Source organism: Oncorhynchus gorbuscha, linkage group LG01 (genome assembly GCF_021184085.1).
Source record: "Oncorhynchus gorbuscha isolate QuinsamMale2020 ecotype Even-year linkage group LG01, OgorEven_v1.0, whole genome shotgun sequence".
NCBI lineage: Eukaryota > Metazoa > Chordata > Actinopteri > Salmoniformes > Salmonidae > Oncorhynchus > Oncorhynchus gorbuscha.
Genome location: NC_060173.1, coordinates 36804215 through 36876303, shown reverse-complemented (window position 1 = coordinate 36876303; position 72089 = coordinate 36804215). Strand labels below are relative to the sequence as shown.

At 43.4% G+C, this 72089-nt stretch overlaps 1 protein-coding gene across 1 annotated transcript; it reads left to right on the top strand.

The window, feature by feature from the left end:
• The first annotated feature begins 16168 nt into the window (after positions 1 to 16168).
• LOC124036693 (multiple C2 and transmembrane domain-containing protein 2-like) lies at positions 16169 to 59933 on the top strand. Its single transcript, XM_046351550.1, has 23 exons — positions 16169 to 16308; positions 17406 to 18531; positions 20717 to 20776; positions 20880 to 20976; positions 23908 to 24050; positions 24277 to 24353; positions 24434 to 24545; positions 24661 to 24681; positions 27210 to 27410; positions 28123 to 28253; positions 28480 to 28666; positions 28843 to 28936; positions 29049 to 29151; positions 29251 to 29353; positions 29459 to 29560; positions 29724 to 29798; positions 30143 to 30262; positions 42210 to 42329; positions 46814 to 46855; positions 52290 to 52399; positions 52588 to 52697; positions 56685 to 56782; positions 59026 to 59933. The coding sequence occupies exons 2-23, from the start codon at positions 17449 to 17451 to the stop codon at positions 59083 to 59085; spliced, it is 3249 nt and encodes a 1082-aa protein (XP_046207506.1). The 5' UTR covers positions 16169 to 16308; positions 17406 to 17448; the 3' UTR covers positions 59086 to 59933.
• The last annotated feature ends 12156 nt before the right edge of the window (positions 59934 to 72089 follow it).

Here is a 72089-nt window from a genome sequence, read left to right as displayed (position 1 = left end):
TCTATTGTGATGTACACCTATGTGTGTACAATACTTTTGAAGGTTGTACTAAATATTTGCTAGTTATGTGTGGCACCATGTTTGATGACATTTTACAATGCATTCTGGGTGTCACGTAATCTGTCAGACCAAAGATGTTTTACTAAGGTGAAGGAATGGTTCAGTCATCTTTCAGGTAAACTTCTGGAAGTTAATGAAGGGAAGTGTAACGTTCTGGGTGTAGTGGGTGAGAAGTCAGGTGCAGGAAGCAGAGAGTTCAGGGTAGGGCTAATTTAATGCACAAAACGGCGAACATAAGCCAATCCCACGAAAACACAGGGCGTACAACAAAACAAATGCCCCAAACACGGGGACTTAAACTGTCCAGCAAAACCCATGAAATGGGAAACACGTAATCCAGAGACGTGCACACAAGTTACACAAAACAATCCCGCACAAAGAGCAGGCGGGCCGGCTGGCTACTAAAGCCCAACTAATCAGCAAATACACAACAGATGTAAGACAATAAACAGACAAGGTGGAGAAAAGAATCAGTGCCAGCTAGTAAGCCGGTGACGACAACTGCCGAGCGCCACCCAAACGGGAAGGGGAGCCACCTTCGGTGGGAGTCGTGACAGGAAGTGGATAATCGTAGACGACACACCCCCTTCAACATGCATACAAGCTACCCATCCTCGGATTTCTTTCGATTTCTAGAAAGTGTTTCACTCAATTATTTCAATCAATGGTGAGCTCACCCGTGATGTGATTAATTATGTATAGTAGTTGCTATTAGCTATGGATGATTGTGTTATGCTGTAGCTACTTCTGTGAATGTCTTTATAATGCATCCAAAAAATAAACTGGTCACAGTCTGGACATAACTTGTAAGGACTGTGTTTGATTTTTATTTTTTTATTTCACCTATATTTAACCAGGTAAGCTAGTTGAGAACAAGTTCTCATTTGCAACTGCGACCTGGCCAAGATAAAGCATAGCAATTCAACACATACAACAATACGGAGTTACACATGGAATAAACAAAACATAGTCAATAATACTGTAGAAAAAATAAAAATAAAAGTCTATATACAGTGAGTGCAAATGAGGTAAGATAAGGGAGTTAAGGCAATAAATAGGCCATGGTGGCAAAGTAATTACAATATAGCAATTAAAACAATGGAATGGTAGATGTGCAGAAGTTGGATGTGCAAGTAGAGATACTGTGGTGCAAAGGAGAAAGATAAGTAAATAAATAAAATATGGGGATGTGGTAGGTAGAAAGATGGGCTCTTTACAGATGGGCTATGTACAGGTGCAGTGATCTGACAGCTGGTGCTTAACGTTTAGTGAGGGAGATATGAGTCTCCAACTTCAGAGATTTTTGCAGTTCGTTCCAGTCATTGGCAGCAGAGAACTGGAAGTAAAGACGACCAAAGGAGGAATTTGCTTTGGGGGTGACCAGTGAGATATACCTGCTGGAGCGCGTGCTACGAGTGGGTGCAGCTATGGTGACCAGTGAGCTGAGATAAGGCTTGGCTTTACCTAGCAGAGACTTGTAGATAACCTGTAGCCAGTGGACTTGTGCAAAATGTTTCTATGAAAAGAAAAGTATGGCCAGCTCAAATGCTGATTGTTGTGTCAATCGAAAAATGGACGTTCTATATAAGCGTTCTAATCACACCGGTTTGATCATACACAACAGGAACCACTATAGAACGATCACACCCGTTTGTTGGTACTTTCACGCTCCACATATCTCTAACGGTCGCCCCAGCCTGAGTTGTTTTATGCAAGTGATGTCAGAATGCACTCACTGTTACAAAATGTGATTGTTACGCAACAGGACAGTTAGCCTACAGCAGGCAGGGCAGGTTATGTTTCAACCTGTACATTTTTAATTATTTTCTAACAAGTTTTATTTTCTAACAACAGTTTGAATTGAGGTGTGTTCCCGGCCTCCTCATTAATTCACATAGAAGTATCCCATTTCGCTGTTGCAGGCAATTTATGTTTGAGGCATTACTGAGTCAGACAAACTTGCCTCTTCAAGGAGAGCCCAAGCACTTTCCCAGTGTTTTCGTAGATCAAGTAAGCAGACATTTCTGTAGTCTTGCACAAACATTTTTCCCCTAACACATTTTCTGGCTGGCGCTCGCATTGCCTTCATTGTTGTTTTCCTAACAAATAATAACAATAATAATGTGTGCGTTCCTATCAAAGTACGTGCCTTATTTTCTGTATATCATGTTGTTGTTTCTACTGTAGCATACAGCATGTATGCATGGAGCATTATGTATTTACAGTTGTATTCACGTTTTCATTTAGTATGGTATGTTACATTTCATTGTTATATATTAATATGTGGATGTCCATCATTCATTTTGTATGATATGTTACTAATTACAATTAGAAAGTTTTGAGATTACGAGTTTGAACACATGATATGGTACAAATTCCACTAAGTTGTGTCTAATGCTAACGTTAGCTAGGCTAGGGGTTAAGGTTAGGAGTTAGGGGAAGGGTTAGGGGACAGGTTAGCTAACTAAGTAGTTGCAAAGTACCTACTGTAACAAGTAGTAAGTAGTTGCAAAGTTGTCCATGACGAGATTTGAACACGCAACCTTTGGGTTGCAGGACATTCGGTTTATACAACCCTCCTTTTGTTTTTGCCTTAAGTAACCTTCTGTCTTATGTAACTGTAACGGATGTGAAACGGCTAGCTTAGTTAGCGGTGCGCGCTAAATAGCGCTTCAATCGGTTACGTCACTTGCTCTGAGACCTTGAAGTAGTCTTTCCCCTTGCTCTGCAAGGGCCGTGGCTTTTGTGGAGCGATGGGTAACGATGCTTCGTGGGTGACTGTTGTTGATGTGTGCAGAAGGTCCCTGGTTCGCGCCCGGGTATGGGCGAGGGGACGGTTTAAAATTATACTGTTACATTGGTGCCGTGACCCGGATTACTGGTTGCTGCGGAAAAAGGAGGAAGGTCAAAGGGGGGGTGAGTGTAACGGATGTGAAACGGCTAGCTTAGTTAGCGGTGTGCGCTAAATAGCGTTTCAATCGGTTACGTCACTTGCTCTGAGACCTTGAAGTAGTGTTTCCCCTTGCTCTGCAAGGGCCGTGGCTTTTGTGGAGCGATGGGTAACGACGCTTCGAGGGTGACTGTTGTTTATGTGTGCAGAAGGTCCCTGGTTAGTGCCCGGGTATGGGCGAGGGGACGGTTTAAAATTATACTGTTACATTGATGCTGTTGACCCGGATTACTGGTTGCTGCGGAAAAAGGAGGAAGGTCAAAGGGGGGGGTGAGTGTAACGGATGTGAAATGGCTAGCTTAGTTAGCGGTGTGCGCTAAATAGCGTTTCAATCAGTTACGTCACCTGCTCTGAGACCTTGAAATAGTGTTTCCCTTTTGTGGAGCGATGGGTAACAATGCTTCGTGGGTGACTGTTGTCGTTGTGTGCAGAAGGTCCCTGGTTCGCGCCCGGGTATGGGCGAGGGGACGGTTTAAAATTATACTGTTACATTGATGCTGTTGACCCGGATTACTGGTTGCTGCGGAAAAAGGAGGAAGGTCAAAAGGGGGGTGAGTGTAACGGATGTGAAACGGCTAGCTTCAAATCAAAATCAAATCAAATCAAATTTTATTTGTCACATACACATGGTTAGCAGATGTTAATGCGAGTGTAGCGAAATGCTTGTGCTTCTAGTTCCGACAATGCAGTGATAACCAACAAGTAATCTAACTAACAATTCCAAAACTACTGTCTTATACACAGTGTAAGGGGATAAGGAACATGTACATAAGGATATATGAATGAGTGATGGTACAGAGCAGCATACAGTAGATGGTATCGAGTACAGTATATACATATGAGATGAGTGTGTAGACAAAGTAAACAAAGTGACATAGTTAAAGTGGCTAGTGATACATGTGTTACATAAGGATGCAGTCGATGATGTAGAGTACAGTATATACATATGCATATGAGATTAATAATGTAGGGTAAGTAACATTATATAAGGTAGCATTGTTTAAAGTGGCTAGTGATATATTTATATCATTTCCCATCAATTCCCATTATTAAAATGGCTGGAGTTGGGTCGGTGTCAATGACAGTGTGTTGGCAGCAGCCACTCAGTGTTAGTGGTGGCTGTTTAACAGTCTGATGGCCTTGAGATAGAAGCTGTTTTTCAGTCTCTCGGTCCCAGCTTTGATGCACCTGTACTGACCTCGCCTTCTGGATGATAGCGGGGTGAACAGGCAGTGGTTCGGGTGGTTGATGTCCTTGATGATCTTTATGGCCTTCCTGTAACAACGGGTGGTGTAGGTGTCCTGGAGGGCAGGTAGTTTGCCCCCGGTGATGCGTTGTGCAGTCCTCACTACCCTCTGGAGAGCCTTACGGTTGAGGGCAGAGCAGTTGCCGTACCAGGCGGTGATACAGCCCGCCAGGATGCTCTCGATTGTGCATCTGTAGAAGTTTGTGAGTGCTTTTGGTGACAAGCCGAATTTCTTCAGCCTCCTGAGGTTGAATAGGCGCTGCTGCGCCTTCTTCACGACGCTGTCAGTGTGAGTGGACCAATTCAGTTTGTCTGTGATGTGTATGCCGAGGAACTTAAAACTAGCTACCCTCTCCACTACTGTTCCATCGATGTGGATAGGGGGTGTTCCCTCTGCTGTTTCCTGAAGTCCACAATCATCTCCTTAGTTTTGTTGACGTTGAGTGTGAGGTTATTTTCCTGACACCACACTCCGAGGGCCCTCACCTCCTCCCTGTAGGCCGTCTCGTCGTTGTTGGTAATCAAGCCTACCACTGTTGTGTCGTCCGCAAACTTGATGATTGAGTTGGAGGCGTGCGTGGCCACGCAGTCGTGGGTGAACAGGGAGTACAGGAGAGGGCTCAGAACGCACCCTTGTGGGGCCCCGTGTTGAGGATCAGCGGGGAGGAGATGTTGTTGCCTACCCTCACCACCTGGGGCGGCCCGTCAGGAAGTCCAGTACCCAGTTGCACAGGGCGGGGTCGAGACCCAGGGTCTCGAGCTTGATGACGAGCTTGGAGGGTACTATGGTGTTGAATGCCGAGCTGTAGTCGATGAACAGCATTCTCACATAGGTATTCCTCTTGTCCAGGTGGGTTAGGGCAGTGTGCAGTGTGGTTGAGATTGCATCGTCTGTGGACCTATTTGGGCGGTAAGCAAATTGGAGTGGGTCTAGGGTGTCAGGTAGGGTGGAGGTGATATGGTCCTTGACTAGTCTCTCAAAGCACTTCATGATGACGGAAGTGAGTGCTACGGGGCGGTAGTCGTTTAGCTCAGTTACCTTAGCTTTCTTGGGAACAGGAACAATGGTGGCCCTCTTGAAGCATGTGGGAACAGCAGACTGGTATAGGGATTGATTGAATATGTCCGTAAACACACCGGCCAGCTGGTCTGCGCATGCTCTGAGGGCGCGGCTGGGGATGCCGTCTGGGCCTGCAGCCTTGCGAGGGTTAACACGTTTAAATGTCTTACTCACCTCGGCTGCAGTGAAGGAGAGACCGCATGTTTCCGTTGCAGGCCGTGTCAGTGGCACTGTATTGTCCTCAAAGCGGGCAAAAAAGTTATTTAGTCTGCCTGGGAGCAAGACATCCTGGTCCGTGACTGGGCTGGATTTCATCTTGTAGTCCGTGATTGACTGTAGACCCTGCCACATGCCTCTTGTGTCTGAGCCATTGAATTGAGATTCCACTTTGTCTCTGTACTGACGCTTAGCTTGTTTAATAGCCTTACGGAGGGAATAGCTGCACTGTTTGTATTCAGTCATGTTGCCAGACACCTTGCCCTGATTAAAAGCAGTGGTTCGCGCTTTCAGTTTCACGCGAATGCTGCCATCAATCCACGGTTTCTGGTTAGGGAATGTTTTTATCGTTGCTATGGGAACGACATCTTCGACGCACGTTCTAATGAACTCGCACACCGAATCAGCGTATTCGTCAATATTCCCATCTGACGCAATACGAAACATGTCCCAGTCCACGTGATGGAAGCAGTCTTGGAGTGTAGAGTCAGCTTGGTCTGACCAGCGTTGGACAGACCTCAGCGTGGGAGCCTCTTGTTTTAATTTCTGCCTGTAGGCAGGGATCAGCAAAATGGAGTCGTGGTCAGCTTTTCCGAAAGGGGGGCGGGGCAGGGCCTTATATGCGTCGCGGAAGTTAGAGTAACAATGATCCAAGGTTTTACCACCCCTTTTTTTTAATTTTTTATTTTTACTTCCGGCGCCGACTGAGATGGCCGCCTCGCTTCGCGTTCCTAGGAAACTATGCAGTTTTTTGTTTTTTTACGTGTTATTTCTTACATTAGTACCCCAGGTCATCTTAGGTTTCATTACATACAGTCGAGAAGAACTACTGAATATAAGATCAGCGTCAACTCACCATCAGTACGACCAAGAATATGTTTTCCGCGACGCGGATCCTGTGTTCTGCCTTACAAACAGGACAACGGAATGGATTGCATGCAGCGACCCAAGGAAACGACTCCGAAAAAGAGGGAAACGCGGCGGTGTTCTGGTCAGACTCCGAAAAAGGGCACATCGCGCACCACTTCCCAGTATTCTTCTTGCCAATGTCCAGTCTCTCGACAACAAGGTTGATGAAATCCGAGCAAGGGTGGCATTCCAGAGGGACATCAGAGACTGCAACGTTCTTTGCTTTACGGAGACATGGCTTACTGGGAAAACGCTATCCAGGGCGGTGCAGCCAACGGGTTTCTCCACGCATCGCGCCGACAGAAACAAACATCTCTCTGGTAAGAAGAGTGGCGGGGGCGTATGCCTCATGACTAACGGGACATGGTGTGATGAAGGAAACACACAGGAACTCAAATCCTTCTGTTCACCTGATTTAGAATTCCTCACAATCAAATGTAGACCGCATTATCTTCCAAGAGAATTCTCTTCGATTATAATCACAGCCGTATATATCTCCCCCCAAGCAGACACATCGATGGCTCTGAACGAACTTTATTTAACTCTTTGCAAACTGGAAAACATTTATCCGGAGGCTGCATTCATTGTAGCTGGGGATTTTAACAAAGCCAATCTGAAAACAAGCTTAGTTAGCGGTGCGCGCTAAATAGCGTTTCAATCGGTTACGTCACTTGCTCTGAGACCTTGAAGTAGTGTTTCCCCTTGCTCTGCAAGGGCCATGGCTTTTGTGGAGCGATGGGTAACGACGCTTCGTGGGTGACTGTTGTTGATGTGTGCAGAAGGTCCCTGGTTCACGCCCGGGTATGGGCGAGGGGACGGTTTAAAATTATACTGTTACATAACCATACCAAACTTAACATATCATACTGATATGAGTGTCCGGGTTTGACGTTTACTATGTTACATCTAGTCTATGAGACCAAAGTACCATCTCTGAGACTTCCAGCTGGTTCTAGAATTCACCATGGCATAACAGTAGCAATAACTATGAAAGTGCAGCGGTAGCGTGCGCATACAGGCTATACAAGTAACCAGCTCTAAATGACTTATGTGTAACTGTATTGTAACAGTACTGTTATCTTGCAGCTAAGGTTTGTGTATTTTAGATTGTGCATGTTGTTTACATTGTCTAAGTGCCAGCATTGCCTTAATTGCATGAGTATTTGCACAGTTGGTGTTATTGTTATTGTACTATTGTACTATGCTTGGGCGGCAGGTAGCCTAGTGGTTAGAGCGTTGGGCCAGTAACCAAGCTGACAAGGTAAAAATCTGTCGTTCTTCCCCTGTCCCTGGTAGGCCATCGTTGTAAATAATAATGTGTTCTTAACTGACTTGCCTAGTTACATAAAAAATAAACAAGTACTATTCGTAACTAAGCATCGTTTAGCAGCATAAAAACCCAACAGTTGGCCCCATAACTCACGTTCTACGTGTACGCGCAATCTTCCTAGTAAACACTTGGTTACCATCCAATACTTGTCTTCTTCCGATGACTAATGTCACGTTTAAAACAACTAGGAACTTGGAAAAATACGAGGTCAAATCATGACGTCAGTGTTTTTCAGGATGGAAAGCTGAGTTCGCGAGTTGGAATCCAAATCGATTTTTCGCAATCGAAGCTCGTTTTTTTTCTCCAGATGTCCCTGTTGTTTTGAACGCACTGAAGTCGGATGTCAGAGAGTTCCGAGTTCCCAATGGTTTGGAACACGGCAATAAACACTAGTTAAGGGCGGCAGGTAGCCTAATCGTTAGAACTTGTAACCGGAAGGTTTCAAGATCAAATCCTCGAGCTGACAATGAAAAAATCTGTCGTTCTGCCCCTGAACAAGGCAGTTAACCTACTGTTCCTAGGCTGCCATTGTAAATAAGAATTTGTTTTTAAATAAAGGTTTAATAATAAAGGTTAATTTTGAGAACACTGATTGGCTGAAACCAAAGTGCTGTGATGGACAGCTGAGTGCGATATCACCATAACAGGACTGGGGGGAACTAAGGGGACTGTGAGGGAAAGTTAGGCTGAGAGGAAGGGAGCAGATTGGGATTTTTATAACATAGTTTAGTCTAAATAAATATCCTTGGATGATCATCATTCGATGCCTGGATTTATGGGATCCAGTGGCACACGCCGCGCCCGCTTGTTAAAACAAGCAACACCAGTTACACCACTCCTGTCTCACTAGCATTTTCAAATACCAACCAAGGTAGGTCTGTCCACATTGAAACAAAGGTCAAGGTAGGGCCCGATCCAAGCCTAATACCGCCTAAGTAAAAAATACATTTTAGTTTATTTGATCTCTATGCAGGCTAATACCCAACACATTACAACAAGGTTCCATTAGTATGGGGTTTAATTACGCTATTAACGATGATTTAATCATATGTAAATAAACGGTTATATCGCGTCAAAATAGTGCAAAAACGGGTCAGTGTTTGCCAAAAACGGAGCCAATATTTACCTAGTTATTAACAATGTATAAATGCACGTACAAATGCTTATAAGATTAACCCATATGTATCATCATGCGACCTTAATTTCAATAGCTGCACACTGAAACAATTATTTTAACACTTGTATGGTGAAGTCTTTGATGTGAAATGGTAACTGTAATACCTTTGGTTGGTAAAACAGTGGAGGTATTCTCTCACAACGTTGAATGTTTTGTTCTTCATACCCACCATTTGTATTTTTTATTTATTTTTTACATTTTACATTTTATTCATTTGGCAGACACTCTCGTGAATGTAGTGATAAGTACCAAATACCGCCTATAAGTATGTCTAAGCTCTGAGTGAACTCTCAAATCATCTATAAATGATTTACCATCATGTAAACTATTACACGTATACCTTGTTTTAAAGTGGCAGACCTATGCACATTTATAACTGAGTCATCAACATTTATAACTGCTAAAATGATATTAAAGTATTATATAAAAGTGACACTCATCTGACCATTAACAAATGAGCTACCAACATTTATAACTGCTGAAAAATATACCTTAAAAAGTGGAAACATTCTGCCTATTTATTAACGAGTTGCAAACATTTATAGCACACACTTCTCAAACATGTAATACATAGTAAGAACAAAATGTAATGTAATAGAAAGATACATTGGGAAAACAATTTTAACGGCAGTGACTCAAATCTGTAGCCTACCATTGTGTAACGACGTTCGTCTGTTGAATGAAGAAAGTCGGACCGAAATGCAGCGTGTAGGTTACTCATGACTTTAATGAAAGAACGCGGTACATGAAATAACTGAAACTAACTACAAAAACAACAGAACGGAACGTGAAACTAATTACAGCCTATCTGGTGACTACAACACAGAGACAGGAACAATACGAAACACAACATATAAACCCATGTCACACCCTGGCCTACCCAAACATATAACAAAAACACAAAATACAATGACCAAGGCGTGACACATTGGTATAGTGAGTAGCCTAGGTCATTTAAATAAACAGGGGGTGTCTTTTTCTACATATTTTTAACATTAACGTTACAAGTCAGAATATAAAATGTCAACAGATTAACTATTTAAAATAAAACAGAGGGTATCATGGTCTCCTTCTGTGTCTCCATCTTTTTATTTATTGTTAAGCAATTTCCCATCCTGGAGTCTGAGGGATCTGTGGGAGAGAAAAGGAATTTATGACAATTTAGCATAGACACTCCAGCAACACAACTCTATAATTGCTAGCTTTCGTTACTAGTGTTCAACATTACTTGCGAACACTAATAGCTAACGTTAGCTATCACAGATTAAAGGGGTTTGCTAGTTATCACAATTTTGCTTATACACTATCTAGCTAGATAGTACTTTATTCTTAAAAATGGAACCACTCGTTTGCTGACAAAGGATGCTAACTACCTAACTTATCAGCTACCTACCTAGACAAAGCTACTTGAGTTTAAAGGTTAGATAACTAGCTAGCTAGCGTACTAATCCAACAACGCTAGCTAAACAAATTGCATGGAAATTCTGTCATGTTGATGTTGGCTATCTAACTGGCACCTAACGTTTGCTACCTAGCTAGCAAAGCTAACTAGCCATCAAACTAGCTAACTATATCATGCTAAATATTAACTAGTGCCAAATCGTCTAGCATAATTTATATATTCAAAAATACATTTGACGTTTTACCTAATGCTAGCTAGCTAACCTTTCATATTAGCTAGGTAGGAAGGGGGCCTAGAAAACGTTAGCTAGCTAGCAACTTAGCTATATGAGCAGAGTGCTAAATCCTCCAGCAGAACTTCTGTATCCAAAAGTGAAACAAATTGTATCGAGAATTTATCCGCTCGACTCTGTCAACATGTGTACCTTGTGAACAACGTTTACTTCGCTCAGTCTCTTCTGTCTGGCGCTTGCACACTTTTCATAGCAATGTCCATCCTGATTCTTCACGACACACTGTCACATGAACATTCTGGGCATGTTCCAGGTCGTCTGTATTTCAAGAACGTTTCACAGAGGGGCAGATTTCACAAAATCGTGGAAATTTCTCAGAACCCAGCGAACCACACTAATAATATGGATTGAGTTCTTCAGACGAGTCCTTAATTCCTGGAATAAATCAGTGTACAATTGTATCATCAGGCTTTCAAACTGGGGGCAACACACATGATGGGAGTTGACCATTGGTCTGAAAACGAACCATTTCTGGGACAGAGCAACAATGCATCACACCCAAAGTGAGAAAATAACTATTGTTTAACTGTGCAGCGATTGAAAATAAGGTTGCATGGTGATACATAACGGTTCAATATTATGCTCATTTGTAAGTGCATTTATAATTGTTAATTGCTGGAGGTAAATAGTGGCTCACTATTTGGCAAGCACTGACTGGCTATCACACTATATTGACCAATTTACATTTACATTACATTTAAGTCATTTAGCAGACGCTCTTATCCAGAGCGACTTACAAATTGGTGCATTCACCTTATGACATACAGTGGAACAGTCACTTTACAATAGTGCATCTAAATCTTTAAGGGGGGGGGGGGGGGTGAGAAGGATTACTTATCCTAGGTATTCCTTAAAGAGGTGGGGTTCCAGGTGTCTCCGGAAGGTGGTGATTGACTCCGCTTACCCATTCATTTATGGGTTATAATGCATTTACAAATGATTAATAACATTTTGTTCTGAAACTATTAAAATGGAATACTGCCTGGGGTCTTGAATAATTTAGATTTAGCCAGGACAACACTGACCATCTTTTTTTATATGATTAATGCCTCATTCCATCTAATGCATGTGATCAGTGTTATAGCCTGCACAAACAAGCAGTTGACCCTATTGATTTGCCAAGGTGGAACAAGAGCTTGCAGACACAAGTTTCCAATAGATCTATTCCAATAGATCTATGGCAATGCAATGCATAAAGAAACTCCAATAAGGGCATTTTATCCCCTTGAATGGACCAAGCCACCTGAAAGCACAGTGTTACTGTCTATCTTTCAGGGGTCTACATAGCCCAAGATGTACTCTTAAGGAGCTTAATGTTACTGTACCCTTATTCCCTAAGGTACAATGATATTATGTTATTTTCAGAGGCAGACTGGCTCTTGCAGCCAAATACTCCATCTAAATGTGATTGGATTCTCAATTGCGAAACGGTTCTAGAAACATAAAGCCCTTTACTTTCATATAAACATCAAAATAATTTCACAAACGCAAAATACACACTGTTTTAACTAGCTTTATCACAGTTGCAGCCTACAGTATTTGGTGGCCTTCTTCTGTTACACACAGGTGTTCGGCGCATGCCAGATAGCTAATTAGCACAGGTGGTCCCTCTGTCTTCCGTAAACACGCGCTGCAACATGGAGATCTGGCCATGTGGGAACACTAACCTTAACCTCATAAAGGTGTGTATCAGTTTAACATCTATTTTAATTTTTATGTTTCTTGCTGATAAAAAGACAAGGTCCTTATGCTTCCAAAACCGTACCGCAAGCGATGCGTGTTAATGTTTAGACCGAGCGTGTGGCCTCTTAAGAAAACTCCCCTGTACATAAGATGCCTCCGTTCAATGACTCTTATGTGTAATGTAAGGGAACTGGGAGTCATGATCACAGGCTAGGGTCTACAAATCTCTGTCCTCTGACAGCTTTTGAGCTACAGATTTGTAACAGGCTAATGCGATTCTTCATTACCCATTACAGGATACGTACTTTTGGTGTAACACAGAGACCAACATTAACTTCCAAGTATTATCTTTGTTCTCGATTTGGCAAAACATCTAAAATGTCTGTGTCCAGTTGCAAGTGGTTCTCTTGAATTTAGAAAATGCTCTGTTATTAAAATAATGACATGTTTTTCTCCATTAAGTAATCCAGCAATGTGTACACCGCCATATTGGCTATTTAAACCCCCTAGAGTACAGGTCGACCGATTATGATTTTTCAACGCCGATAGCGATAACGATTATTGGAGGACCCAAAAAAATAATGAAACATCAAATTGGTTTAAATAATGCAAAAACAAAGTGTTTGGAGAAGAAAGTAAAAGTGCAATATGTGCCATGTAAAACAGCTAACGTTTAAGTTCCTTGCTCAGAACATGAGAACATATGAAAGCTGGTGGTCCCTTTTAACATGAGTCTTCAATATTCCCAGGTAAGAAGTTTTAGGTTGAGGTTATTATAGGAATTATAGGACTATTTCTCTCTATACCATTTATATTTCATATACCTTTGACATTGGATGTTCTTATAGGCACTTTAGTATTGCCAGTGTAACAGTATAGCTTCCGTCCCTCTCCTCGCCTCTACCTGGGTTCGAACCAGGAACACATCGACAACAGCCACCCTTGAAGCATCGTTACCCATCGCTCCACAAAAGCCGCGGCCCTTGCAGAGCAAGGGGAACAACTACTCCAAGTCTCAGAGCAAGTGACATTTGAAATGCTATTAGCGCGCACCCCGCTAACTAGCTAGCAATTTCACATCGGTTATACCAGCCTAATATCAGGAGTTGATATGCTTGAAGTCATAAACAGCGAAGAGCTGCTGGCAAACGCACAAAAGTGCTGTTAGCAGGCAATATTAACTAAATATGCAGATTTAAAAATATATACTTGTGTATTGATTTTAAAGAAAGGCATTGATGTTTATGGTTAGGTACATTGGTGCAACGACAGTGGTATTTTCGCAAATGCTCTTGTTAAATCATCACCCGTTTTTCGAAGTAGGCTGTGATTCAATGAGATATTAACAGGCACCGCATCGATTTTATGCAACGCAGGACACGCTAGATAAACTAGTAATATCATCAACCATGTGTAGTTAACTAGTGATTATGTTAAGATTGATTGTTTTTTATAAGATAAGTTTAATGCTAGCTAGCAACTTACCTTGGCTTCTTGCTGCCCTCACGTAACAGGTAGTCGGCCTGCCATGCAGGCTCCTCGTGGAGTGCAATGTAAGGCAGGTGGTTAGAGCGTTGGACTAGTAAACGGAAGGTTGCAAAAACGAATTAAGAGCTGACAAGGTAAAAATCTGTCGTTCTGCCCCTGAACAAGGCAGTTAACCCAAGGCCGTCATTGAAAATAAGAATGTGTTCTTAACTGACTTGCCTAGTTTAATAAAGGTGTAAAAAATAATAATACATTTAAAAATCGTAAAATCGGTGTCCAAGAATACCGATTTTCCGATTGTTATGAAAACTTGAAATCGGCCCTAATCAATCGGCCATTCCGATTAATCGGTCAACCTCTATCCTAGAGTATATTCATAAAAAATCCATCAATTTAAGCTAGAGATATATTTTTTGCCATGGGCTGCATGCGTTTCAATCCACAGCATCAGTTTATGGCAGCCTTCCTCATCTGTGGTGGAAGGTGGCCAAGCTACAGCAGTGTTTGTCAGACCATGAGACATCCCGGAAATTGGTCTTCTCAAAGAAACCGTCCAAACGGTATGGCCTACAAACCACTCTGTGGAAAAATGAACACGAAAAACATGATGGTGGTCTCCTTTTTTCTCTACGACCCCCACAAGCCCCAGTGGTCTGAAGTTGGTACCGTCGATGTGCCAACTTCTGTTTGTAGCGTCCAAACCGTTTGGGCTACACTGTGGAATGGGGAGATTCTCACGAAGATGATGGTGTTCTCCGTTTTGCTCTAGGACCGCCACAAGGACTCCTCTTAAGGTAACCGTAAAACAATTATGGAAGTATGGGGATAGTTTGGTGCCAACCAAAAAAAGGGGTTATATATGTGTAAAAAAAAATATATATATATTTCTTATTTCTCCTAGATATAGGACAGACACTTCAAAACCGTATTCCTTATGATAGGTTATTTGACTGTCTTTTTGCCATTTATGAATGTGTAATTCAATGTGTTTCTATGGGCTATAGTAGTAAAGGCCAAATTCAATATTTTATTATATACATTTTCTATTTACAAAAAATATACCTAAAGGGGTCCTAAAATTCAAAATCAAACAGCTAAATGATCCATTATATGACCATCTTAAAACAATTTTAGATGTTTGGCCGAATCGAGAACGAACATGTTGGCCGAAATTTCTCTGTGCTTCGCAAAAATAACCTATCCTGTAATAATGGAATGGAATGGTAATGGAAAATTGCATTAGCCCATTACAAATCTATAGCTAACAGCTTGCATGTGCTTTGAGGACATGTTTTTGGGGGTTCAGTATTATGGGCCAGCTGTGCATGGTGCTGGAATTAGTCCAGTGTGCATGTGTAAAGTAACCTTGCAGGGTTTTGGACTGTTTGAGAAGGAGGGTGACAGGCCACCTGCCACAGGGGCTTGCCCTCTCTGGGTCCCCACTCCTCCCTTTTAACTGGTTGCCAAGTTGGGGCTTCTTTCATGTGTGCCTGAGCTCTTTAAGACATTAGCAAACATTGAACAAGGCTTGGTCCAGAATCCCAACGCGTCTGTTGTCACAGAGTCACCTCTGTTCTGCATAGAAAATCAGTGTGTGAACATTGCTAGGCCTGTTGTATTAGCCTCCATGTGTGGACAGAAAGCTATTGTTGATTCTCAGCAAACATAAATTCTCACTTTTGATGAGCTTAGGCTAAACCATGTCGCACTGTAAATAACTAGAGATTAATTAAAGAAACGTAGCCTGGCTATGTTCTCTACAGACAAGTGATGCAGTGATTGGATGTAAGAGCTGGAGATCAGTAATGAGTTAACACAGCCTACATTCTTTACTATGCCTCAGACTCCATGACTCAGAATCCATCATCTGGGATTGTTTGTCTAATAAAATAAATATGCACGTTGTTTCTTGTAATACTTATGAACAACAGCAAACTTGAAAATATGACTATTCATGATAAAACAAACACAATGTAAACAAACAATCAAACAAACAAACAAACCAACAATCTGAACAAGCAAGGCTTTCCCGTCCGTCAGCAGCTAGTTAGTGTTTTTTTGGGAGCAGTCACAGTTACCTACTTTGTTACCTACTTTGTTCCTTTCTTATGAAGCACTTCCATAACTTGAGGATTTCCCTGACTTTTCAAAATAATATGCTAAGTACAGTGAAGGTATACATTGTGCTATAATCCACGACTTCAACCTGCTATTAGTGGACAGAAAATATCACTATGTCATGAAACTCACCTGGTGGGACTGGTGTGGCCTGTTTGGCCCTGCTGTTGCTCTCCACCCAATCATCAAACCTATCTAGAAGCAAGAGCATGTATTTATAAGTTCATTTGAAAGGGACTTCCTCATTTTCACCATACTATTGTCTGAGGGCAGTCCACTGACTAGCTCTCTAGAAGTTTCCTGAGACAACGGACTTGGAACATATTTCTATTTCCTCTTTGTAAGGTTGTGGAGCAGCGTTGTAACTGTCTAAGAAAGTATGTGGCTGTTTCATCATATTTCTTTATCCAAATTCTGAGGCTGTTATATTCTGATAGTTTGTTAACCAATCTCTATCGAATGATGATTTTAGTTTTCTATGTCTGATGTGGGCCTCTCGTAGATTGTGGTGATATAGCCTAGGCCCAGGTAAAGAACATTTGTTTTTGAGAGAGTGAGAGAGGGAGAGGAGAGGGATGAGGTCAGATTATAAATGGCCTATTTGGATGTCTCTTATTGACATTGGATTTCTTCATCTTAAAGGTCCAATGCAGCTGTTCTAATCTCAATATCAAATTTATGGGTAACAATTTAAATACCTTACTGTGATTGTTTTCGTTGAAAATTGTGAAAAAGAAACAAATAGTTTCTTAGCAAAGAGCAATTTCTCAAGCATGAAGAAACCACTCTTACACTTAAATTATCATAATTTTCAACATTTCACAGTATTATTCCGTACGTTTGTTTATGTGTAACTCTGTGTTGTTGTTTTTGTCGCACTGCTTTGCTTTATCTTGGCCAGGTCGCAGTTGTAAATGAGAACTTGTTCTCAACTGGCCTACCTGGTTAAATTGTTCCAACATCATAGTGTGGAAATGTTTATAAAATACAGGAAAATCATGTTTTTGACTGCACTGGGCCTTGTATTATCTAGGCCTAGTATTATCTAAACAAAATCATCATATAAGCTGTGATATCTTTCTCTCTACCGTAACAAGATGCTACACATAATATTGTATCTTTGTATAGATGTATCTTTTTGGCTCTGTGGCTTTTTTTTACCCCATGTCATCAGTAGGAGTGAATAGTGAACGGATACGAGTAAACGGCAGTTTCTACAGTAAATTGAATAACAATGTGATTTGTGTACCAAAAGCTTGGCAAATGTCATTATATCATTACAGTATCACTCAGGGCATTGTGCCAATATAGATTCAGAGTTTGCGCCCAAAAGCGTCCCTGAATGCCACTCCTATGATGAGAAGCAAAACAATTGTGCAATCATGTTTGTCAGGCCTGAAGGTTTTTTTAAAGAATTCAGTAGACAGTACTACTTAAACAATAATGCTGATACTACTTCATCTTGTTGTTGCAGTCTCTGTGTGAAAAGGTGTGGTCTGTTGCCTGCACCACTCAGCATGGACCCAAAGAAGAAGACTGTGTGGGAGAACCTGCGTGAGAAGACCAAGACCCAGTTCAATAACATAAAGAAGAAGAAGACCCCTGGGAAACTGGAGAAGAAGAAGCCCAAGCCCCTGCGATACAGGCGCAGTATATCAGTGCCGGACCTGAGGTTTGTTCAGGCTGAACCCTCTCCCACAGACAGTGCCTTCTGCACAGCCCCGGACACCATCTTCTTTGACAGCTCTTCAGGCTCCGGTGATAATACCTCTGTTAACTCAGTCCCTCTATCCACTGACAGGCTGACTGCAACTGATGCAGGCCCCTCAGGTAGAAAGACTGTGCATGATTTGACTTTCATAGATAACATGAATGTATCTGGATCTAGAATGATTGCACCTGTGGAGACACAAACTCTCTATGAAGAATCTGAAGAGGAGGACATGGCCACCTTTATGGGTGGAATCCACACGCCATTAGACAAACAGAACGCACCTGCAGAGAGATCTACTTCTTATGCTTCTTCTTCTTCAGCAGACAGAGTAAAAACAGCAGTGGACAGAGGAAAGCCACCTACCCCGAGATCAAATTCTCCACATATTCCTGTGCCCACACCAAGATTGGCTGCTTCAGTAGAGAGAATGAATATTTCTACAGATAGATTGTTCTTCTCTAAAGACAGAGTGGTCACTTTTAGCGACAAAGTGAGTGCATCTGCTGAAAGATCTGCCTCTTCTGTCTCAGACCAAACAAACCTGGTTACAGAGAGACTGGCTGCTTCCAGAGAGGGAGGGAAACAACCAGCAGAAGTTAGATGGTCTGTTCCTACAAATCCACTTGACAGACTGAACATCTCTCCAGATAGATGGTCTCTGCCAGTGGACAGGGCAGACAGGATGGGCACCCCAGACAGGATGGGCACCCCAGACAGGATGGGCACCCCTGCAGACAGTGGGGACGGTTCTGTGTGTGGAACCCCGTTCGAGGAACAAGCCTACTCGTTCTGGCCCATTGACTCTGAGGACCTGGATATGAGGGAGCCCTCCCTCTCGACAAACATCAGAGACATCTTATACAGGGAGCCCCAGGAAGACATTGAGGTCAGATACCATACTAACCTTGTACTTTACAATACCCTCCGCAGATATAGATATAGACCTACTGCATACAGTGTAAAGTCTAAATGTGGACTGACAGATTTCACACACGTTTTGATAGAAAATACATGTTTCTATGTGACAGTAATACAGGAGGATAGTTTAGTGACCAAGACACAGTACAGTGTGTTAAAGCAGTGCATTTTCACTGGGGTCTTATTAGCATTTGCAAGCTCTCTTTTCATATATAAATACTGTGGTCTGGGTTTTCACACCCTTGAGCTGTTATGCTGACTCTATGCCTAGAAGTTTTCTATGATCAGTCTCCAGATCAGCTACAATAGATATACTTTAAAGTCGTGGATTGTGCTTAAAGCTAGAAACCCTAATTGCTACATCCATTTTTGGACTAAATTAATGATATATACCCATTGAGTTTTGAAGAATATAACTTAGGAATTCCTTATGAGCTTAGTTCAACTATCATACCTCATCAGAACCCAAAATAATAAGTTTTTTTACTCTCAATGTTTGTAAACAATGTAAATGTGAGAGGAATGGGCATTTGAAATGTTTTGATTTTCTTAGTACTTGCAGGATTTTTTTAGAGTACTCAAATAAAAAAATATATATAATAATTAGAAAACGGCCCTGGATTTCTGTTGTTGCATTTATCTATATGCCAACAGTACGGAACAATGCCTAATTGATCATAACCATTACAGATAACACATCCTAATTACTATATATATATAATATCGATGAAAAAAATATTGCCATTTAAGATTCATTTATTGAAGCCATAATATCAAATCTTTGAACACAATCTTCAAAAAGGCAGCTACATCAGAAGTGGTGCTTGCTTGTAGAAGCCTTATGTTAGGAATCAAAATGACTAAGTAAAGGTAAGTTAGGTAATTAAATGTCAACTGAAATCAAATTGCCCCATATATACTGAACAAAAATATAAACGCAACATGCAACAATGTCAAAGATTTTACTGAGTTACAGTTAATATTAAGGAAATCAGTCAATTGAAATACATTCATTAGGCCTTAATCTATGGATTTCACATGACTGGGAATACAGATATGCATCTGTTGGTCACAGATGGGCGTGGATCAGAAAACCAGTCAGTATCTGGTCACCATTTGCCTCATGCAGCGCGGCACATCTCCTTCACATAGAGTTGATTAGACTGTTGATTGTTGCCTGTGGAATGTTGTCCCACTCCTCTTCAATGGCTGTGCGAAGTTGCCTGATATTCAGATCCAGTTTCTTTGTGTGTGATAAGCATATGATTTCTCATGGATAGGGACATGTGTTTTGGTTAATCATGTCAAACGATCTGGATTTGAACCTTTATTTTTAGCCATTTCCAGAAATGAGAATTCAACCCAAAATGATGATGGCGCTGGACCATCTGACATGAAAAGGAAATCGGACAGTTTGATGAAAAGCTTTGAATAACGACAAAAATCCAGGTCATGCAACATGATTAACCAAAACACAGAGCCCTACTCATGGAGTTAGTTGTGCTGTGATAGGAGAGCTTGAGGTGGTCCAACGCTCTTAACCGCTAGGCTACCTGTCGCCCTGTTTTCAATTTTGAACAGAGTTATGAAATAAATCAGACCGTTTTACAGTATTAGAAAAAAATGAATCTCTGGTTAAAGATCGAGTTTCGACTTCCGTTTGAGTACTCGAGTAAACACTGTATACAGTAGCTTAAAAACATGGTTAAAACGATCATTTTGATTTCATGGACGGTCAGTCCTTGTATCCATAGAGAGTGGTTACGAAACAGAGGCGGGTGGCCGCTTTGTTCCTGTTTAAAATAACATTCTATCTTTAAGACAACGCTAAGACAACGCTGGTTCTTTGTCAGAAATCCCATTGCAGATAGCAATCCCTATACTCATATAATGTATATGCTGAGCAGAAGAAACATTATTTTAGGAGCTCTTATGCCGACCTGAAGTCCCTTCCATTGCATTAAATGTAGATCTGTCTTATTACAAGGCCAGACATTGTTGAGGCTACAAACCTGCCTTACTGGTTGCCGGTACAATTATAGTACCTGAGGTTAAAAAGTGGTAAACAACATGACTGAACATGATAACATCTACATTTGTTCCATACTTTGTAGATGTCTTTTTGATAAGCTAACATGTTTTCTCTCCCTTAGTTACCCAATGAGCACAATGACTTCTATGCCCAGCCCTTGCAGGGTCAAGCAGGCAACAATGTGAGTACTGGACTTGGATGTCCTGACCTTGTCAATGATAATGGACAACACTAAGACTTTAGACTATAAAGCATCATGTTAATGTGATTCCTTTCCTTGACAGGCTGTGGCAGCAAGGGCCCCACCTGGTCCTATCCAGAAGTACCTCCTCACCGTCAACCTGAAGGAGGGCAGGAACCTGGTCATCAGAGACCGCAATGGTAAGTGGACGAAAATAACCTGGTACTTTTGGAGGTCTACATATGGATGAATGTAAAGTCTGAGGCATGCTGGGTATATTGATAGACACATACTTTCAACTTGAGAAGGTGACCCTTGTGCCGTGAGTAGGATGATGACAAAGCAATTCATTATATTTACTTTGTTGATCTTGATTTTGAACATGTCATCAAGAAGGTATTTTTTAGTTGAAGCACATACATTTACCAAGGGCCCCTAACTGTGTGGAATGTATTTTTGACAGTGATTCCAGTCAGACCAGAATCTGACGCCAAAACACACCCAGGAGCCTTCCCTTAACAACATGTGTGGAGAAACAAATTATGTGGTATGGTTTTCATAACCAATGCAAATTTAGATGCAACATATTTTTGTCAGTTGGAGAGTTCATGCAATGTTTCACTGTTGCTTTTAAATAACATTTCCCCGCCACAAATGACAAGCTGCCACCTGCTGGAGGTTTGCTGAAATACATCCTAGGAAGTTTGGACCTCTGCTGTAATACGTAGTGTTCTGAACACATTGAAGGAAATCCCTAGTCTTAAATCACAATGGTTGTAAATGTTTATGTTAACTTATGTCATACTTATGATTTTGGTCTGTATAGGACAGTAGATGTTGATATGTTGGCATGTCATGAGTATACTTGAGCAATAATGTACGAGTGGGTGTGATATATGGCCAATATACCACGGCTAAGGGCTGTTCTTAGGCACCACGCATCACGGAGTGCCAGGACACAGCCCTTAGCCGTGGTATATTGGCCAAATACCACAAACCTCTGAGGTGCCATATTGCTAGTATAAACTGGTTATCAACTTACAGTAAAAATACATGTTTTGTCATACCCATGGTATACGGTCTGATTACATTTTTTTTAAACCTTTATTTAACTAGGCAAGTCAGTTAATTACAAATTCTTATTTTCAATGACGGCCTAGGAACAGTGAGTTAACTGCCTTGTTCATCGGTAGAACAACATATTTTTACCTTGTCAGCTCGGGGATTCAATCTTGCATCCTTTCAGTTACTAGTCCAACACTCTAACCACTAGGCTACCTGCCGGATATACCATGGCTGTCTGCCAATCAGCATTCAGGGCTCGAACCAGCCAGTTTATAAAAAACATTAGGATCACCTGCTCTTTCCATGACATAGACTGACCAGGTGAATCCAGGTGAAAGCTATGATCCCTTATTGATGTCACTTGTTAAATCCACTTCAATCAGTGTAGCCAACTTGAGACAACTGTGGGAAGCATTGGAGTCAACATGGGCCAGCATCCCTGTGAAACGCTTTCAACACCTTGTAGAGTCCAAACCCCAACGAACTGAGGCTGTTCTGAGAGCAAAAGGGGGTGCAACTCAATATTAGGACGGTGTTCCTAATGCTTTGTACACCCAGTGCATGGCATTCCATTATATACAGCAGATAAGATACCGAAGGCTTGTGGAATACTACTGACTGCTTGGGGTTTGTATCCCAAAATTATTGATTGTTATATTTAATATTTACTGAATATGATGTAGTCTCCCCTTCAAAATACAACTAAAATATTTCTCATATGCATACCTCAATTGTTCATTTCCTCAGTCATCTGCCCACTGTCATTGTGGGCTTGTTGGGATGCAATGCAATTGGTTTGGGGAAGCAGCGACCTCAACTGTCCATAAACTGAATTGCTGTTTGAAAGACATGGACTTTATTCATTTCTCCGCTGCTATTGAAAACCAAACATCTCTGGAACATTTTGTTTATTTTATTTTATGAACATATCGGTTGGAGGTTTTTGGCTGAAATTCAATCAAACATGTTTTTTTGTCTGCAATCCTAAATTCCACCTCTTTGCCTGGCTGACCGCTGCTGCCATATGTAGGCTATATTATTTTCTCGATGTAACCCTCAGCTTGTGCTAAGGTTTCTTATGTAACTGTCGCTGTGGCTTCACTAACCTTGTCGTCTCGGGCCACAGCTCCCTGCTAGTTGAGACCTTACTTTTCCTGACAGGATGGCACCATGATGATGATGCAATACCCACACGCCCCCTGCCTCTCCACTGTTTGCCCTACAATCAACACGGTGCCTGAGACCCACCAACACCATCCACTGTCATTACATATTCTGAAAGGACCCTCACCACCAGCCCCCACTTCTCTTTTTTTGTTCTCCCCTTTTTTCGCGGTTAATTTCAATGGTCACCATTCTGTCACGCCAGAGCTTTTCTCCTCACTGGCTGCCACATTCTCCTCCTGTCAAGTTGCCTGGAGGTTTTCCTGTCAGACTGGCAGGGCGGAGCTGCTGTGGGTCCTGCCTGCCTTTGGGAGATGTTCATTTGGAGTGGGGAGCTGACAGGCCTGACAGCCCATCCCCACAGGGCCTTTGTCATGTGATTCAAGCCTCCCTGCAGGTTCTCTCAAGCACCCTTTCATTTCTCCATACAAATGAAGGCATGGGACTGGCTTTCATTTTTCAGGCAATCTTCATACCATGGCTGAGACAAAGACGCCCCGTCCCCCCACCCCACCACCAGGCCGACTTACTTAACAGGCTTGTGAGATTAACACTGGTTGCTCCTGGTTTCAGGACTTTATTTGCTGGTTGCTTCATGCTGGCGAGAGTTTATTCTCTTTCACAATTAAACAGATACATCCCTCTGTTTTCATAAACACATGTGCGGTGTACCTCATCCCTGCATATCTCAGTCTCTGTGTTCTAATTGGTGCGGATCTGACTGGTTTCCTGTCATATATATATTACATTTTGTACGTTTATTTTTTTAATACAATTGTTGTATAAATGACACCCCTTTGCATGTACGAATTTGTCTCATATCATGATTGATTGTGTTGATAATCTGATAATGCTTTTATCTGCTATTTTCTGAACATTCTGTTTTTTTTTTGAATCTCTAGGTACAAGTGATCCTTATGTCAAGTTCAAACTGGAAGGGAAGACGATTTACAAAAGCAAAGTTGTGTATAAGAACCTAAATCCAAAATGGAGCGAGTCCTTCTCCTTCCCCCTGCAGGATCGAGAGCAGGTTGTTGACGTGAGGGTGAGTGTCACGTTGATCTGTTGTTTTGACTTAGGTTGTCTAAGTAACACCTACAAATGAACGGCAATGTACTTATATTGTCATAAAAGTGACAGATTGACACTGTAATGATGTCATAGCTATGGCCTGCAAAGGATACAAAACTGGCATGCAATAACAGTTCATTGTGCCAAACCTGATTGACCTACAGTTTTTATATTGAATATGGTGTTTCTAACTGTTGCAGGTCTATGATAAGAACCTAACCACTGATGACTTCATGGGTTCCAGCACGATTGTCATCAAAAAACTTGAATTAGACAAGTGAGTAATACACATGCTCTGCTAATCACTCAGTGTATTATCTAGTACACTGCAGTACGTCTCTGTCTCTCTTTGTCCAGGACCGGTGAGATGGTGTTGAGTCTGGAGGACCCCAACAGTCTGGAGGAGGACATGGGGGTTATCGTCATGGACACATGCCTCACTTTTAGAGACGCTACTATCAAAAAACGTGTAAGCCTGATTTGATTGGAGTCTAATGTTACATCCCTAATTTTCAATGCCAATATTTTCAATCACTATATTTTCAAATTTTCCTGATTAATTTTTTTCTTCTTCTCGTTAACAGAAATGGCACCAGAAAAAGAGGGTAGGAACTAGAATGTTCTATTTTCCACTGGTCTCCTTTCTACTTGCATAAATTTAGTTGTGTGCATCTAATTCTTCAATCTGTTCAATGTCAGTATATGCCAATGTCTATTGCTAGAATAGACATACAGTACTAGACTTACTAACAGTATAACCATTACTTTAGTCAGATAAATCCAAATATGGCTGAGATTGTGCCTGATATCCAGCAGCAGGGGGCAGTAGATCACTGTATTATATATTATATATATCATAACAAAGAGCGAAGTATAGTCCCAGGATTTTGGTTTTTGTGCATGCATTTTCAACCTTAAATAATTTATTTTGTACACATAGTTTCATAATGACAAGTTGTATTTTCAAGTGTCAGACTAAACCGTGCATTACAAATGATCTAAACATGATAACAACATATTTACATGTTGACTAAGCACAGTTTGGAGTAGAGCCTTTATTGGGTTTAAAATACAGCCCTTAATACAGCTCTCTCATTTGAAGCATTGTGATGAAGGCTGAAATTGGATGCAGTTAGTGTTGATGTGTTTTGGACTGGTGCTCTTCTCATGATGGTGCTTGTGGGTTTATTCTCACACCTATCCAGTCACTTCATCTGCCACTGTTTCATCTCTCTCTGAATCTGAGTTTGATGTTAAACAGGTAAGAAATAAAGCACAATTCACATAGTCACTGTATGCTCTGCAAATGGATACATGGGCAGATCGAAAGACAATGTGAAAATGTTCATCAAATCGTGGTGAAAATGTACCCTGTCATTTGGCAGAGGCAGATGGCGGTATCAAGACATTTCGGTGGCCGTATGACAATGTTAATGTGATGTTTGAACCCATATTTTTTAGCAAAGATGATATTTCTCTAAATTACTGTTCCATTTGACACCTATCTGATGGCCGGGACTGAGCACTAAGCTAGTCATTCTTCATCTCCCACTGCTACTCCCCACTCCTGTTCACTCTCAACACTACCACAGAGACAACTACCACAGAGACAGTGAATGGCAACTGCCCCAGTAAAACTCTGTTTCTGTGCTTTGCTTGATAGTGTTTCTGTCTGGAGGAGGCCGTGTGGGAGGAGGGGTGGGGGGGAGCTCTGATGTTCGAGGCACATTGCCAGTGTGGGATGCCGAAGATTTGCGAGGTTGATAATTCCCAGGCATAGCGGGCAATAACCCAGATGTTAGGATGTAATATCACAGCTGTGGATGGACAGAGCCGAGGTACCAGCCAAATGGACCTAGGTTTGAGCTCATCCTGCTCGTCCCCATGCTGTCCCACCATATGGAAGCAATCGCATACCCCTTTTAGGACCAGGAATAGACTCTCTTTAGGGGCCACTTACAGTTAAGTGGAATTGTTTTATTGGCCGCTGAGATAGAACTCTGTCCAAGATAAACACTTGGGATGACTTGGCCAGGCCCTACTTTATGTCGCTCCTCCACTCCTCTGTATTCCTCCTCTGTAGAGAGCAGAGCAGGGGTATTTATAGGGCCGAGCAGCGCTGTGCCGTGGTATTCCATGTTAATGCAGGTCCCTGAGACCGACGTACAGGCTCTGATCCCCAGCAGCCTGGGCCCTGGGCTGCGGTGTGGGCGGTGACCCTGGAGAGAAGGGGAGAGGAGATGGGAGGGACTGGGTGGCATGGGAGCCGTTTGAAGCTGTGCCGGCCAAGGCAACAGAGGGAGACAGAGTATCAAAGAGGCCAGAGCAGATTATAGCCCTGCTCTTTAATTAGTCAGCCCACACAACCTCTCTCTCTGCTGTTTGTTTTGAAAGAGACGGCCTATCACTGCACAGGCTCAAGGGAACTTTAACACAGGGACACATATCAAGGCCTGTTTCTCCTCCTCTGTTTCCCGCTGTGCCACGGCAGGACTGTTGGATCATTTGGGAGAGGCTGTCCTTGATGTCTCAGTGTTTTGACATCCTGGACATTTAACACCCTAATAGTTGATTTTTGAAATTTGATTGGACAATTGAGATAAGAGATATCACTGAAGACAGTCAACATTTTGGTTTGGGATTCAGTGAAAAATAGACCAATGTGTACAATGCTGTGTATATCATTCCCAGACTGTATGTACACCCATGCATAATTTGCTGATGAGAGGGTTGTGTGGTTGGATTGCATCATTACTCACTGCTGCCTGCTGTCTCCTGTGCAGTATGCCAAGTGTCCTACCTCGCCCCACTCTGTCTCTGGGTCTGTGATGAGTGGGACTGTCACAGCCAGGGACATCTGGCTGCTGTGCTCTGCTCACTGACATTCCCTCTCTCCAGGAACTGCACCTCTCCTCGCTGGTGTGGCTCTGCTGCTGTCACTGGAGATGGGCTAATGTTCTCAAACAGAGAGGGTCTGGAGCCTAGCAGAGTCCTACAGTACTTTCATGCAATCCATATATGTAATGAGGTGTCAGATTTGAGGGGCAGGTGAAAGAAGTGGGGTAGCCACTCAGAGTGTTTTGTCATGGAGGGTGTCCTAATGCAGCTGTGTGTCCATGTTTGTGTCTCTTAGGTAGTCCAGAACCAAAAGGGGAACCAAACCCAGCCCCAAGATAAAGCCCAGATCCAGCGCTCGGCTGAGGCCACCAAGAACAGCCAGCTGTGGAGTGGAGTGTTTGGTATCACCCTGGTAGAGGGACAAGACATGCCTGAAAATGTCCAGGGGGACATCTATGTGCGCTACAGACTGGGAGAGCAGAAGTACAAGAGCAAGGTGAGCTTCTTTCTCAATCTATTTCTCCTTGTTTTTTTTGCCTCCTCCATTCCTCTTTTCTCTTCCCCTACCCTTTTGCACATGCTCTGCACCGGCATTTCACCCCCCACTTTCTCTCATTCTCTGTCTCTCCCTCTCTCTCCTTCTCTCCCTCCCTTTCTCTCAGCAGGGGCCTGTCAGTGGCTCACCTCCACCTTGGCTCACTGGGGCATGGCAGAGCAGCTCATTAGACTGGGCCTCTCTGCCACTGTACAATCTCCCCACTATGCTCTCCTTCAAGTGGAGGGCTTCACTATGCTTTACTTGATTTGCATACCCAGCATGCCCTGCTCATCTACCTCTACTTGTTGGCCTCCCCCCTGATGATTCCGCAGTGCGCCCGTCTTGTGTTTTCATGTCATTTCTCTGTAAACCTCTGGTTTCGTTTCAGCTTGTTTGTTGAACAAAGCTAATTCTAATTGGATGCTGTCAGTGTTTACGATCCCAGAGAGGAGGCTGAGGTGTGCTCACACAAAAACCCCTCCTCTCCTCTCCCCCGCCCCTTCCTGGTAGCACTGAATGAAGACTTAATCCACCTGTCATGTAGTCTCTGCTCACTGTGACACTGCATTAAACCTGACACTGCTCCACACCAGGCTCTGTGTGTGATTGTGCCAGTGCCCACCTACACTACAGTACTGTATCAGCACTCTGCTCTTTCTCTCCCCCCCAGAACCTGTGCGTTCAAGGCAACCCTCAGTGGAGGGAGAGGTTTGACTTCAACAAGTTTGAGGACTGTCTGGAGCCACTGCAGGTGGAGGTGTTTGCGAAGAGAGGCAGGAAGAGCGAGGAATCCTGGGGAATGTGAGTATTGCTTTGCTTGCTTCTGAGTGTTGTTTTTGTGGTACGACTGCTGTTCTTTGAAATAGACATATGCATTGCTTGCTGTTTGGGGTTTTGGGCTGTCTTTCTGTATAAGCACTTTGTCTCATCTGCTGATGTTAAAAGGGCTTTATAAATACATTAGATTTGATTTTTATTTGATTCTTATTAAGTAGTGATATTGAAGACCGATCCCATCATTATCTAGGTTTGAGGTGGACCTGTCCAGGCTGCCAGTAGCCACTCAGCAGCTCTACACTCATGTCCTGGACGAAGACAAGGGCAGGCTGGTGTTCCTGGCCACCCTCAACCCCTGCTGTGGGGTGTCCATCAACGAATTCAACAAAACTCCCCTGGAACAGCCAGACGAGAGGGACCAAATCCTAGAGAAATATGTTAGCATGTTTAGTGACATATTACTATTTATTCATGCCACTTTTGACATTTTGCATGGTTGAATTGATATAAGTGCTACTAGTAGATAAGTAAGTACATTTCAAAAGCTCTCTAGGAATACTAGCTTGCGTTAATACATTTAAGTAAGATTGTTTGTATCGTTTTATTTTTGCAGAGTTTGAAGAACTCGCACAAAAGTTTGAGGGAGGTTGGCTTCCTTCAAGTCAAGGTTGTCAGTGCCACAGATCTCACATCAACTGATCTCAATGGTGATGTATCACTCCACTTTTAGCCATTACCGTTTTAACTGGTTAAGTTACATGGCTAAGTTAATCTACAATTGCACACACATTTTAACACAGCTTTCTTCTTTCTTTGCAGGGAAAAGTGATCCATTCTGTGTACTGGAGCTGGGGAACAGCAGGCTACAGACTCACACCATCTACAAAACACTCAGCCCCGAGTGGAAAAAAGTCTTTACATTGTACATGTGTTTTTACTTGGTCTTTTAGTGTACTTTGCATACATTGATGCAAGTGAATGTATTCCTTCGGATTCGGACTAACTGGTTATCTGTTGGCAGCCCAATAAAGGACATCCATGATGTTTTGGAGCTGACGGTCTTTGGTGAAGACGGAGACAAAGCCCCAGACCTTCTGGGCAGAGTGGCCATTCCATTACTCACAGTAAAGTTGGGGATCCTTGGATTTATAAGGGGCTTATAGTTTATTCATTGACATTGACAAGTCAGAGAGGTGCAATTGATTGTAATGCATTTTCCACCGCTACAGGTTCAGAATGGACAGCAGGTCACCCGGGGGTTAAAGAAAGCGAACTGGGGGGGTCCGGCCAAAGGGACCATCTCACTGGTGATGGAGGTCCACTATAACCCAGTAAGAACTCCCTGGCTGATTCTAGCCTAGCTAATGCTCTTCGACAGATGACCCAGTCATATACCCAACTCACTGTATACTGAGTTTTCCAATTGCATTGAGTTTCCTTCTCATTTGCTTTTGGATTGGATTTGTCTTTGATCATTTGTAATATCTTTCTCAGGTTAGAGCCGGCATAAGAACCTTCAAACCAATAGAGGAAAAATTCATGGAGGACAACCCAAAATTTGCCAAAAAGGTTTGTTTTAGCAATGAATTTTAGGCCTATATCATCTAAAATTCATGATTTATACACATAAATTATGGTAGACACAATTTGTTGGATGAGGGGGTGAAGTGTGAGTACTGGAACATGCCCCTCATATAACAGAAACAAAGCTGCCACAGGCAAGCTGCATAGAAGCTTTGATTGGTCATAGTCAAACTAATTGGCTTTATTAACTCCAGACATCAAACTAGTAAAGCCACACAGCAGCAAATAAGGCCTTGAGTAAACCTGAATAAACCTGCTTATGAATCATACACATACAGCTTTTAATCAAGTCATGCTAACTGCCATTTGCCATCTGATTCTCCCATTAGGTCCTTGCCCAGAATATCTACAGAGTTCGGAAAATCACCATGGCACTGCTGCATACGTTACAGTACATTAAAAGCTGTTTTCAGTGGGAGAGCACGCAGCGGAGTATAATAGCCTTCCTGGTAAGTCATTGCCCCATGTTAATGAACTAGCGCTAAGCCTTGGGCTGTGCAAGTGGTGTCTCTGTCCTATTTCACTGCAGAACATTTGAACCCTTTCCTTCATCTATGTGAAATAGATAATGGACAGTATGGTTAATTCAGGTACACACATCTAGATTCTTGTTACTGTTTCTCAGTCACGTACTTCCGATGAATCGAAGCTCCCATCTTCATTTTGCATTTGAAAGTAAAGTAGAAGCTGTGCTCTATCCTTTAATTCAAACCCCACTTGTCTTCCTTCAGTGTTCTTCTGGCACTAGGGCTTTATGTGAAGGGCTTCGGTCTGGCCGTTTGGTCATCTGACTTCCTGGTAAAGCATTCCCCCTGCTCTTCTGTGTGGAGGAGGAGTGACAGTCGGCCTGGGAGATTTGAACCTTGTATAAATGTCTCTGTTTAGAGGTTTTAATGAGGCGTTGTGATCTATTGCCCTAAGCTGAAATAATCTTTATTTCACCCCGTGAATCCCCCTTAAAGTACATGTAATGTCATGATTAAGAGCATCCTCTTGCCATAAAGCCCTGGCTGCGTCAAGTCAGGGTGAGGAAGCGGTCACAGACAGATCCCTGTCTTCACAGCCTTTATTCCTCTCTATGTTCTGTTTCGGGACGACGTGCATTTCATACCTGGTGTATTCTTTAAACCCTGCTCACTGATCCTCAGGTGGATGTCCCCTCAGGCAATGGCCTGGCTCACCATATCAGAGCCTGTGGTACAGGTAGGGACACAGACAGACTAACAGACAGACTAACAGACAGACTAACAGACAGACTAACAGACAGACTAACAGACAGACTAACAGACACACAGACAGATACACAGACAGACACACAGACTGACGGGAATGTAGAGTAGATTGTATGCAAGTGCATAGGCAGATAGGCAGAGACTTTGAGGGAGAAAAGCAGGTAGTCAGCCATGCGGGCGGGCAGGAGAACAGGCAGTCAGGAAAGCAGGAGGGTAGGCCGGCTGACAGGTGACAGGTCAACAGTATAGGGCCATCTCCTGGCTCCCATCTAAAATGAGATGCTGTGCAGGCCACCAGAGTGGTAGTTTTTATTTTTCACTTCTACTACACCTGCTGTTCAAGACAAGCCCACAAATAGGAGATCTGGGGAGGGAAAAACAGGGATTACTCCCTGGCATACCTCTGCCAGAAATATGTACAATATTTTATTACTGTGGGGTAAATAGATCTAAATATGTATACTGTAAGTAGATAGAACTTTTGTTGATTTAGTATGAGCATAGTGCTCCTGTTGAAAGTAAGGAAATGTTTTCTGTGTGTTGTCTTATCTTCATTGGAGGAAGATGGACAGTTTGATACCCAGGCAGTTCTATTTAGAGACAGACACTGCAATAGAGCAGTCTGGCTATCTGCAGTCCACTGAGCCCTATGGCTTCCTCTGGAATGAGGTGTGCTTCCCAAAGCGCTGGTGTCAAAGGTGCCTGAGACTTGCCTGAGGAGAGAGTGAATCAGCCTGCTGATAAATAAGTAGTGTTTCACCCACTCACCAGCAGATAGAGTTAGACCGGAGAAAAGTTCTGATTTCTAATCAGGCATCTCATCCACAACACCTCACTGCATGACGAGCAGCAATAATCATAGCCTGAATATGGCCTTCGGATCGACAGTCAGAAAATTCCTGGGCGTGAGTAAAAACACAGACAGACAAAATCCTTGCCATGTGAGACGAGAGGGCAGCCGAGGGGCCTTGACAGCCATTACAAGCCCTGTGACATACCACTACACATGCTAGTGCCCTGGCCCTCTGCGGGGTCAGCGACAGCACAGCCACACTAGGGCCACTCCTCCTCACAACAAGTCCTCATTTGCAATTAAGTTTGTGTTTGGAGCCATCTGAAGCAGCATGCCACCGTGTGCCTTAATGAAAGTAGCTCCCTCTCCTATATTTATATCTTTAGGCACTGGTAATAAGGTAACTGATTCAGACACTGACAGATGGCCTCTGCTTGCCTCTCAGATGTGCATAATTAGAAGACTGTCTGCTCTTTTCTACAGCAGCACTCTGTCTCTGCTTCTGCTGCTTCTCAGAATATGCTGCTAGGAACGGCTGCAGTGTTGGCTCAGCCTTTAATATACATTACAATACATTATTTATCAGCCAGCTAGACCATTCCTGCTGTTTTACTCTATATGCATCCTGTAATGCATTACCGCTGATGTGGTTTCATCCCAGGACTGTGGGATCATTTGCTAGTGCCTTACCAGGAAGCTTTAGCCACCAAGCTTCTGTAAGTCCCATAGGCTAATGCTCTGACCTGCTCACAACATGCAGTATACATTGCTGCTCAGATGAAGCAATCATTTCAGGGAATGTGGATCTTCATGTGTGCGTTATAAAATACCTTTTGGTATGTGTGAAGTATTTTTAGTTTGTATGAGAGATTTGTCTGACAAAAAGTTCACTGCAATCTAATCTCCCATGAGCTGCATTGGCAATGTTTTGCCCTGTAGGTCTGCATCAGGTCTGGTCTATGTTAACAGAGGGATGTATGGAGAATGTTAGAATTTTTTATAAACTTCTCGGGCACATAACTTTTCCCTGTGGCAATCAGAGAAGTATGTATTCTGAGTAAATTGGGTATATAATGTACTCTGTTTGGAAATCAAGATTGATGGCTCATCAGGCATTCTACTGCCATAGAGTATTATAATGCGGAGAGGAAGCCTCGAAAGAATGCAAACTTCTGCAGCACTGTCATTTTTTGCAAGGCTGGAGGTTACTGATTCTGATTGCGTTGTCTCCTTTGCAAGTGAAGTTATTTTCCACCCATAGGTTTGTTTTAAAATGGCGACTTTCTAATTGGGTCATGTTAAAATAATCTTTCTCACACATGAAAAAAAATGATCCTGCAAAAGCCTCATAAACCTCATCAGTGAACGGAAATGCAAACAAGAAATGTATATATTTTTCAGTGCTTGTTTATGCTACAGTAATGAGCTTAGGAAGTGCCTTTTTCTAAAGTTTGACAACGGCATGTCCCCTTCTTCTGAGAGAGAGAGAGCGTGACAGCTAAAATCTTCATCAAATAACTCCCTTTTAAAATGTGCTTCTCCCCAACACTGAGCTAGATGAATGTGCTATACATCAGCAGCAACTGCAGAGAGAGGGGTCACCCAGAGTTCTTTCCTGCAGACATTTCCAGTGCCTGTAGAGGGCGCTATAGCACTGCTGAACTCTGTAGTGGAGAGCCTGATGGGAGATCACTTACTGCTCCCAACTAGAATCCTTCATGGGAAAATACTGTGAAAGTGAAATCCTCCATTCTGTGTATCCGCTGGATCAACAGAACAGAAGTTTCTCAAACATACTAAATGAGCATGTATTAGCTGGCCATATTAATCTGTTTCAGAAGTTTAAAGTTGAGAACAATTTTGATTTAGATGAAATGGTTGTAAGTATACAAATGAAAAGGGGTTATTTTACACTTGAAAGCTGATTTTGAGCTTTGCTGTCATTAGAGCGCTTTAAGTATTTAGGTAGAATTAATATTTGAACATATGAGCTAGTCTCGTCTGTCAGGAGTTCTGACTATGAAGAAACCTGTATACCTTATGAGATTATTTCAACCATTTTCTTTTTGACACTGCCAGGTAGCAACTGTTTTAGACATCATTTGACAGCCTGTGAAATGCTGATTGCCTCTCATCACAGAATGTAAAGATGGTATTTGATAAATGTTTGATCCGGTGCAGCTGTAAACACAGTTGGCAGCTGCCAAGGCTGCTTTTTTGGGCTGATAGACTCCTTGTCTCCCAGATGAGAGCAGGACAGGGTCAGATCTGGATCCAGTGGTCCCGGGGGACCACCTGTGAGGTGTCCCTGCACAACCCCCCCTCCGCGCCGGCCGGGCCTATTACCCAGAATACCAGGACGGCCAGGATCAAAGGCATAATCAGCGCTGTTATAATTATTCTGTTTAACACCGTCCCCCAAAATGACATGTTTGGTGAGCACTGATCTGCCCCGTTTTGGTTTACTGCAATGCAGTAATGCAGTATGTATGACCAGAAGAGTATAAGAGAAGTGTAAAGTCAAACTGCGTAAAGTGCCTGAGAAACTTCCTCTCGTTCCTTTCTCTGCATCTGCTTTCTTTCTGTTGAAAAAGTTGGAGGACTGTGTGTGGCTCGGCTGGCTGGCCTTAAAGGAGTGGGTTCTTGCAGTCTCAGGGGGGTTACACTCTTAAACTCTATGGCTGTGGGAGTTCTCACAGAGTTTGCAGTGGGAATGTGGCAGGGAGGGAGAGGGAGACAGCCCTTGATGGTGATGTGTGTGTGCATGATTTAGAAAGTAGTCTGAGATGTATTAATTATTAAAGAATTTGATATTAGTATCTGGAAACATTAAGCGATGACTTCTTTTAAAAAAAAAAGCAGTATTGTTGTTATTGAGTCGCCATTGTGGATTGCAGTGTGTCAGTTGACAGCTCTTGGGGCTAGCTGGTAACCGTAACCTTGAGATGCTTCCTCTTATAATACAGAGAGCCTTTCTCTGGCAGACAGTTGTCCCCTTTCAATTACAGCGCTAAAATAACATATTTCCTGCAAAATAATAAATGTTATATGCAAGTTTATTTTAATAATTAATTGGCTTGTATTGTGAAATATATTCATTTTCATAAACTTTTTGAAATATGACAAAGTAGCATGAAAGAGGATAAACAAGCCAGATGATGTTGCTGTGATTAACACTGCAGGCCTCTGTGTTGGTGCATCTGCCGTGGTGCTTTGTCTGTGTGTCTGTAGCGGTTTTACAGTCAGGTCCAAAATTATTGGCACCCTTAGCAAAAAAATAATGTATAAAATAAATCAAATACAAATAATGATGCTCTATGCTCAAGAAACTTAATAATACAAATGCTCTGAGAAATGTATTCTCTCAAAAGATAGGGGTAAAATTATTAGCACCCCTGTTTTCAACACCTGACCTCGCGAGGATGACTACCCTGAGCCTTTTTCTAAAATGTTTTATCAGATTGGAGAACACATTGGGAGGGATCTTCCTCCATACAGAATCTTTCCAGATCCTTGATATCCTTCGTCTCTGCTTATGGACATCCCTGTTTAATTTAAACCACCAGTTTTCAATGGGGTTGAAGTCCGGAGACTGAGATGGCCATTGCAAAATGTTGAATTTTGTGGTCAATTAACATTTTGGGGGGATTTTGATGTGTGCTTGGGGTTATTGTCTTGCTGAAATATCTACTTGCGGCCAAGTTTCAGCCTCCTGGCAGAGGAAACCATATTTTTGGCATACATGTCCTGGTACTGGGTAAAGGTCATGATGTCATTGACCTTAAAAAGGGCCTCAGGACCAGTGGAAGCAAACACCAAAGCTCCACCACCATATTTTACAGTAATTACGGGGCTATTTTCTGCATATACAACTTTATTTCAACGCAAAACGCACCACTGCTGTTCATGGCCAAAGAGCTTTATTTTCATGTCGTCCTACCAGAGCACCAGTTCCAATCCAAGTGCCAACGCCATTTAGCAAACTCCAGGCGTTTACATTTGTTGAATGACATGAAAATAGAGCTCTTTGGCCCCGTGGTGTGTGCTGTATCATAATGACTGCCTCTAACACGCTCACCACCTTCCCAGTCATAGAGGACACACCTCCCCAGGCGGCTGCTGCAGAGCCTGCGACCTGACCGCCCCTGTGTGTTGCTGTGACTGGGCAGGATTCGGCCCCGGCACGCTAATGTGTCTGTGAGTCGAGCTGACAGGGAGGGAAGGGAAATAGAGTCCACGCCACTCCCTCCCTCCCCACCTCCTCGGGGGGAAAAGGCTCGCATGGCGGATCTGTCACCCAGGAGGTCGCTCAGTGTTAACGCTCCCGACACGGATTAAACACTTGTGGCCAGTGCTGGAGCTTGGGGTCGGAGTGGCCACCACTGACAGGCACCACGGGGCCCCTGCTGACCACCCTGGTCCAACCCTGGTCCAGCCTCACTCCACCCTGCCTCCAGATATGCTCCAGCCTTGGCATGCGTCAGACAGGCAGGGAGACAACGGCTAACACCAGGCCTGCAAGCTAATGCTAATACCCTGCCGCTCTTCTCTTGTCTTCCCTTCCCTTTGATAAAGAGCCCACTATTACTACTGTACTGTAGTACTGGCACCTAACTAGCCGCAGAATTTTCTTAGCTAACATGAATTGATTTGGAAAACTTCAATTTCCTTGTTTTATTAATCATTATTCAAATAAACTAAATTAGATTCATAAATATTAAATTCATTTCCAGATTAGAATATGATTCAAATTGATGGAGTTTAGATATGAATTTATTGTTAGATTTACAGTTGTTCCATGGCATACACTACTTACAAGCCACTGTAGTAAGTAAAACAAGAGTTCATTTAAAAACAAAAATGATATGGCCATGGATTATCAGAAACTCTTCTATGTATACCATTGGTTTATTGGTGTGAACTGTGTATACATTCTTTTGTGGAGCTTCTACAGCTGATATGGTCATGCTCAAGAGGGAGATGAGATTTCCCCTTTATCGCTCTCAGTAGAATGCAGCATCTCTCTCTTTTTCTCTCCCTCTTTTTCGCTCTCGCTCTCCCTAGTCGATAAGACTTGAGCTGAGCATAATTTAAATATTTATTCAGCGTTAGCTCCGAGCACCATGGCTGCCCACACACTCTACCTGCCCTGCAGAGAAATCTTATCTGCTTCCTCTCTGCCTCCGACACCCCCTGAAAGCCTGTCCCCGTATTGGCCCGAGCTCACCACAAATTACATGTCTCATTGCTCGGGGTTTACACATGCTTTAAAGCCTGCCGCCGAGTAGCATCCCCAACATTAGCCCTCAACCAGACTCTCTGTTCCAGCCTGGCCAGTGGGGGCCTTTGATTTATTATAAATCTATTTCTTTTTTTGTATTTTAATTGAGGAAGCAATGCAGATTACTCCTACTGCCCTTGATTTCACCCAGAAAAATACATCTATATTACGTTTTTCCCCCTTTTACATTTTGGTATTTTGATCTGTCCCCAAGCACACGCACACGCACACGCACGCACGCACGCACGCACGCACGCACGCACGCACGCACGCACGCACGCACGCACACACACACACACACACACACACACACACACACACACACACACACACACACACACACACACACACACACACACACCTGGAGCCTGTAGTCAGCCTTGTTAAACTTATTCAGCTATGTTCATGTAATCTGGCATCCATCCACATCCCCACTGACTGACCGACATAATGCTGGTTGGCTTTCTTCTCTCCTCTCTCTCTGCTCAGTTGTTCTCTTAACCACAGTAGCTTTCCAAGCGCAACCACGGATAAATATGAGATGAACACAGAAGATAAAATATTTCCCATTAGAGCTGTTTACAGTAGTATTGTATTTGTAATTACTGTGTCCTCTTTAACGCATGCGTAATGTCCGGTTAATGAGTGATACGCTATTGTTAATAATTGCTATAATTGTTTGGATTAAATATAATTCTCTATATCATCACATTTCATTAGTTGGCATATGCAGTATATACTGTGGTATATGTTTACTTGAAGCTGTGTAGACATGCCGGGTTTGGCAGACCTCCTGTCTAGTGTTAAAGTCTGTCAGTCAGTAGTCTGGGTTGGTAGACTGGGCCTTTCTCCCATTAATCAATTTGCAGGATGGTAGAAACTCTTGGAGAGGGCATCTTTGTCCTTTTGTTCCTGCTGCGGTCCCTTCTCCCCCTCCAGGGAGAGTGTGGGTGGTGTGAGCTGCCATGCTTGCTCAGCTTTAAGAGTTATTTTATTCACACTTTTAATCGCTGAGTGCTTTATTATTAGGTGCTGGATTTTGCTGGCCAGGGGATCTGCATGAGAAGGCGCAGAATGCATTTACTGGAATCATATTAATGGCACTATAAAACAAATCTGTCAGCCTGTTGTTAACCCCGCTGGCAGAGTGGCGCTGCCCAGGGTCGGTCCTTCTCCAGGCGCTTACAGGTGGCTAAGGAGAGTACATCTCCATCACCTACTCCACCGCGCGCTAATAGTTTTATTAATTCATTATTTTCCCCCTAGACACCCCATGCATGCATTATCATACAGGCATTTTTCAGCTAAATGGTGTTTGTCAAGGGAGGTTTTCTACATGAAAGACACTCCTCCCAGACATACTAACACTTGTTCAATTACAAGTCGTTCATTGTCCATTTCTGCTGTGTGGAAACGTGCCTTTCAGGTAGATCATTAATTCTTAGCTTCCCTGCTTTCTGTTTGTTGCTTTATGTCCTTTTGGTGAAATAAATGACTGCTTTACCGCTCATGTAACATATTAGTGTTGTGGTATTTTGGACATTAAGGTTCCTGTTGTCATGTGTCATTTGTAGCGGGATAGAAAATACGGTAGAAAGGCTCTCAAGACTGAAGTTAAATGGAGCCCAACTTTGAGGCCCATTAAAAGGTGGATTATTTTCAATATAAATGTACACTTAAGCCTGACAGGTTGCACTCTGTCCACCCAGTCCTTTAATCACTCACTAATAAAACATAAACCACTTAGCGGGGAATTAGTTCCATCTCCATTTCACAGAAGCAGCAGAGAATGTGAGGAGACAGGAGGAAAAATATACCTCTGCTCATTAATGAGGGATATCTGACGGCTAAGAGGCAGCTCTGTGCGCCTGAGCGAAGGAATCCGAGAGGCTTTCCCAGATGTTCACAGTAAAAATTTGTATTAGTGTTTAAAAACCGAGAGGGAGGAATTGAGAAGATATTTCTGACAGTTTTGGTTTATACCCTCATTTAGGCGCTCAGTTTATACAAAAGGCATTGTATTTCTTTAGGCTTTTATCTTGTCCACCAAGCCAGAGCGCGGTGAGCTGAAATTTGCATTAGTGGGCGATTATGAATACCTGTGACAGATTCTCTCTGCCGGCTCCCTGGGAGGAAATGAATTGGCTCCCTCTGTTGACTCGCACAGGAAGACAGAGACCAGGCAATTAGACTTTAGTGGTTTATGTAGCAGCTTTTGCAGGGAGGGCAAGGGGGTTCAACATTCCTGCTGGGCTCATGTCAGTTTCCAGGCAAATTTTATTCCTTTCTTTTTATTTTAAAGGGAAAACTCTGGATATGACAGGCTACCTGTCTGCCAGCCTGCTGAATTCCTGTGGGTTGAAAACAGTGTCGCTTTAGAATAGCCTCATGCGAATAGAGGTGACAACATATGACGTAGGTTATTCATAACCTACAGGAGACATTTTGAAGCTACCTCCACACATCATGCATATTCATTTTTTACCTTTAGGTTTTCCCACCAGTGTTAGTTGTCGCTGCATAATTCAACTCATTTGATTTGGAGAAATTACAGTAACATATTGTTCATATTAGGTCTTCACATCTTGGTTATCCCACCGTGTTTCTGCTTGTTCCTACACTTCACATTACTCAGACATTATTGAACGAAGCCTAGGGCTGTGAGGGCCCAGTGTTTACAGCATTACTCATGGTTCACGTTTCCCTGGTGGCAGTTTGAATCCATTGAACCTAGGCCTTGTGTGGAAGTAGGTAGACTGCCCCAGAGCCAGTAGGGCTGGAGACAGGCTGATATGACAAGACCAGTCTGCTGTTTACAGGGCTCAAATGGAGGCCTGAAGGCCCCACCGGTTCACATCCTGTCTCAGGACTAAGTCAAACATATTGTTACTGTAACAAGCCCCCAGCAGTCCACACTCAGACTGCACAGCATGCTATTGTAGTGAGCTATTGGAGTGCAGGCATCTCAATTCTCATTTCATTGGGTGTTCTAAGTTACTAGGTTTGTTTTCTTTCAACCTTTTGGTTAAGTTCTTCCTCATGAAAACAAAGTTTAAGAAAAGAGTTGTTTTTGAACCTTTCAAAGATTAAATTGTATTTTATCCCCAGGTGGTAAGGGTAGGCAACAACACAGCTTCAAGTTCCTTGGAGTTCACATCACCAACAAACTATTATGGTCCAAATACACCAAGACAGTCGTGAAGAGGGCACGACAAAGCCTATTCCCCCTCAGGAGACTGAAACGTTTTGGTATGGTCTCCTGATCCTCAAAATGTTCTACAGCTGCACCATCAAGCATCCTGACTGGTTGCATCACCGCCTGGTATGGCAACTGCTCGGCCTCCGATCGCAAGGCACTACAGAGGGTAGTGTGTATAGCCCAGTACATCACTGGGGCCCAGCTTCCTGCCACCCAGGACCTCTATAGCAGGTGGTGTCAGAGGAAGGCCCTAAAAATTGTCAAAGATTCCAGGCACACAAGTCATAGACTGTTCTCTCTGCTACCGCACGGCAAGCAGTACGGGAGTACCAAGTCTAGGTCCAAAAGGCTGCTTAACAGGTTCTACCCCCAAGCCAACAACTAATCAAATGGCTACCTGGACAATTTGCATAGACCCCCTTTTTTTACGCTGCTGCTACTTGCTGTTTATTATCTATGCATAGTCACTTTACCCCTATCTACAGTACTTGTACATATTACTTCAATTACCTCGACTAACCTGTACCCCCGCACATGGACTCGGTATCAATACCCCCTGTATATAGCCAGGTTATTTCATTGTGTTACTTTTTGAAACTTTAGTTTATTTAGTATTTTCTTAACTCTTATTTTCTAAACTGCATTGTTGTTTAAAGGCTTGTAAGGAAGAATTTCATGGTAAGGTCTACACGCGCACGTGACAAATACAATTTGATTTGATTTATAGAATGGCGTATATCCATTACAAAATTTAAAAATGCCAGAAATGGGTAAAATGAATGTCTACGCCAAGTGTTACCCAGTAATAGATTTCAACTAAATTTGGAGGACTTTTTAAAATTTCTTCACGTCAACTGGCTAGTGCGCTCCTCCTCACACATAGTGGATCATTCCAGCTAGAGCCAGACTCATTAGGCTGTCACTAAATGGGTTTAAATGCAGCCGTCCAATTAGTGCTCTGCTGTGAAGTGCAGTGGGTGTTGTTCGCTGTTCTTAGCGCCTCTCCTTTGCAGAATTATGAGGGATTACTCATTCAGTGTGATCCGTCTTATTTCTACCAGGGGTCTTGGCTTTTCTCACTATCATCGCTGTGGAGAGGTAAACGTTGCAAATGCTCCTCCAGTTGCCATATGCGCCTTGTCACAGTCAGACAGCCCAAATGCTTCCCAATCTAAGAGGGTTAGATATGCTGTATAAGAGACAGCCTACCCTTGTCAGACGTTCTGTTCTGCAGAAAGGGACACTGCCAGCACATGTTATCTCTGTAAATAAATTGGATTTTGGAATATTAAAAATCCTTCCCAAAGGTCTCTTACTTCCCAGCCACTAAGAGGGGGCTCTGATGCTGTATAGCAGTGATCATCAACCAAATTCAGCCGCAGGACAATTTCTTTTCTTGTGCGTATGGTCAGGGGACCAGAACATAATTACAAATCATTTGTAGACTGCAAATTGATCACAAGAAGCCAAAACAGATATAATATTTGACTAGAACATAATATTTCAAACATTGCTTACATTTGTATATGATCACATATCTCTCTGTTGTGCGTGGGAATAACTTGAAGCTGATTTGCTGGTGTTTTTACAGTCTTTTATGTCCAACAATGAAAAAAACATTGTGCTCAGAAAACTTAGGCCGCCAGTTGGGGTACCCTGCTGTATAGTGTTGTGGCATAGCTTTGCAGTCTGCTGTGTTGTTCATGGGGCTTGGGTGGTGGGTAAACCCATTGTTTGTTTTGAGTGGTGAATGCTGGGATGTGGGAGGAGGATATTGTGTCCGTGATGTCTGGGCTTGGGTTCTGGCCCATGTTGTATGAGGGCAGTGCCACCTGCCGTGCTGTATCCGTGTTGTTCATGAGTCTCCCCCTCTCCCACCCTGTCCTTCCAGATCTTCATAGTGACGGTGTGGGCCTGGGAGCTCTTCATGCTGCCTCTCTTCCTGCTGCTGCTCATTGGCTGGAACTACTTCCAGATCACCACAGAGAGGATCAGCAGCAATCAGGACCTGGTGAGTGTCTCCTATACTGTACTGTACTCCATACAGCTCTGGTCTATACTACACATGTCACAGCAGCTCTTCATGTTTCTCAAATCAAATCAAATCAAATTTTATTTGTCACATACACATGGTTAGCAGATGTTAATGCGAGTGTAGCGAAATGCTTGTGCTTCTAGTTCCAACAATGCAGTGATAACCAACAAGTAATCTAACTAACAATTCCAAAACTACTGTCTTATACACAGTGTAAGGGGATAAAGAATATGTACATAAGGATATATGAATGAGTGATGGTACAGAGCAGTATACAGTAGATGGTATTGAGTACAGTATATACATATGAGATGAGTATGTAGACAAAGTAAACAAAGTGGCATAGTTAAAGTGGCTAGTGATACATGTATTACATAAGGATGCAGTCGATGATGTAGAGTACAGTATATACGTATGCATATGAGATGAATAATGTAGGGTAAGTAACATTATATAAGGTAGCATTGTTTAAAGTGGCTAGTGATATATTTACATAATTTCCCATCAATTCCCATTATTAGAGTGGCTGGAGTTGGGTCAGTGTCAATGACAGTGTGTTTGCAGCAGCCACTCAATGTTAGTGGTGGCTGTTGAACAGTCTGATGGCCTTGAGATAGAAGCTGTTTTTCAGTCTCTCGGTCCCAGCTTTGATGCACCTGTACTGACCTCGCCTTCTGGATGATAGCGGGGTGAACAGGCAGTGGCTCGGGTGGTTGATGTCCTTGATGATCTTTATGGCCTTCCTGTAACATCGGGTGGTGTAGGTGTCCTGGAGGGCAGGTAGTTTGCCCCCGGTGATGCGTTGTGCAGACCTCACTACCCTCTGGAGAGCCTTACGGTTGAGGGCGGAGCAGTTGCCGTACCAGGCAGTGATACAGCCCGCCAGGATGCTCTCGATTGTGCATCTGTAGAAGTTTGTGAGTGCTTTTGGTGACAAGCCGAATTTCTTCAGCCTCCTGAGGTTGAAGAGGCGCTGCTGCGCCTTCTTCACGACGCTGTCAGTGTGAGTGGACCAATTCAGTTTGTCTGTGATGTGTATGCCGAGGAACTTAAAACTTGCTACCCTCTCCACTACTGTTCCATCAATGTGGATAGGGGGGTGTTCCCTCTGCTGTTTCCTGAAGTCCACAATCATCTCCTTAGTTTTGTTGACGTTGAGTGTGAGGTTATTTTCCTGACACCACACTCCGAGGGCCCTCACCTCCTCCCTGTAGGCCGTCTCGTCGTTGTTGGTAATCAAGCCTACCACTGTTGTGTCGTCCGCAAACTTGATGATTGAGTTGGAGGCGTGCGTGGCCACGCAGTCGTGGGTGAACAGGGAGTACAGGAGAGGGCTCAGAACGCACCCTTGTGGGGCCCCGTGTTGAGGATCAGCGGGGAGGAGATGTTGTTGCCTACCCTCACCACCTGGGGGCGGCCCGTCAGGAAGTCCAGTATCCAGTTGCACAGGGCGGGGTCGAGACCCAGGGTCTCGAGCTTGATGACGAGCTTGGAGGGTACTATGGTGTTGAATGCCGAGCTGTAGTCGATGAACAGCATTCTCCCATAGGTATTCCTCTTGTCCAGGTGGGTTAGGGCAGTGTGCAGTGTGGTTGAGATTGCATCGTCTGTGGACCTATTTGGGCGGTAAGCAAATTGGAGTGGGTCTAGGGTGTCAGGTAGGGTGGAGGTGATATGGTCCTTGACTAGTCTCTCAAAGCACTTCATGATGACGGAAGTGAGTGCTACGGGGCGGTAGTCGTTTAGGTCAATTACCTTAGCTTTCTTGGGAACAGGAACAATGGTGGCCCTCTTGAAGCATGTGGGAACAGCAGACTGGTATAGGGATTGATTGAATATGTCCGTAAACACACCGGCCAGCTGGTCTGCGCATGCTCTGAGGGCGCGGCTGGGGATGCCGTCTGGGCCTGCAGCCTTGCGAGGGTTAACACGTTTAAATGTCTTACTCACCTCGGCTGCAGTGAAGGAGAGACCGCATGTTTTCGTTGCAGGCCGTGTCAGTGGCACTGTATTGTCCTCAAAGCGGGCAAGAAAGTTATTTAGTCTGCCTGGGAGCAAGACAACCTGGTCCGTGACTGGGCTGGGTTTCTTCTTGTAGTCCGTGATTGACTGTAGACCCTGCCACATGCCTCTTGTGTCTGAGCCGTTGAATTGAGATTCTACTTTGTCTCTGTACTGACGCTTAGCTTGTTTAATAGCCTTGCGGAGGGAATAGCTGCACTGTTTGTATTCGGTCATGTTGCCAGACACCTTGCCCTGATTAAAAGCAGTGGTTCGCGCTTTCAGTTTCACGCGAATGCTGCCATCAATCCATGGTTTCTGGTTAGGGAATGTTTTTATCGTTGCTATGGGAACGACATCTTCAACGCACATTCTAATGAACTCGCACACCGAATCAGCGTATTCGTCAATATTTTTATCTGACACAATACGAAACATGTCCCAGTCCACGTGATGGAAGCAGTCTTGGAGTGTGGAGTCCGCTTAGTCGGACCAGCGTTGGACAGACCTCAGCGTGGGAGCCTCTTGTGGAGTCGTGGTCAGCTTTTCCGAAAGGGGGGCGGGGCAGGGCCTTATATGCGTCGCGGAAGTTAGAGTAACAATGATCCAAGGTTTTACCACCCCTTGTTGCGCAATCGATATGCTGATAAAATTTAGGGAGTCTTGTTTTCAGATTAGCTTTGTTAAAATCCCCAGCTACAGTGAATGCAGCCTTCGGATAAATGGTTTCCAGTTTGCAAAGAGTTAAATAAAGTTCGTTCAGAGCCATCGATGTGTCTGCTTGGGGGGGGATATATACGGCTGTGATTATAATCGAAGAGAATTCTCTTGGAAGATAATGCGGTCTACATTTGATTGTGAGGAATTCTAAATCAGGTGAACAGAAGGATTTGAGTTCCTGTATGTTTCTTTCATCACACCATGTCTCGTTAGTCATTAGGCATACGCCCCCGCCACTCTTCTTACCAGAAAGATGTTTGTTTCTGTCGGCGAGATGCGTGGAGAAACCCGTTGGCTGCACCGCATCGGATAGCGTCTTCCCAGTAAGCCATGTTTCCGTGAAGCAGAGAACGTTGCAGTCTCTGATGTCCCTCTGGAATGCTACCCTTGCCCGGATTTCATCAACCTTGTTGTCAAGAGACTGGACATTGGCAAGAAGAATGCTGGGGAGTGGTGCGCGATGTGCCCTTGTCCGGAGTCTGAACAGAAGACCGCTACGTTTCCCTCTTTTTCGGAGTCGTTTTTTTGGGTCGCTGCATGCGATCCATTCCGTTGTCCTGTTTGTAAGGCAGAACACAGGATCCGCGTCGCGGAAAACATATTCTTGGTCGTACTGATGGTGAGTTGATGCTGATCTTATATTCAGTAGTTCTTCTCGACTGTATGTAATGAAACCTAAGATGACCTGGGGTACTAATGTAAGAAATAACACGTAAAAAAACAAAAAACTGCATAGTTTCCTAGGAACGCGAAGCGAGGCGGCCATCTCTGTCGGCGCCGGTCAGAGAGACAGGAAACACAGGGATAAATACATTGGGGAAAATAAGCGACACCTGGAGGGGGTGGAGACAATCACAGGTACAGGTGAAACAGATCAGGGCGTGACAAGACTATGCCATTAGCATCATTTTTGCTAAATGTATTAATAAAAAATATATGTATTTTTTTACCATGTTGATACCAATACAGTATTATTTCAGCATACAACATTGTATTGATGTTGTGTAGATACTGTTGTAGACAAAGTGCATTGAGTACATTCTCAAGATAACATGGCTATCTCCTCTGTATCAAAGACTAGGTTATGGAAATCAAGTCTCCCCTAGCCATGTCTGTAAAGGTTAATGCTGTTCACACTTCTCAATGCCCTCCAATTTCACTGTGTTGTAAGCCATCTCGACGGCCGGGGCCTTGGCCTGCAAACATCCCCTCTCTGCAGCAACGTATCCATCCCCAACCCTAGCTCACTGATTGTTTGAGGCTGCTGGCAAAGATGCAGTCCCCGGGAAATGTTAAAGCCTGGATTCACCCTCATATCCAGTGTGGAGCCTCTTTCACCTCTCCGCGACCCTGTGCCCGGCAGTAACACAACCCTGTTCCCAGGCAATGTCACAGTGTGCACCATGCAGGGGTCAGGGATGACTTGATGTAAAGGGATCTAGGCAACAGCATCCAAATTAAATGTTTTTTTCCTCTTTCTGTTTTTCTGTTGTGTTTATGTTGTGAAGAAATTAGATTGCTTTGCTGTGACAGTGCTCTTGTGAGGAAGGCCCTCTTTCACCTCTCCTTTTGTGTGAGGTCACCCCTGTGATGCCGTCTCTATGGAAACAGGCCTCTCCCAATAGGGGTATATGTACTAGAGCAGAATTTCATTACTAGGTGTTTGTTCAAAATGCTCCAGTGCCCGCATGTGTCCTTGTCCATTTGAAAACACACTACCTCTCTCCATTCTCTTGTAGGTGAACATGAACATGACCGATGATGAGGAGGAAGATGAGAAGGTATTTTATTTCCTTAATTTTGGACTATTCTATAGTATATTCTGTATGCCAGCTGTACAAGTTCTAGTTGGGACTTTTGCATAGTTCCACTGGAAATCCTTTCTCAGAAACTTGTCTTTACCCAAGAAGAGAACATTTCATGCATTCCAAATTAGGGCAAACTGTAGGTAAACAGTAATAGCATGTGAACAAACACATTTCCTTCAGCACCTGCAGTCTATTTCATTGAGTATTCAGTATCACTACAAATGTGCTCTGCCGCAGTGTCCCAGCCCTTTTAAACTCCAAATCTACGCTAAACTGCATCATTAATTGACGTTTGTCTGTCGTTGGAGATATTAGCAGCGAGTGAAGATTTTTACACTAGACTTTTCTAAATGGGATGGTAACTATGAGACTAACCTTTTCCCTATAATAACAAATGAGGCTAAGAGCATGTACTTACTGTTCTATCAAGATTATCAGTCGCTTAAACAATTGGATCTCTATATTCATAATGAGGCCTTATTTATAATTGTTCATCTGAACTTGATAATACCAAAACAATTATTTGAATGCCTGTCCACCAGTGGACGTTCAATGTATTCCATTCCAGCCATTACAATGAGCCCATCCTCCTATAGCTCCTCCACTGCTGCCCACACCAAAAGAAGAAGACAAAAGTGTCATGTCTTTTCCTCCTTGTTCCTCTTATCTAGACATTTCCCTTCATTTTGGTTAGGAGAGACAAGAGTTAATGGGATGTGTATTATTGCTTTATGGTGGAGAAGTGGGGAAGTGTGGAGCTGCTGCAAAGCCTCCAAGCAATGACCCCTCTGCAGTGCGCCTGGGCCCAGGAATCATATCCATAATGTGCTTAATATATTCTGTTGTGATGACCGGGGGCTACCGTCATCTACGGAGAGGAACACCCTCTGCTAAAAAACAGGCCTGTCCTCCAAATCCTGTCTGAAAGCACAGGCTAATTCATGGTATGTGTGCATACACATAATACAGCTTACACTTAGTTGCACTACGTTTGTAATCATAGCTTAGAAAAGACAACCCAGTCCCCAAACAAATAGTAATGATATGACAATTGTGTGTTTGTATGAATAGTGAATGAGGATGTGCTGCTTTTGTTGCTTTTAATCCTTCTACTACTGAATAGGATCATTAGTAGCAGGTCTTTATAATTTCACTCATCCTCAATGATTTGGCTTTTTTGTATTTTTATTCTCTGTTTGTTTTCTCCTTTAGATTAAAAAATGAGTATGTTTTTAAAAAGCAGGGAGTAGATTTTTCCGAATACATGTCCATGTGTTGTGGAGCTCAGTGTAACGGCTTAAACCAAATCATTCTTGTTCCTTGACGTCCTCTCTGAAAGGTTTAACGTGAGCCCACTAAGCCCATTCACACTCTGTGAAAATGAAATATCTGCTTTCATTGACTAATTAAGCAGTTGCCTGTGTTTGTTTTAAGATGTCAGCTTTAATTTAAAGTGGCTTATTTGAAAGTCATGTTATGGTTTTGCTGTCACTTAAATGTGATATCAGGCAGACAGACCAAGCAATGTAGCTTTACACTTCATATCAAAGTGCTCTTTCAAACTATTTGGGGTTAAAGAGTGATCAGTGTTAAATTTCATGACTTCAAACGCACAATTTTTTTTATTGTAGTCTTTTCGCTAAGAAGTGAATAAAGGCTATTCCCTCTGAGAAGGTTACCATTGCCACTCAAATGTTTTTTCCCTGTTTTCCCCTGGAGGAAGGAGATATGTAAACTTCCGATAGAGCAGTTGGAATGTGAGAGCATGACGTTAAAGGGAGACGAAAGGCCCGGCTACGTTACATCAGGATAATACACAACAGATCTCTCTCTCTGAACAAATCTGTCCTCAGGGAAAAAGACAGCTTACAAATGATGTGTGGCCAAAGTGACTTCCCGTTGGCCTTAGGTATCAATTGTGTAGATGGACAATATTTATTAAATAACATTTAAAAAACTAGAAAAGCAAAACAAGCCCATAGATCTCCACCACAATGAACAGAGAAGATAAAACAGGTCTTCTATGGCCCCTGGCTGGTATGGCTGGTCCAGGGTAAATAGGGGGGAGTGTTGCTCCTCAAGCACTGCCCAGGGGAGCAGGGGGTTGGGTAGGTGGGTTGAGGGGGTGACAGACTGAGCTGAAGGGGTGCTTTCCCTTACCCCCTCAGACCCTAGTCACCACTGGGTCACCTTCAGCACACCAGCTAGACAGACTGCTGATGTCATAGTCAGTGATGTGCATTATGGGAGGTATGTATCACGTACTGCCTCTGGGAGCTGCTCACTCCTCACACGTTTGTTTGTGTATCCATTTGTTTGTTAGCTCGTTTTAATATCATAAAAGAATCCACGTCAAAATCACAGGTGTTTTACATTAAGATTAACGTTTCTCTTCTTTGTGGAATAAGTCACTAGAAAATATTCAGTCAAGCTTTGAATGAATATTCAAATTTGGTTCCATTTATTCAAATTAAAGCAATGTTAAATTAACTTTTTTTTCAGCAGATTATTATGCCCCACATGCCTGTGAAACCACATTTTCTATTTACCTTTGTGCAGGAGATCAAATCTGTTCCCTTTAAAAGGTATAGCTTTTACAATTTGATCTGAAATGAGAATATGATTTGACACAGGTTTCCTAATCAGTACACATTTATGATTTATGTGGTCCATCCCCACCAGTATACACATCCCTTTCACTTCAAAGGAAGCCATTTTATTTATTTTTGTTTACCAGCAGCACAGAACAATTTTGTAGGCGGCTAAAAGGGAAAATGAACGAAGATAAATAATATCATCAAATGAGTGATGTAGTAAAGGACTTCCAATGCTCATCACTAAGGAGATGGAGGACTTCAAGGGAGATGAAAGGTGATAATCATGAGAGCTTATTGATGCATACTTTAAAGTACATATCATTTGGATTCTTTTTTTTTCAAAGAAACCTCAATTATTCTTATTCTTATTGTTTATTTTTCTTCACCTAAGTCATCTTTGGCTACATCTACCTTGTACACACAGTCTTATCTGTTCTAAATAAGAGTTCATATCAGACTTTATCAGATTTGAATCCTAATTCATGTTTAGGGGGCCTTAATCAATTTTAGATAGGCTCAGATTCCCTTTCATATCTCTAACTGATGAGGCTATCCAGTGAGCTCTCATTTCCCCGTGCGCAGCTCTCTGTCCATCAGGAGCACACAGACATGGATCTTAATGGCTTTTTAGCAGGCACAAACAGTTTCCTCTGCTGTGACTCAGAGCTCAGGAGAAAGAGCTAAATTAACACCTAATGTGAAGTAAATGATACGCATTCTGCATTCACATTAGACTAGGTTGGAGATTTTTTTGTCTCGTTGCAGACAGTTTCTCTTCTATAAAACTATGATTCATAGGATGATACTCTTCAGTACTATCCTTCCCTCTTTTGTATGACACTATGGGATAGTAATCTATTCTATAGGATGATAGGCTACAGTACTATCCCTCTCTCTCTATTGTATGACACTATGGGATAGTAATCTATTCTATAGGATGATAGGCTACAGTACTATCCCTCTCTCTCTATTGTATGACACTATGGGATAGTAATCTATTCTATAGGATGATAGGCTACAGTACTATCCCTCTCTCTCTCTATTGTATGACACTATGGGATAGTAATCTATTCTATAGGATGATAGGCTACAATACTATCCCTCTCTCTCTATTGTATGACACTATGGGATAGTAATCTATTCTATAGGATGATAGGCTACAGTACTATCCCTCTCTCTCTATTGTATGACACTATGGGATAGTTATCTATTCTATAGGATGATAGGCTACAGTACTATCCCTCTCTCTCTATTGTATGACACTATGGGATAGTAATATATTCTATAGGATGATAGGATACAGTACTATCCCTCTCTCTCTATTGTATGACACTATGGGATAGTAATCTATTCTATAGGATGATAGGCTACAGTACTATCCCTCTCTCTCTATTGTATGATACTATGGGATAGTAATCTATTCTATAGGATGATAGGCTACAGTACTATCCCTCTCTCTATTGTATGACACTATGGGATAGTAATCTATTCTATAGGATGATAGGCTACAGTACTATCCCTCTCTCTCTATTGTATCATACTATGGGATAATAATCTCTTCAAGGATCTCTGAGAGAGCATATTTGAGATATTTCCAGCGGCCTCGTGGGAATTGCTCTCTTCCTGTGGTTGTTGTGGAGGAGACTGGGGACTGACAGTGGGGAGTCTCGCTGCTCTGTGCTGCCTGGCAGACAGCGTGTTTTCCCAGGGGCTGCCTCATGAGACTCTGATAAAAGCATTCTGTCTGGACACTGTCACTGAGCCCAGGCTAGGGCTGGAACTGCCTTCTAAGACAAACATATAGACATCCTCAAGCCTCCTGTTAGACTCCATCAGATACCTCCCCTCTCTCTCCCTCGCTCTTCTCTGTCATCATTCCTGTCATTATGTCCTCCTTTTGATGTGAGTCTTCTCAGCCCTCTTTAGCTTGCATTACTGGTGTTATCATCTCCAGCCTCTCCTTCTGGAAAGCTTCCCAGCGCTGCTTCTCCTCTGCTGTTAGCAGCACTCATCTGATCATGTCTAATTCAACTCAAGACAAGCCTGAGAATATCTCTTCCCCCCCCACACACACTGAAATTGACTGACACCTTCCCATACCATGGCCATCTGGTCTATATAAGATGTCTGTATCACAACAACTTGCACTATGATATTTATATATCAATACAAAATGAACACTATAACACTATATATACACTTTGTTGGTGATGAAGGTGGACATTGCCGTAGTCCATTCACATGATATGAGAGTTGTATATAAGTGAGAATACATCCAATGATTACAACTCTGCGCTCTGGGGTGGCTGAGCCACTTCTCCCTCACACACACAGAGAGGTGTGAGGACAGACCGACAAACAGACAGAGTATAGAGGTGGGTGGGATAGCACAGGCAGAACAAGTCCAAACCCGCTGTATGGAGACTTGTGGGATTGGACTCCCTTACAAGTTGCACCATACATCCTCTGTCTGCTCTTCCTGTCTGGGTCATCTGGCCTGCTGCCTGATTACTGATGGCCATTTTATGTCTTTCTCATCCTCCAGTTAATCTGTGTTTTAGATGTAGAGTACTTCCATTGTTTGTGGCAGACAAAAGTGGAAATCTCAGTCATCCTCATGACAGCTTTTCAACATTGAATCTGCCTCATTTTCAAAAGAATAGTCTGAAGAGACATCGTTTGCTCATTATAGGCTATTCAATAGATCAATTACTCATGATAGCACAGCAGAGATAAACTGGGCTTTGTCTGCTTCCTCAAACAATTGACATGCAGCACAGTAGACCTCATCAGTGCCTTTGTGTTTTTAGGAATCAGGGAAAAAGGGACTGATGGACAAAATCCATATGGTCCAGGAGATCGTCATCACTGTCCAAAACATTTTGGATGAAATCGCATGCATCGGGGAAAGAGTCAAGAAGTAAGTTTTACATTTAAAGTTTTGGAAATGTTTCATAACACATTACAGTATACTGGAGTTCAATATTCTCTGTAAATGTGGGTGTATACGGCTTTGGCTAGCAACTACATTATTGATTGTGCAGTATCTTGTATCCTCTTAGTCATAATGATATTCTGACTTTATTTGATGTAATATTTCATCCACAGCACATTCAACTGGTCTGTGCCCTTCCTGTCCTGCCTGGCCTGCTTGGTTCTCTTTGTGGCAACAGCAACATTATACTACGTCCCACTGCGCTACATTATCTTCATATGGGGTAAGTCAAATATACACCATTATTTGAATAATACATACTGTATTTTGGAATGGATAGCTTCCCCTTCTGCCAAACATTGTTGTAAGAAGACAATTACAGGGAATTGCACTTATATCCATTATCATTATAACGTGTTCTTCATTGAAGTCATTTGAACATACAGCCATCCTCACATCTCTGTAATGCCCAGAGCTCAGACTGCTAGCTCCAGAGGCCCATTGTGCTCAGAGCTCACTCAGTGGGGGATGTAAGCAGACCAGTCTGAGGCTAGGCTCAGGGTCTGTGAGAAAACAAAGCCGAGCGGCAAGGCAGAGAGCATCATGCTGTATATAAAACAGGATGTCCTTGGGCAGTGTAGGCTCCTGATGTAAACCCTCATTATCTGCTCCAGTCCTACAGAGGAAGACAGTCGTCTCAGCGGTCAGAGGGAAACAGACACTCCTCCTCCAGCTGTTAGCCCACAACTAACTGTACTTCCACACTGCCTCCAACACAATCAATACCAAAATCATATCAAACAACAGCACTGATACACTCTCCTGACTCCCCAGTTAACCCCCATCTCTGGTTGTAACACAAGCCTTTCATGTCGTCTGCACACATTTAGGTCCTTAGGTTCTTTGTGTACACGTCGAGCGATGTAGCTAGCAGTGAATATATGGTCTCATTAGAACCTAGAGGTATTTGTTTGCTTTCTAGAAAGAGTGTGGAATGCAACCAAATGGGTGGAAATAACAGTCTTGAAATTAGATAAAGAATACACTTTATTTGAATGGAAACAGAAGAAATGTTTTGGTTGTTTGACTAATATGAAAAGGTGGTTGGGGGTGGAGTGGTGATAGGGGGAAGGGAGATTGGTAATCTCTGCTCCGGGCTTTAGTACTGTATGTGTACTCAGAGGACCTGAGTTGCCCTTGGACACGGACTGAAATGTATGTTCTGCAGTCAGCCACCAGGCTCTGTTCAAAAGCTCTGATGGATGTTTGTGTTACTGTGCACCTGCTGCCTGCATTACAGCATTCTCTGTACTGTTGAGCTGCCAACATACAGTACCAGTCAAAAGTTTGGACATGCCTACAGTACTCATTCAAGGGTTTTTCTTTATTTTTACTATTTTCTACATTGTAGAATAATAGTGAAGACATCAAAACTATGAAATAACATAACACATGGAATAATGTTGTAACCAAATAATTGTTAAACAAATCTAAATATATTTTAGATTCTTCAAAGTAGCCACCCTTTGCCTTGATGACAGCTTTGCACACTCTTGGTTTTCTCTAAACCAGCTTCACCTGGAATGCTTTTCCAAAATTCTTGAAGGACTTCCCACATATGCAGAGCACTTGTTGGCTGCTTGTCCTTCACTCTGCGGTCCAACACATCACATACCATATCAATTGGGTTGAGGTCGGGTGATTGTGGAGGCAGGTCTTGTGATGCAGAATTCCATCACTCACCTTCTTGGTCAAATAGCCCTTACACAGCCTGGAGGTGTGTTGGGTCATTGTCCTGTTGAATAACAAATGATAGTCCCACTAAGCGCAAACCAGATGGGATGGCATATCGCTGCAGAATGCTGTGGTAGCCATTTTGGTAAGTATGCCTTAAATTCTAAATAAATCACACAGTGTCACCAGCAAAGCACCTCCATACCATCACACCTCTTCCTCCATGCTTCACGGTACGAACCACACACGCAGAGATCATCCATTCACCTACTCTGCGTCTCACAAAGACAGGGGTTGGAACCTAAAATCTCAATTTTGGACTCAGACCAAAGGACACATTTCCACCGGTCTAATGTCCACTGCTCGTGTTTCTTGGCCCAAACAAGTCTCTCTTCTTATTGGTGTCCTTTAGTAGTGGTTTCTTTGCAGCAGTTCGACCATGAAGGCCTGATTCACACAGTCTCCTCTGAACAATTGATGTTGAGATGTGTCTGTTACTGGAACTCTGACGCATTTGGGCTGCAATTTCTGAGGTGCAGTTAACTCTAATGAACTTATCCTCTGCAGCAGAGGTAACTCAGGGTCTTCCTTTCCCATGGTTGTCCTCATGAGGGCCAGTTTCATCATATCGCTTGATGGTTTTTGCGACTGCAGATACTTTCAAAGTTGTTTTCTGCATTGACTGACATTCATGTCTTAAAGTAATGATGGACTGTGATTCCCTTTGCTTATTTGAGCTGTTCTTGAAATAATATGGAGTTGGTCTTTTACCAAGTAGGGCTATTGTCTGTATACCACCCCTACCTTGTCACAACACAACTGATTGGCTCAAACGAATTAAGAAGGAAATAAATTACACAAATTCACTTTTTTACAAGGCACACCTGTTAATTGAAATGCATTTCCACTGACTACCTCATGAATCTGGTTGAGAGAATGCCAAGAGTGTTCAAACCTGTCATCAAGGCAAAGGGTGGCTACTTTGAAGTATCTCAAATATAAAATACACTTTTTTTAGTTACTTTATGATTCCATATGTGCTATTTCATTGTTTTGATGTGTTCACTATTATTCTGCAATGTAGAAAATAGTAAAATAAAGAAAAACCCTTGAATGAGTAGGTGTGTTCAAACTTTTGACTGGTACTGTATACACGACATATACAAAAGTATGTGGACACCCTTTTGAATTAGTTAATTTCAGCCACACCTGTTGCGGACAGCTGAATAAAATCAAGCACACCGCCATGCAATCTCCATAGACAAACATTGGCAGTAGAATGGCCTTACTGAAGAGCTCAGTGACTTTCAACGTGGCACCATCATAGGATGCCACCTTTCCAACAAGTCAGTTCGTTAAATTTCTGCCCTGCTAGAGCTGCCCAGGTCAACTGTAAGTGCTGTTATTGTGAAGTGGAAACATCTAGTAGCAACAACGGCTTCGCCACGAAGTTGTAGGCCACACAAGCTCACAGAACAGCGCATAGCGTGTAAAAATCATCTGTCCTCGGTTCCAACACTCACTACCGCGTTCCAAACTGCCTCTGGAAGCAACATCAGCACAAGAACTGTTCGTCGGGAGCTTAATGAAATTGTTTTCCATGGCCGAGCAGCCGCCCACAAGCCTAAGATCACAATGCGCAATGCCAAGCGTCGGCTGGAGTTGGTGTAAAGCTTGCCACCAATGGACTCTGGAGCAGTGGAAAAGTGTTCTCTGGAGTGAGTATCACACTTCACCATCTTGCAGTCCGACGGACGAATCTGGGTTTGGTGGATACTAGGAGAACGCTACTTGCCCGAATGCATAGTGCCAACTGTAAAGTTTGGTGGAGGAGGAACAATGATCCGAGGCTGCTTTTCATGGTTCGGGCAAGCCCCTTAATTCAAGTGAACAGAGATCTTAACGCTACAGCATACAATTACATTCTAGACGATTATGTTGATACCAACTTCGTCGCAACAGTTTGAGGAAGGCCGTTTCCTGTTTCAGCATGACAATGCCCCTGTGCACAAAGCAAGAAATGGTTTGTCCAGATCGGTGTGGCCTGCACAGAGCCTGGACCTCAACCCCATCAAACAACCTTTGGAATGAACTGGAACGCCGACTGCGAGCCAAGCCTAATCGCCCAACATCAGTGCTTGTTGTGGCTGCATGGAAGCAAGTCCCAGCAGCAATGTTCCAACATATAGTGGATAGCCTTCCTAAGATGAGTGGAGGCTGTTATAGCAGCAAAGGGGAAACCAACTCCATATTAATGCCCATGATTTTGGAATGAGATGTTCGATGAGCAGACTTTTGATCATGTAGTGTATTATTATGATGATACATATCAATGCCCTGTCCATACAACCCCACCATCTTATTGATATACAAATTCAATTTAGTTCCAGGGGATCAATTTAATACCATCACAAGGTGCAATTTCACATAGAGCGGTGAAAGAGCTAGGGATGGGGTCGCAAGATTGTTTTCTCCTTGTAAAAATATGCAGGTCTCGATGACACCTTTATTTATTAATGTGTCCTTGTTTTCACAGGCGTTAACAAATTTACCAAGAAGCTACGCAACCCGTATGCCATTGACAATAATGAAATACTGGATTTCCTCAAGAGGGTGCCTTCTGATGTTCAAAAGGTAAGGGTTCAATTTCACATACACATAGATGTAGGGAATTCCCTGAAGATATCTGCATTATTTGCTCTAACAGAATTCTCAAGTGTTGGGGAAATATATCCTCTGGCTTTGTTTGATTATTAATGAACTCACGCGTTTAAAGCACCCCTGGCCCAATTATTTCTGGCGGTGGTTTGATTCAGTTGCCCCTTTGCCTGGATGGGGTCTGCTCTGATCTGTCCTCCGCCATATCGCTCCAGCCTCGTCCCTGATTAGCAGTTTTGTCTCTGTGATAAAAGCGCTGTGGTGTCGGGGCCTGTGATTGGCCAGGGGCCGGCGGAGGGACCCTGACGTCTGTGGTTGTCTGTGGCTAGTGTGACCAGCTCTGTGTCAGCTTAGACACTCTGACGTTGCCCCCGCCACATCAGGGTGGGGGAGTCAATTAATGTAGTCGTGAGACCCGGCCATCCTGCTGGCTGCCATATGTGATCATATATTAGCCATGGCTGATATGTCATTTGCCGTTACATCACAGGGCTGGTAGCAGATAGCTGCCAGGGCAGGGTGCTGTCGGGGTACGTGGTACTGGGTGTTCATCCTGTTCTCTCTCTGTTCTGTTCTCTGACTGAGAGAGGCTGAGTGTGGGCAGGAAACAGAGCAGCAAACAGTGCCTTCCTCTCCCAGGTACAGTACTCCACAAACAGTATTCAGCTAGGATACGTGACTGTCTGGATCTAGAAAGACAATGAACCCCGGTCTCTTTCTCCACTGTCCCCTTGATGTTGTCACTCTGAGAGTTATTGCCAAATGTTCAGTGATGTTGGAGAGAAGCCTATGTGATTTTTTTGGCTGAGTAAAGTTGGCAAAACAACAAGATGAATACATTTAGTTTTGCCATATTTTATGTCTCACATCTTTTATGTGACACATTGTTAAAGTTTTAAAAATGACTCCATTGGGACAATACTTTTTAGTCTAGTTTACAGATGAACTATGTCATGGATGGTGGGTACATAACAAAACAAAACATTGACTCATCAGTAGATAAAGTTTTGTGAATAATAATCTGCCGAACAAGACAAAGACAAGAACCATAACAATAGTTATTACCTTAGAACTCCAACCCTTAGATAGGCCGAGGTATGGACACAGTCTAGCCATATTACAAAGGCTGGAAACAGGCTCCTGTCTCACAGCAAAATTACTTGGCAATTAGTGCCTGTGCAAATCTACAAAGACCCCCCAAACCGGGACTTCTGACAGGAGCTTGTCTGTCCTGAAATAAGAAGCATCTGTTAGTTCTAACAGTTTCATGTTCTGATGCAGACGGCAGTCACTTTGTTCCCTCATTCATTCCATCTCCCATTCTAATAATCAGGGTTTGGTAATTAGTATGGATTCTCTACCTTGATTCAACAGAACCATGTTATTGTTGTAGCAGCAACAAAAATGCTTTTGAAAGCAATTTTTCTTCAAACTTAATTTTGTCAAGTTTCTAAATCTTTTTCCAACTATCAATTGGTTTCGCATTATGGTTGTTTTGATTAATTTTTGGGACCTGTTACTTTCAGTAGAGACTACAAAATTGGACAAAGATATTTTAGATACTTAGTTTTTCAACCATTTGCCATAGTAAGTTCCAATTTGGAAGTTTAATTCTAGACTTTCAGCCTTGATTTCTGTTACAAATATGTTTGGACGTGTAGGAATCTGTGTAAACCTGAAATCTTTGATGTTGAGCATAATTCTGCAAACATAACTGAAAGGAAACTGGGGTTTAAAGTTAAAATGTCAAAGTGGCAGGTCTCTTTTCTCGGATGAAATCAAAGTCAACTTTTAGTTCCCATTGAAGCATGTAAAATTGGACATCCCATTGATGCCAGTTGCTACTCTAGTTAAGAAACCCCTGGCTGAGGCTATTCTTGGCTTCGTACAAAGTTTTCTCCGAAAGGACACAACTTGCAATGAGCGATTATGCAGTTTTACAACTCCCTCACTGGCAGGTCTTCTCAACAGTTGATGTCTGCTTCTAATATTGCGATTGTGGCAGAGGAGGGGGGAGTGCGCTGGTACGGAACCCTTGACTTCTCAAATCCTTCCTCCCTGTGATTAATCCCCTCTGCTCCTGTGTTTAAAAAATGATTCATTACAGGCAAGCCCGCCTCGCTTTCCCCTGCACCAGCTCTCCTCGGGGGAGCCATTACCGTGCGCTCCACTGAGCTCAGATTACCTGCCTCCGACCAAACTCCTGTTTGTTTTTACAGGTGCAGTACAGCGAGCTGAGAGCGCCCAGCGTCCAGAGCCCGCCACGGAGGAGAAGGTAAGCCCCTCGGACATGCTGGATGAAAGGCCCGGGCTCCTTTTGAAAATGGCACGGCCCAGTCCGCTACGATGGCAACGCTCCACTGCCAGCAGAACCTGCGACCCCTCACCGCCTGCTCCCCCCTCTCCCGTGCCCCCTGCTGTGGGGGTGCAGTCAGCCACTCTCCCGTTTGTGTGTCTGCCACCCCCCTGACAGGGGCTGTGCACTGCACCGGCTAGGGAGGCAGCACATGGAGCTGTCAATCACAGAGCCAGAGACGCTGTCTGCCCGCATCCATTCATGCATTTTAGAAAAAGAATGAGAGCTAGAAAGTTTGGTTTAACTCAGACCTCTGCTGTTTGGCTTTTATTAGTTTGAGTAGTATAACTGAACCGCTGCAATGCTTTGAATAATTTACATTTTATTTTCATATAAGGGCAAATTGGTATATGTAATACTGTAGGTGTGCTAAATCCATTTAATACTTTGTACTTTGTACATTCCTACCTATTTAAATTGATCTCTCAAATATAGACTTTAGGTAAAGTATTACAGGCATTAATTTTGTATTTTTATGGTTCTCTTTTTATGTAGGCCGATAACTGTTTACTACAAAGCCTTTTTATATTCAAGGTTCATATCATTATTTTAATTTGTAAAATCAACTCTGTACATTTCCCTTTGATCAAATATTTTGTATTATGAAGAAGTGATTTTCTGAACAGATTCAAAGGAAAGTTAGACACATGTAACTTTGATACTCTAGTGCAACTTCTCATGTTTCCTGTGTTGATGTCTTTCTTATTTGTCAATTCTCAAATGAAAATGTGATGAATTGTAAAACCTCGAAAAATCCAATCTCAAACTGTAGTTGCTCCACAATGATTTTCTTTCTAACTGCACTGGGAATGGATTACACCACTTCTCTCCCTGAATACACAGTAAATACATCTGATTACACAACACACCCATTGGAACAGAGCTCATGCGTCGGCCACCGCTGTGCCTTGGTTACCGAGCTCACATCAAAGCCCTGTATGTCGGTCCGGCGCAGTGGCTAATGCAGTGCTTTTGTTGCCTTCTCACAATAACAGGGTCCAAATGAGCGGGCGCTCATCTCACAGAGAGTACTTTTCATCTTCAGCACTTAATGCTTCACGTTTCCACTAAAATCACCTCAACTACCAAATGTTGGCTACACACAGGGGATAGTCTTTCTCTCTATGATGGAGTTCCTGGAAGAGTAACATATGCTCCCTACTCCATCAGACATAATCCTCAGAGGGTCTTTCACGGTTTGCTTTGAGGCATCTTCAAATTATTCACAACGATTAGCCTCAAACATTGATGTGATGTTACTTAGAGATGATTATTGGTGTGTTTAGAAGATTGTTTTAGATCTTATATGTATTAGATTTGAATGTGATGATTTTCAAACAGTTTTATCCTTGATGGGCCTACATTAACTGGCTCTTTCATTGCCTTTGACAAATTACAATCTCTTTTTAATGGGAAATCGATTCCTCATGACATTTCCAGACTATGCACATATTGGATAAAATCCTTATGGAGTATTTCTTGCTCATGTACCAGTGGAACTTTAATCATATAACATGTTATCAGAGTTCTTTTTGTCGTTGGATCTCTACACAGTAGGCCTTTGAAATAACTTATTGTTTAGTTGGAGTGTTCTCAGATCTGCTCATTCAAAGAAAGAGTAAATAAATAAACAAGGAACACTTAAAAATAGCCCTAGTTTGAGCAGAGTTTTGGCTGAGGCGAGCCCTGGACCCCGGCACTGGAAGTTTGTTCTAGCTGATTGGTGTGCTGAGCATCCCAGTCGGGCGGGAGGGCGGGTGATCTCCTTCCTCTGCAGTAGCACGCTGGTGAAAGAGCATCTATCTGTGCTTTGTGAAGAGTTTGATTGGCTCAGGGGGACCTGGTGGAGCCCCAGGCTATCTCTTTTGACAGGCTGATAGAGACATCACTGGGCTCTCCCAGGAGCTGCCACCAGGGGTCCATTTCAAAGTGAGGGGGAGTGGAGGTGACCCTGAGCTTCTGACGAGCTAAATCCCACATACAAGCTGAAACCCTGCTGCATTCTGGGCTCCACTGGGGGTGGGGGTGGCATGGAGGAGGAGGTGGGGTGCCCACAGAGAAGAACCAATGAGGTGTCCCGACAGGTGAAACCAATTAAGCATCACTCCCGGGGTACTGTTAATCATCATATTTTAACACACTCCAATACAGCTGTATCTCACACATACAGTGATGTGCTCTGCAATATGTTTGATCCTAGAAACTCATTATGATTCAAAACTTCTAAAAATACAAGACAGAACTTTCCAAACAGAAATATAACTGCAGCTTGTTACTGATGCATTGTTTCTGAAAGAGACCAAATAACTATTAAGTGACATTTTGTCTTGAAGTTACAACCACTACCTGTTCCATAATGTTTGACATGAGTATCGGTGGCTAATATTGATGAATTGAGCCTGGCTCTGGGGACTTCTGGGAACTAAGAGGTTGGAGCTGTCATCAGTGGAGATATTATCAAGGCAAATGAGGTCATTGGTATTAAGAGAGGTCATGGTGAATAGGCTGTCTGCTTCCCAGCTGTCATGTCACTGGCACTGAGCTTTTGGACTTGGACGCCCTCTGTTAATGTTGAGTCATTCATTCAATGAGTTAAAGACAGGATATAGACAGGGTTAGGGCTGCCATAGAATTCTCACCAAGCATAATGTCTCTTTCCTCTTCATAGAGAGGTAATCATATTTAAGAAATCATTTATAACTCTATTACCTCTAGGGAAAAGCCCAAATCTCAGCAGATAAGTCACCATGCAATCTGGTCCCTGAATGCATTAGAAACTCCCTGGATGTTTTACAAGCTTGCTAATAAATATTTGAGCCACATAGCAGTTAACATTGCCTGGATCATATTTTTTTTCCACTAGTTGTTGTTGTTTTTGTGCGCTGTGTGGCAGTGATGTCTTCATCAGTCTGTCAAAATGGAAGTGCCTGCAGCTGTGGTGGATCCCCCCAGAGCCTGTCACACTCCTTGTTTCCATGGTAGTCCTTCAGGCAGCACCACAGGCAGGCTGTGCGCAAGGACCCCTACAACCTGTTTTTTCAGCAGTCGCTCCTGTGATGTGCAGCCCTGAAGCGGGCGTCAAACTAGCAAGCGCAAACACAGAGAACACTGATGTGATCGCTTCTCTCCTTCGCAGGTGTACCGCCCTGCCTTTCAGATGATGCCAGCAAAGGCTTCATTTTATTATGCCACTACACTCCGCACCTCTTTTTAGTAATTGTTACATGAGTGATTTCGTGATGGTTCTCTGACCTCCCATCATGGAGACACTATTTCACCACAGTGCCGCATAGTGACAGAGGCACTACTCTTGGTTATACTTACAGGTGTCAAATCTCTTTGGTTATAGCTATTTGTTCTAGTGGTACCAATTGAAAAACGGGCCAATGAGATTAGCACTAGTGCCCTGAGTCTGGGCTGCCTTGAATTAAAATGCCAGAGGTCAGGGCCGACTCGAAGAGGACCTTGACACCAGTAAAGTGGAAGACTCACCTGGAATCAACTCAGTAACGACATCCAAATGACGGGCCAGATTGTGGTGCTACAGTCCCAGATTGGTCTCCCTCCATAAGCATGTACCTGAGGAGACAGCATGTGGAGCTTTTGAAAAGACATCCAAGCCTATATTCAGGTGCCAGTTTGCTTTGTAGGAGGCGGTTTATCCTCCGTGTCAACTACAAAAAACTATGCAAATAGATTTTATACTGACAGTGTCGTTCGTTATTCAAGAACAAACTCGAATGACAGGAATACTAGAAAGTGCAAGAACAGGGACTGATATGGTCTCTAGGATAAGGGGTGGAAATATGACTGCTAATGGTGGCTGTTTCCAGAAGTCATGGTTTGGTAATAATTTATACAGTGGCCCACTGTACTCTGTGGTGTAAAGACATGGCAAAAGCCATAATTCTTTGTAACATATCAAAAATAGAGGGTTTAAGAGCTTAAATTAAATCATTGGCCTTTAAAAGCATCTCTCTGAGGGGCAGCCTGCATTAATAAATTCAACTGATTCTGCTTTAATATTATTCAGAGTGCATTAAAATGAAGCGAACAGCTGGGATCATGGCCAGTCTCTGGAGCATTGCCTGGGCCGTGAGTGGTGGTTGATGTCGGAGGCAGTGTTGTGGCCCAGCATGGCCCTACATGCTGGATGCAGGGCCACAAGGTCTCTGTTACAGGTGCAGGCCTGACAGGCACTGGTCTAGGATCAGGGGGTCCTGACATGGGCCTCAGGATAGCTACTGTACTGCCTACCTTGGAACAATGTCACATGAACAGAAACCAGGGCCTTGCAGCCAATCAGGTCAGACCAAATTGTTACTGTTGCTGAGAGAACCTTCAAATGGTCAGTAATTCAAAACGTTGTTTGTATTGGAAGCTAGGACATTGTCATCAAGATGCCTCTACACTGCTTTCAACTTGATTTTCTTATTCTTCAAGATAGCTTCCCAAGACTCCCTGAAAAACAGTGCCAATTGCTACTGAGTTTATCCTGGTTAAACACATAAAATTGAACTAAAGCTCTACATCCTTGACAAAGAACCTTGAACATATTTGTAGGATAAACAGAGTTCAGGTCTGACTTTAAAACTTAAAAATAAATGTTAAAAAAGCAATAGAACTGTAAAGCCTATAACTTCTTGCTTTACCTCGATGCTCTGTACTTAGTGTGAGCGTCAGGCAACAATTCACAGAATAATCTAACTGCATATTTCATTTGAATTAACACTGAATGCAATGTGAGTCTGAGCCTCCTGAGGAAAGAGAAGAATATTTGGTTTGTTAAATCTGCTAAAGACATTGATAGTCTCGCCGTTGCAAACCCTGGAAGAAAGAAATACAAATAAAATCAGGTATCAATAGAGATAAGTACAGATCAACTTTTGTTTCATTGAAAGAAGGAGAGGAAAAACACATTTCCACAGTGGCTGGCACATGGATGACTGCAAAAGTGTTCAATAGGAATAGCCTTTCATTAAGGACACCGTTAGGACACCTCTGACACATTCTATAGCATCAGAATGAATATGTATACGCAGTCCTTAGGAAAGAGACACAGCAGAATTACAAAGTGAAGTCATGGTGGGAAAATCTAGCATGGTAAAGAAGCCCAACCTGGAGCTGATATATTTTGATCTGCTGTAAATTTAAAAGAAGCTAAATATTAATGTAATGAACATGATGGGAGACAGGGAGCTGGTTTCAAGGACATTGGGATCTGGAGAGTGAGCTGCGTTCAGGGGATCTATGTGTTTGAGAGTGTGAGTTGGAGTTCCGTACCCCTTCCAATCCACCAGGTAGTGGATGCGACCACCCAGGTTCTTGGAGTCAATGAGGGCTTGGGCGGAATAAGCTGGTGCTCCGCCAACATCAAACGAAGGTGACCCACTGGTGGATGGAGAGGGCTGTACCTCACAGGCTTAAGAAGGGACATAAGGAAGGTTGAGGAGATCCGGAAATGGTGGGGCAACTGGAGACGGTAGGTGACAGGATTGATGCGGTATGTTATTTTGAAGGGACAAATGAACGGGGGGACTGAACTTTTTGCAGGGGTCACGAAGCCAGATGTCCCGGGTAGAGAGCCACACACGTTGCCCAGGGTGTAAGAGTGGAGTAGGTCGGTGACGCCGGTCAGCGAACAATTTCTGGGAGAGGGAAGCTTGATGTAGGTTCCGATGTGCGGTCTCCCAGACCTGCTCACTCTGTCAAAACCACTCATCGACAGCAGGGGGGGGGGGGGGGGGGGGGGGGGGGGGGTTAGTATCTGAAGACACACTGAAAAGGAGTGAGAATTGCACCAGGGAGTTATGTGCATATTCGGCCCAGGCTAGATAGCGACTCCACCCGTGTGGTCGGTGGGTGCAGTGCGGGCGAATGTACATCCCTATTTCCGTCTGCCCGTTGGTTTGGGGATGGTATCCGGAGGATAGGCTGATGGAGACCAGCAGTCGGTCGTAGAAGGCTCGCCACACCCTGGAAACAAACTGGGGTCCCCGATCCGAAATGATGTCATCCTATCCAGATAAAACACCCGTCGGCCATTTCCATGGCATTGGGTAGATGAGTGGGCACATCTTGGAGAACCGGTCCACTACAACTAAAATAGTAGTGATGCCCGAAGTGTCTGGCAGATCAGTGAGGAAATCCATGGCGATGTGGGACCATGGTCTGTGTGGTGTAGGTAAAAGGCTTGAGCTTATTGGTAGGTAATTTGTGCCCATGCACAGACGGGACAGAAAATAACGTAATCTCAGACGTCTGCTGTTAGGGATGACCACCAGAACTTGCGTGTCAGCAGCTCCGCGGTCCGGGTGATCCCGGGATGGACAGAACTTAGCGAGGTAAGGCACCACTGCATTATTTGGCGTCTGACGGATGCCGGAGCGTAGGTCTTGTCTGCAGGGGTTTCGGGAGGTGCTGGGTCGTGGCGTAAGGTCTCTTGGACGGCTGATTGTATTTCCTACGACACAAGATGGAGGCAAGATGGGCTCTGGAGCTGGATTAGAGGAATGGGAGTCAAACAGACTGGATGAGGAATCAACCATCACATTTTTCTTGCCAGACAGATAGGTGACGGTGAAGTTAAAGCGGGTGAAGAAGACTACCCAGCGAGCCTGTTTGGGGTTGAGCCTCTTCACACTTCTTAAGTACTCCAAATTGCAGTGGTTGGTAAGGACAAGGAATGGGTGGTGAGCTCCCTCTAACCAGTGGAACCACTCTTCGATAGCCAGCTTAATGGCGAGGAGATCTCGGTTCCCGACATAGTTCCTCTCGGCGGGTGACAGTTTCTTGGAAAAGAAGCCACATGGATGTCATTTGGGAGGTGTCCCTACCCGCTGAGAGAGAACCGCTTCTTCGCCTGCCTCAGACGCATCAACCTCCAGAACAAAAAGAAGGGTAGGATATGGCTGCCTATGGATGGGTGCAGAGGTGAAGAGGCTTTTCAGTAGGTCGAGTTTGGAGTAGATGGTAGCCTGTCCAACTTGTTCTAGTGCGTCCAGAATCAGAGGGAAGCAATTTTTGATGGTCAGGTCATTGACTGCTCGGTAATCTATGCAGGGACAGAGACTACCATCCTTTTCTTTCACAAAAAAAGAAACTGGATGCCGCAGGAGACGTGGAAGGATGGCTGAATCCCATGTCGAGGGCCTCTTCTATATAGGTGTCCATAGCCTCATTCTCTGGGATGGACAAGGGGTAGATCCGAACCTTAGGGGGCAATGCCCCAGTAAGGCGGTCGATCGCGCAGTCCTCTGGGCGATGAGGGGGCAGAATGTTCGCCTTTTTCTTGCTGAAGACACTCTGAAACTGGGCATATACAGGTGGGATGTGGGTTGGAATGGCAGACTCTGATCCTTCTATAGAGGTGGCTCAACAGGGTAGACTGAAGCAGTTCTTAAAACAGGCAGGAGACTATGACAGCAGTTCCCTTTGCCGCCAGGAGATGTAAGGGTTGTGAAGGCTTAGACAGGGGTGACCGAGGATGAGTGGTACTTTAGGCGAAGACAACACCATTAACTGAATGACCTCAGAGTGAAGGAGGTCAATCTGAAGGGTGATACTTTCGGTCGTTGCGAGTTACAAGACCAGTTCCGAGAGGTTGTCCGTCCAGCGCATTAATCCTAACGGGAGGGGGGTTAGAGGCACAGGTTTTCACGTAACCTCCGATGGCCGAGTTGCATGTGTTTGGGGCTATTAGACCGTGGTGGATGAGAGAAGGGCGTGGAAGACTCGCAGGCAATGGGCGAATGTATAGGTCTGCGGTCTACCAGTACGTTGCCAATGGATATGGACATCCGGATGTATTGGTTTAGGTTCGTTAAATCTCCTCTGCAGGCCCGTTTGGTCTAACTCCCAATTAAGAACCATCCGGTAGTCTAAGGAGAGGTGGTTCACTCCATCCACTGCCGGCAGACATGGTGCTGAACTCAAGGGTATACTCGGTGGTGGAGCGATGGCCCTGTCGCAGCTCACATAACAGGTACCCGGTTTGACGACCTGAAACTTAATGTTCGAACACCTCCTTGAAGAGGGGGTGGAAACGTGATTCAGATGGCAGATCAGATCTTTGAGCGGCCCACAGGGTTGTGACCCAATCCAGAGCTTTGCCTGTGAGTAGGGTGATGACGAAGTCCACCCGGTCTTTGTCAGAGATTAAGTTAGCGGGGTGATGGTCTATGTACAGGTTACAATGCATGAGAAATCCTTGACATTTCCCTAGGGAGCCGTCATATTTATTACGCATGGATATGGAGATGAACGAGAGGAAGCTGTGGCACCTGATATCGGTGAAGCAGGAAGGGACTGGCGAAGGAGGTCGCAGAGTTCATTGATTCGTTCCTCCTGTCGGGCCAGACGTAGCTGCAGCTCCGCTGAATCCATCTGTCGTTTTTGGTGAGGGATTCAAGCACAGGGCGCAGCAGGTGTTCATTTGTAAAGGAGGAGGAGGCAGGTATCTGGGGGGCGGGAAGAAGGTCATACACAGGGGGGCCAAGAAGGCAACAGTACAGTCAGGGAAAATGTTAGTAATGTCGTCTGGGAGATCAGGCAATAGTTTGATAACAGGAAATCCGATAGGCTAAAGTACAGGCAGGGAATAGGCAAAAGGAGTCGTTAGTGAGGCAGGTCAAAACTATCATACACGGGAGAATTAAATTACGAGAAAACAAGAGCTACAAATAGAAGTGTGTCACAAAACAAACAATACCTTACAATGATGGGGTGCAAAGAACTGAACTAAATAGTGTGTGATAATGACATACAGGTGTGTGAACAGGTGATCGGAATTCAGGTGATTGGGATCTGGAGAGTGAGCTGCGTTCAGGGGATCTATGTGTTTGAGAGTGTGAGCTGGAAAGTGAGCTGCGTTCAGGGGATCTATGTGTTTGAGAGTGTGAGCTGGAAAGTGAGCTGCGTTCAGGGGATCTATGTGTTTGAGAGTGTGAGCTTGAAAGTGGGCCGGAAAGTGAGCTGCGTTCAGGGGATCTACGTGTTTGAGAGTGTGAGTTGGAAGCAGACGTTACAATTAAAAGTTTATTATTTAACCAAAATAGCATACACTTCACATTTGAAATATCAACAGCCACACAAAAACACACTGACACAAACATAATATCGCCATACTATTTTCATCTATTAGAGTAACCAACGGTATTTCAGGAACTACCTCGCATATCTTCAATCAATGTCTTTCATCAAAGCTACTTGTGTGTTTCACGCCTCTCCGCCTTCCCCAGCACAATGCATACTGAATTTGGCCTTGTATATTTTCAGTTGGTTTATCCTCTTGTCTAGCTTATTAATTTGATGCTTGAATCAAATTTTGGAATCCTAATAAGCATAGTGTTATAGATGATGTAGTGCATCACTTTAAATCTGACCAACAGTGGTCCTTTTAAGTTTCTGAAATGGACACCATGCAGTAGTACTGTCAGAGTGACACCATGTAGCAGTATGGTGTCACTCTGACAGTACTACTGCATGGTGTCACTCTGACAGTTATACTACATGGTGTCACTCTGACAGTACTACTGCATGGTGTCACTCTGACAGTACTACTGCATGGTGTCACTCTGACAGTACTGCTGCATGGTGTCACTCTGACAGTACTACTGCATGGTGTCACTCTGACAGTACTACTGCATGGTGTCACTCTGACAGTACTACTGCATGGTGTCACTCTGACAGTACTACTGCATGGTGTCACTCTGACAGTACTACTGCATGGTGTCACTCTGACAGTACTACTGCATGGTGTCACTCTAACAGTACTACTGCATGGTGTCACTCTGACAGTACTACTGCATGGTGTCACTCTGACAGTACTACTGCATGGTGTCACTCTGACAGTCAGAGTGACACCATGCAGTAGTACTGTCAGAGTGACCCCATGCAGCAGTACTGTCAGAGTGACCCCATGCAGCAGTACTGTCAGACTAACACCAGACCAGCGTATTAACCAGCAGCAGATAGTGTCAGGCACAAGCCTGCTAATTATGGTCCCCTACCAGGTCCTCCAGCACTGAGGAAATGTATGCTCTAATTTCTGATTAAAAACATAAATGCATATGGAAAAAAGGATCAATTAAAAAACCAACCTCTAGTAAAGTCATTAGATGTGGTCTTTCATTGGAAGTGCTTGCTCTGTGATGAAGGTTTAAAGAGTCCAGTGGCAGAGACACTAAAACTGTGTTTGCTTTATTTACGACGCTGCCGTGTCACCCACCGGGCCCAATTAGGCTGCGACTGATCCCTCTGAAAGCTCCTCGCTGCTCCTCTTTGACAGGAAATGAAAGCTCCACTTGCTCACGTCCTTCCACTGACCCGTAGGCTCCAGGCTCTGGCTTCAACCTGTTCACTGCAGTCTGGGCTGGTGGGGAGCAATGACTCTAACACGCCGCCACCAGGACTCCGGCCTTTAGCCAAGCATTTCACATCACTAATCTGTGTCAACAGATCAGAATGTCATGATGATGTGAATGTTTTAAGAATACAATTCTTCAGGGCATAAGACACAAACAGCCTTACTGTATAGATGTAAAATCATGCCTGGCTACCTCCTGTACCATTTCTTAGATAGTGATGTTAAGCTACTGTACAGTGTTGCAGCATACTGTGTGAGCACGGTTTCTTACCCACATGAGGGAGCTGTGTGGCTGAACCATAAGGGATGGTTCTGATTGCCATGCTGGCTTGCGTTCTTATATCAGCTTCAGACGGTTTGTCAGTGTAATTTTCTTAATTAACTGAGATGTGCTCTGATTAAACTGATATTTACCAATTTACATCCTTCCAGACAGCTTTAAATTGCCTTCCATAGACTACAGGCTGGTGTGTTATAGCCAGGAGTTACAAATAGAGCATAAAATGATCTATTCATGTTCCTACATCCCATTAAGTTGTGTGTTATTTTGCATGGACATGTAGATGTAGAAGATTGTGTTATATTCACACAATTGCATGTTATTAATAATACCCATCTTTAACACATGCCACTGTGCGCTATGCAACCGACAACAATATATGATAGGTTTATGTAATTCTTGAATTACCATACACACAAGTACATAAGTCGTTTATTAGTTTCAATAGACATAAAACCCCTAGAAATAAACCTATGGATCTTTAAGCAAGCAGCAAGAGACCAATTAGCAAGTATCTCTTTTCTATTCCTCCCTATCTGCAGTAAGTGAGTGTGAGAGGGAGAGGTGTGGGGGGAGGAGTTTGAGCGGCACAGACAGGCAGAGAGAGGCAAAACAAAGCCATCATCTCCTAGTGCTTGCCCTCCTCTCCCCTCTCCTCTGCAGCTCCAATTACTGCCTCCTTTCCCTGCCATCAGTATGCAGCAGGGCTGCTCCTCTCCACCACTCGCCCCAGGCCATTGAATACGTTACCTCCGCTATGGGGCTAGGGGCTCGGGGGCGCCGCGCCCCCTAACCCCTCGGATCATTTGGGATTCCTGCTCCTGCCTTGGAGAGACGATAACAATAAAAGATCCAGATAAATAAAGAAATAAGGTTGGCTCTCAAATATCCAGAGATCTACTGATTTATTGATTTGTTCATTCTTTAGTTTATTGTTATTTGTAAATCATTACTGAGCTGCAACCACCCGGCCCTGCAGCATCACCCCATGAGTATGGGTACACTGGTGTATAATACACTGTAAAGGTTCAGTGAACTCACAAGGACGGGACAGGAAGTTTGTGTTTGAGGAATTTTGTAGTGGAGCAAAATACTAGCCTACAATTTTACATGTTCATAGGACAGGTCATTGGGGAAATGATGCATAATGCTACATAATTCAATATTGTTATGATACTGTATATTTTTATATCGATAATGAGCCATCTTTATGGACTGATTATTGCATACTAAACTGATCCAATAGTATTGCACAGACCATTACTTGATAATAGTAATTCTTATGTCCTGTTAAACCACAAGGGTTTGTACAATGTACTCGAGGAAAGCCTAAAAAGCTGTTTAAACTAAAATGCTGTTGGCTCAGATTCCATCTCTGTGTCTTTGGGCTAGGTTTAGGGTAGCTCAGTGAGCTGTGGAGACAATACCGTTCTTATTAAAGCACTTAAGATGACTTACAGGATAACAAAGGCATATTTGTGTTTCAATTCTGTTAGAAAAGTCCCCCTGAAGCCACCACATAACTACCTGGTCTAACTATGTTGTGCAACAACAAAAACTAGCATCCTGCTATAGTGGAGGGGAATATACTGTAATAGGAGTGTACAACAACAATAGAACCATATTTATAATGACCCATATCCTCTCGAAACCTTGAATAACAAAGCTGTGTGTTCCAGTTCCACATTGTAGCCAGTAAAAGTGTGTTATACTGTAGCTGTGTCTTTACCTTTCATCTCCTACTCTGTGGTCCTCACACTGTCTTCTTTGTCCACAGCTGCTCTTCCCACTCCCCCGTGAGAGCAGATGCAAGCTCACTTTCTGGGTAACCTCACCGCAGAATTGTTTTGTAGATGTGATAACAATAGTGGGGAATTCGATTAAATGGGATGAAAATGGTAGCGTGAAAAAGAGACCTTCCACTTCACTGTGCTGCTCGGGTAAGTTACCGACTGAGCAGAGGCTCAGAGCGCTCCCAGTCAGATACAGCTCACATTGCAACCAAACCATTTTATTCCTCCAATAGTGACATTAATGCCTCTTTTAAAATGCTTCTGTTTTCCCCGAGAAATTGTTTGAGTAATTGATTACTGCATTACTTAATGTAGCGATGAATCAATTCTCCAAAATGTCAGTCCCTGCTATGGTAGCAGGGGGAGAGAAGCCGTGTGAGACATTGAATGTGATAGAGCCATAGGGGGAATTATGAGACGATTAGGAGACGCTGTTGTTACTCTTGGCTTCTCAGAGGATTTTTTTCACTGAATGTATCTCCCTGTTA

What these genes read in the sequence shown, in the direction of transcription:
- LOC124036693 (XM_046351550.1), top strand. Translation starts at nt 17,449, where the DNA reads ATGGACCCAAAGAAGAAGACTGTGTGGGAGAACCTGCGTGAGAAGACC. An exon ending in ACGCTACTATCAAAAAACGT is followed by an intron (nt 24,546 to 24,660) that starts GTAAGCCTGATT and finishes TCTCGTTAACAG; the next exon opens with AAATGGCACCAGAAAAAGAG. An exon ending in ACCCAAAATTTGCCAAAAAG is followed by an intron (nt 29,799 to 30,142) that starts GTTTGTTTTAGC and finishes TTCTCCCATTAG; the next exon opens with GTCCTTGCCCAGAATATCTA.